General features: G+C 46.3%; 1 protein-coding gene across 1 annotated transcript; it reads left to right on the top strand.

The window, feature by feature from the left end:
• Positions 1–58,784: 58,784 nt before the first annotated feature.
• On the top strand, positions 58,785–67,383 carry NCALD (neurocalcin delta; the record flags this gene model as incomplete). The annotated part of the gene is made up of 3 exons (XM_084282332.1): positions 58,785–59,162; positions 64,650–64,755; positions 65,570–67,383. The coding sequence occupies 3 exons, from the start codon at positions 58,785–58,787 to the stop codon at positions 65,665–65,667; spliced, it is 582 nt and encodes a 193-aa protein (XP_084138458.1). The 3' UTR covers positions 65,668–67,383.
• Between the last annotated feature and the right edge of the window lie 4,479 nt (positions 67,384–71,862).

Genomic DNA, 71,862 nt, shown 5'->3' with positions numbered 1-71,862 from the left:
GCCTTTTAAAGTTTCATTACCGGGTAATTAGCATATTAATGCTATCAACGTTAGATTCTTCATTAAGGCAGAGCATTAGTGTCCTAGATAAATGACCACATCCACCAGAAAGTTGCTAAGTCTGAGGCTGGGCTAGCATACAGAATGAAGGAAGCGTGTTTCTTTTGAACTCATTTTTCCTATTAATTAAATAAACACTCCCAGCCCAGTTCTGAAGTGCTTGCTCAGTTATAGCCCTACCTTCAATCCATCAGACGAGCTCGCAGAGGTAGCTCTGAACAATGTCATGGAGACAGCTGCTGCTTCTCTTCCCAGATGTGTGCAGAAAACACCCTGGCAAGGTAACAGAGCCAGGTTCCCCGTAAAATTTGGGCTACATACCAAACCTGCAGAGCCATCTCCCAGGATGTGAGGGCTGTGCTGCCCCCAGAACAGTCAGTGGTGACACAGGTCCTGGCTTGGCCACCTACCCCCAAAGGTGGACCCGTGCCTGGGGTGCCCACAGGCACAGGCATCACATCCAGGGAACTTTTATTTTAACCACATGCATTAAAGTTTGCAGGAGGTGTTCAGCTCAAGGTTCCTCAAGCAAGAAGGCGCCGGGGGCGGTAGGTGAGGGAGGTGACAACGTGTTGGTGGCTGGAGCTAACGGCGGTCACCTTGGTGCATCCTGTTGGGTGTCAGGGGAAAAAGCAAAGTACCTGGTGTGCCTGAAAGTGGCCGGGTCGCTCGCCCCAATCTTAGCTTGACCCAGCTCAAATAAATCCCCTGCCAGGGATTGTCTTCACCGCCGCCTTTAAATAGCAATGTCTTCATTAACCTAAGCCTTCTCTTGAGCCTCCCGGCTGCTCTCTCTGCCAAGCTGTTTCTGTTACCTCTGTCTCATCCCGGCCTGATCCTTCCTGCACTGGTGCTAAAGGCTGCAGGGTCACAGAGATGGTTACACCCTGGTGTGATGGCCACAGGCCATGAAGATTCACTTGAGGGGAACTTCTCCAAGGGTTTCCACAGAGTGGCATCAAGCATCTCTGCAAACCAAGCATCACAGATGCATCTTTATCTTTCTTTTTCATTCTTTTTGTGTATCTCTTTATCTTCTATGTGTACATGGGGAAAATGTAGGTGTTGGAAGAGCCCCTTGGGAGCACGTAGCATGAGGATCCTCATGCCATGAGGATCGTGCTCCTTGCCCAGAGCCTGGGTGCTGCCTCAGGGTATCAGCCTGCTTTCTTCCTTGTCAAGAGCCTGCTGATAAGGTCACAGAAACGATCTGGGGAGAGACGTGACCTTTCCCTCGGACTTCCCGGTGCACATTAAAGCCTTCCTGGAGGAACTGGTGACTTTCACTTGTTTACTCATTCTGCTAAATCAGTTTTATTTGTCGGTTCCTGTTCAGGATGCCAGACCAATGGTCACTTCACTCGCGTCTCCAGCCTTGCTGTAGCTGTGGTGGCTGATACCCACCTGGGTCCTGCAGGGGATGGGGACTCGGGAGCCATGCTCAGAGACATCCTGATGGGATGAGCTCCCATGAGGTTGAGCTCCCTCTTATGGATGGCTACAGAAGGCTGAGTTAGACCTTTGCATCCTAAAAGTCTTTATTCTCCACCTTTATTTATGTTGCCCTGGCTTTGGGGAAGCTTTCGGAGTGGCGTTATACCATGGGCGGCTGTTGGGACAAGTTTTGGCACACACAGATGGGATAATAAAGCTATTAGCCTCTAAACATACTGATTCGGGAGCACGAACCCACCTGCTGAGCCCGCTAAGTGCGGTAGGAAGGGAATAGTCCAACTCCTCTATTTGCCAGACACACAGCAACAAAAAGCCCATTCATCTCTTCCATAAATCTTTCCTCCTTTCCTCCTTTTTTGTAATCAATACGGGTCAGACCTCTTTTTATACAGCACAAGGCTCTAGTTTAGCTGAGTAAGAAATGTAACGTCCTTTTGACAATCTATAAATGCTCTGAATATGATATATTTAATAAAATCAATCCTGGCTTTAAAGGAAGCAGAAAAAAAATAGTTCTGTGGCCATTAAGGACGGTGTTTACTATTCCAGAGCAAACATTTGTAATTTTATCTCCCATCACTAAATATATTGGTGAAATCAGCGCCTCCAGACAATGCGGAAAATAAACTCCCCAGCCCTTCACTGGGCTGAAAAAGCCAATTAAAAACAACTTTTTAGGCAAAGCATGATCTGATCCTTTCCATTATTCTTCAAAGGCATTCAGCCTTGCTCAGTAAAGGCAAAGGAAACCTTGAACAAACATCTCACGTTTTTTTTGGTCATTATCAAAAGCTCGGTTTCAAAAGCTGAGAGCATTTCTGAAGCATAGCAAATCAGCCGGGAGAGCATGAAGGCACCGGCTGCGGCTCTGGGCAATCTGCAGTCTTGGTCCACCCAAGCCTCAAGGCAGCCCTCAACAGCTCTGTGAGTCCCCTGGAGCTGCAGAAACGCTGATTTCTGTGCCCAGGGCAGGTGAGAGAGGGGTGTCTGTGGGACGAGGGCACTGGGATGGTTGTGGGGATCCCACAGCAGATCGCTCCCCCGGGAGGCAAAACCCATCCGGGGCAGGAATGGGAGAACTTTGTAGCTGGGTCGGGGGTTTGAAGTGCCAAGAGTGGAGGGCAGAGCTGCTTCTTGCTGCCCCATTTCCCAAAAATCCCTTCCCCAGACACCAGCAGCATTAATGTGCATAATTTAATTCTCTTTCCTTTACAGCTTTTCACGTGCACAAGCAGCTGGGGCTGCCCAGGACGTGCAGCATCTGGGTGCAGGGGTGAGCGGCAGCTCGTCGTGCCCCTTGTCGTGAGGGGATGGCTGATGGGGGCGATGAACGGCTGGAGAACAGCATTTAAACACACACTTGATACTTTCTCCTAGAATTAGGACAGAATTACGCTGCTTTGCATTCTGATTAATTCCTTTAGCCTACAACTGGCTTTGGATTTGCATAAACAGCGTAGCTCATGAAAGCATCACGCTCCGCTATCGAAAGCTGAAAACCAGGAAAATTTTCAGCTTTTATTTTGTTTTCGGTATTTCAGTTAATTTCCTTAGTGCATTTGTCATTGTTCGGGAACATAAAATGTGTTGCTAGAACTGTAATTAATGCCAGCTCAACAGAATAGTGTCAGAACTACGATGACATCTCACTGAATGTGAATTTTAGCTTTTCTGATAACGATGAAAAATCCTGAGCCACGTTTTTAATTGCTTCTGGCTCTGCAGGTTGCCCTCTGCCGTGGTCCAGCCGGTGTAACTCTATTTGTAGTTCAGCTTTCAGGTGGCTTCCCTGGGTCAGGCCAAAAGAGAGATCAGAAGGGTTAAGGTAAGGCAGCGCTCAGGCTGTGAATCTGGGTGGTCAAAGTTGCTCTGATTTCAGCAAGAATTATGTGACCTGATGTGGGCAGCGTGGCATCGGGGGGCTGAAAGGCTGGGAGAAAGGAAAAAGGGGGCTTTCTGCCTTTGCTTACAGCCGGGTGAGCCTCTGCTCAGCACTCATGGGGCTGCACCTGGAGCACTGTGTCCAGTTCTGGCCCCCCCAGAACAAGAGGGACATAGACACACTGCAGGGTCCAACAGAGGGCCATGAGGATGCTGGGGGGCTTGGAGCAGCTCTGCTATGAGGAGAGCAGGCAGCGCTCCCCCCAGCCTGCTGACCAAGGAAGCGCTGAGCATTTTTGTTGGGGAGCCAGTGCTTCCCTGTAAGCAGCGATGGGAGCTCGAGTGCAGACCCTCCGACAGCTCAGACTGCTGCCTGTCTGTGGGCAGTGAAGGCTAACACCATGCTCTGGGGTTCTCTGTTGGCATTTCAGTCCTGGTTTAAATGCCATTGCTCCGGGGGGCTGTGCAGCCAAACACCCCTTGTGGGGTTGCGCTCAAACCCCAGAGCCTCCCTACTGCCCCTGTGTGCTTGGACCCCTTTATGCTTTCTTTCCAGCAAGAAGGAAGCCCAAGAGAAGGTTTATCCAGAAGCTGGCGCTGACATTTCCACCCCATTAGGGTCACACACACTCTCAGACAGCCCAAACACATCAGGCCAAAGGGCACCACAAGAATCCAAACAGTTTCGGGCTCTTCTGCAAGTGCTTATCTATGTCACATCGCAGTGCCTTAACAGAATATTTAAGTCATCCATTCAGCCACAGAAGCTTTCTCCTCTCCTCACCCTTGTGGCCTGAATTAAGCCCAGGTACAAGTGTTATGATTTCCGAGGGTGAATTCCAGCCTTTCCTGAGGAGTAGTAGAAAGCTGTTCGGCGTGTGCTTTCATATGCCTACTTGCTAAGCTCTGAATTTACAGTATTGTTTATCAGATTTCTCAATATTTACATTCAGTTCCCATTCCAGTAAACAGATGACATATTATATGATACTACTGTTCAAAAACCCCAAGGAAATGAAAAACAGAAACTCGCCATTGGAACAGTAGTGAAACTGCAGCAGAAAGCCACAGACATGAAAGATGCTGGATTTAGGTCCCTCCCAAAGCCTTTTTCCTCTGTCCATTATTTATAGATAACGCACAGTTCGTACACGTTTAGGACAGACACAAACTGTTAGGAACACAGGAATTGCCAGGTGGGTTCAGCCTCAATATTTTTCACTCAGAACCTGTCTCCAACAGTGACAATTCCCAGATGCTTTGGAAGAAAGATTTCTGTAATGGATGATAGTAGGAAAGCCAGCCTGTAAATCAAATCCTCCTTTACTAGAGGAACTTGGCTTGTGACAAGGAGCATGAGGAGTGCAGTCTACGTTTTTTGAAACTCAGTTTAGTAAAGAATGAGAAAAAAGTTGCTTTTTGCACACGAATGCCTGGAGCTGTGGGAGTCCTGTGCAGCTCTGGCACGCTCCAGTGTCATGGGCATGGAGTGCCCAGCTGAGCACCTCTCATTAAACGTGCTTGAGATTTTTCTTCTCTTAATGCAGTGAGATACTGATTGCTCCAGAAAGGGAAAATTGTTCTTGCTTCATTGCAGGGAAGTTAAAGTTACCTTTGTATTGCACTTACTGACCTTAATTAAATTGAATAATTTTACATAATAAATTGAGCATTGCACCTGCAGTACGCAATGCAGACTGGTCAAAATGTTCATTTTAATTACGTGAAGTTTATTCAACCATGTTAACGCCAGTAACTCCATCTGGCTGGGGCAGCAAGCACAGTTTGGCGTTTACTTGCAGGTACGCAAAGATTTGGTTTCTGCAAGCTGACAGGAGATGAACCAGCTGAGGGAACTCGTGTTTGATCTACCAAATTAATCGGAAGCCATGAGAACCTGATAGTAGCAAATAAAGCTGTATCAACCTCACCTAGTTCAGTCATATAGGGATGTTTCCAGCATATGAGTTAGCTTAATTTAGAGCCAGTTTTGGCAGTGATTCTACCACAACAACCCACACCACAAGGAGTTAAACGAATGAGACGGAGGATTTTAAGTATTAGCTGTGGCTGAATTTTAATGTGGTATTTTTTCATAGCACAGAAGAGCTGCTAAGCAATTCTCTTTAAAGACCAGCTTTGAGCTCAGACGTGAAGAGGTGCAGCGTGCCGTTCTGTGAGCGGTGACTTCTCCTGGCAGGCTGTACTCGCTGCTTGTAGGCTTTATTTTAAAGTATCCCCATGTGAAGTGATTGTAGGAGAGGCTCTGCCATGACACACTTTAGCAAGAGAGTGACACTCCTTGTCTTACTACGGAGAGCAAGCACAGACCCCATCTGTGTTGTTATTATGCTGTTTCTTGGTGTGTATTTGTTTATTTTCTGTTAAGAGCAGAAGTTTTCTTCTTTCCCAACGCACAAAGGAAGGCAAACCATCAAGACACACATCTGCAGGGGTGGCCAAACCCTTGGTACGAGCTCCTTCATTCTGCAGCTGGACTTTCCAGCATCTGCAGGGATGAGGGGGCAATCTGAGAGAGCTGTGTGTTACTTTTTAAGGGAATGAGCAAATGTACAACCTCATTAACATGAGTTACTGCTGTGAAATAGCCAGAAGATATGCAAAGAAGAAGCAGGTTGGCAGGCCCTTGTGCTTTGCGTGCCAGATGTATATGGAGCTGAAGAGGTTGCCATGAAAAGGAAACTTCTTGCATATTGATTTACTGTGCGAGCGCCTAACCATAAACCAGAAATACTTTAGTGGTTAGGAAATACTGAGATATAATATGTATTTCTGTGATGATAAAGTAAATTCTTCCTTTTATAATAGCATCTCCTGCAAAGCTTCTTTTTAAAGCAGTCAGTCCACTAGACATACAGCAGATACAGGATAGGGAGAGCGCAGCTTTCTGAAAGCCACTGCAGGCAGAGTCCCTAGTCCTGGTATCTGTGGCTAATCTCAGAAGCATTTGCACAGACTTTGCCCAAGATGTGAGATTTACAATATAAACCATAATACAGAACAGCCTCTTTATCAGCTGTCTGCTGCAGCCTGTGGTTTACCCCACAGAAAAAGAAAAAAAAAGAAAAAAAAAAAAAAAAGGAGTTTTGGTGCTTTGTTCTCAGCTGATTTTGTGGGAAGCAGAAAACTCAGTTGCTTTTGGTGCTCCGCTTATTGCAACCTCCAACAGGCTTAGCCATAAAGACCATCTCTTTCCAACCCCCAGCTCTCAGACTCTCAGTGGAGGAGAGGTGCTCCAGCTCTCTCAGCATCTTCATGGCCTTCCTCTGGTTCCTCTGGACTGGTTTTAATAGGTTCATGTCCTTCTTGTGCTGGGGCCCCCAGAGCTGAACGCAGGGCTCCAGGTGGGGTCTCACGGGAGCAGAGCAGAGGGGGACAATCACCTCCCTCGCCCTGCTGGCCATGCTGCTTTTGGTGCAGCCCAGGGTATGGTTGGTTTTCTGGGCTGCAAGTGCACACTGCCAGCTCATGTCCATTTTTGATCCACCAATGTCCCCAAGTTCTCTGCAGGACTGCTCTCAATCACTGCAGAACATCATTTATGATGCATTTTGAATACAGGTCAAGGACTGGGCAGAGGATTTCTCACCCCATGTTTTTTTCTCTGAAAGAGCGGGGAGGGATGGAGGAGGATGAGGAGGCTGAGCCAGGTCTCTGGATGGGTATTGGGACTTGGCATTGTAAAGGATGGATGGAGGAGGCTGCACACAGCTGTGTGTCCTCAGAGAGGGCAGACTCTTTCCATCCCCAGCATGGCAGAAAATGCACGATGGAAAAAAGTCTTGAAAGAGAGGAAGGAAGGGATCTGGTTTGGATCATTGCTGTGGCAATGTCTGCAGAATAAGGTCAGCATTGTGCTGGAGGAGAAAAAAATTATAATGTCGAGTGTGTCAGCCTCGGCAGAGCTGGGCTGCTGCCCGGGGCCCATCGGTGCCCCTGCTTTGCTGTGTGCTCACACTCAGAGCATCCCAGAGAGGAGGAGCAACCCCATCCCCATCGCCATCCCCATCCCCATCGCCATCGCCATCGCCATCTGTAGTGGGTTTACGTGGCAAGGTTTTGGTAGCAGGGAGCCATAGGGGTGGTTTCTGTGAGAAAGATCTAGAAGCTGCCCCATGTTTGGGAAGGGCCCCATTGTTTTCCAGATCCGAGCCAATAAGCGATGTTGTTTTTCGCCTCTGTGAGAGCATATTTAAGACAGGGAAAAAACGCTGCGCCACACAGCAGCCGGGAGAGTGAGAGGAGCGAGGAACAGCCTTGCGCCAAGGTCAGTGTAGAAGGAGGGGGAGAGGTGCTCCAGGCGCCGGAGCAGAAGTCCCCTGCGGCCTGTGGTGAGGACCATGGTGAAGCAGGATGTCCCCCTGCAGCCCGTGGAGGAGACCACGGTGGAGCAGGTGGCCCTGCACCGACGGAGGCTGCCGCCTGTGGAAGACCCCTGCCGGAGCAGATTCCGGGCCGGACCTGTAGCCCGTGGAGAGGAGCCCACGCAGGAGCAGGTGACCTGGCAGGAGCTGCTGCCCGTAGGGGAGCCAGGTTGGAGCAGTTTTCTCCTGAGGGATGGACCCCGTGGTACAGACCCATATCTGGAGCAGTTCTGAAAGAGCTGCTGCCTGTGGGAAGCCCACGCCGGATCAGTTCATCAAGGACTGCATCCCGTGGGTGGGACCCCACAGCACAGGGGACGAGAGTGACCGAGAAGGAGCGGCAGAGAAGAAGTGCTGTAGACTGACCATAACCCCCATTCCCCGTTCCCCTGCGCCGCTCGGGGGGAGGAGGTGGAAGAGGGTGGATGGGGGGAAGGTGCTTTTGTTTTTTTTTTTCCTTTGTTTTCTCACTTCTCTCGCTTGTTAGTTGTAGGCAATAAATCTTACTATCTCCTTATGCCGAGTCTGTTTTGCCCGTTACAATAATTATTGCGTGATTTTCTCGTCCTTATCTCAATCCTTGAGCCCTTTTCACATATTTTCTCCCCATTCCTCTTTGAGGAGGGGGAGTGAGAGAGCGGCTGTGGTGGAGCTCGGCTGCCCACTCGAGCGGAACCACGACAGTCTTTTTTGGCGCCCAACGTGGGGCTCGAGGAATTTGAGATAAGGATGATAGTTAGTAGAAGTAACGGGCAAAAATATGTGCAGGATGATTGTTAGGAATGTACAAGTTGTGAAGAATTTAAGAAAGCAGTAACTGTGATATGTTAGTGTGGTGAAGGGACGAGGGGTGGTGTGTGTGTAAAATGTCCACCTTGTCGGTGCTGTGATGATGTTATGTTTATTTTGGTGTGGTGAATTCTTTTTCGTTTTGATTTAAGTGAATTTTGTGAAGGTTGTTGTGATAATTGTAAAGTAAGAGTATGTTGTGAGTAGTCTTAAATATGCTTTTAACAGAGGCGAGGGGTGGAATGTAGTGGGTTTACGTGGCAAGGTTTTGGTAGCAGGGAGCCATAGGGGTGGTTTCTGTGAGAAAGATCTAGAAGCTGCCCCATGTTTGGGAAGGGCCCCATTGTTTTCCAGATCCGAGCCAATAAGCGATGTTGTTTTTCGCCTCTGTGAGAGCATATTTAAGACAGGGAAAAAACGCTGCGCCACACAGCAGCCGGGAGAGTGAGAGGAGCGAGGAACAGCCTTGCGCCAAGGTCAGTGTAGAAGGAGGGGGAGAGGTGCTCCAGGCGCCGGAGCAGAAGTCCCCTGCGGCCTGTGGTGAGGACCATGGTGAAGCAGGATGTCCCCCTGCAGCCCGTGGAGGAGACCACGGTGGAGCAGGTGGCCCTGCACCGACGGAGGCTGCCGCCTGTGGAAGACCCCTGCCGGAGCAGATTCTGGGCCGGACCTGTAGCCCGTGGAGAGGAGCCCACGCAGGAGCAGGTGACCTGGCAGGAGCTGCTGCCCGTAGGGGAGCCAGGTTGGAGCAGTTTTCTCCTGAGGGATGGACCCCGTGGTACAGACCCATATCTGGAGCAGTTCTGAAAGAGCTGCTGCCTGTGGGAAGCCCACGCCGGATCAGTTCATCAAGGACTGCATCCCGTGGGTGGGACCCCACAGCACAGGGGACGAGAGTGACCGAGAAGGAGCGGCAGAGAAGAAGTGCTGTAGACTGACCATAACCCCCATTCCCCGTTCCCCTGCGCCGCTCGGGGGGAGGAGGTGGAAGAGGGTGGATGGGGGGAAGGTGCTTTTGTTTTTTTTTTTCCTTTGTTTTCTCACTTCTCTCGCTTGTTAGTTGTAGGCAATAAATCTTACTATCTCCTTATGCCGAGTCTGTTTTGCCCGTTACAATAATTATTGCGTGATTTTCTCGTCCTTATCTCAATCCTTGAGCCCTTTTCACATATTTTCTCCCCATTCCTCTTTGAGGAGGGGGAGTGAGAGAGCGGCTGTGGTGGAGCTCGGCTGCCCACTCGAGCGGAACCACGACACCATCCCCATCCCCATCCCCATCCTCATCCTCATCCTCATCCCCATCCCCATCCCAATTCCCATCCCCACAACAGCCCCAGCAGGGCAGGGGGACACCTGCTAGTTTCTGGGGTGAAGTGTCCCAGGTTTTGTTAACTGCTGCAGGAGTGGAGATGGACCTTTCTGACATGAGATCCCGCTCCTCACTGCAATGGGTCCCTCTCTCTGTGTCTTCACGCAGGACCCTCTGCCACGGGGACGTCTCACCCCTTCTCTCTGTGTGTCTTTCCCAGCTTCTGTGGGAGGCGGATTTGTTGGCAGGACACCCAGGAGGAGGGAAGATGAGCATTTCGGCTTTAGTGGCAGCTGTGGGCTGGTGGCTGGCTGCCGTGACATTCCCCTATATCTCGGTGATTATTTTTGTTTAATACGTTGCCGTTCGATGTTTATTTTGCAGGTGTTTATTTTGGAAAGGGCTCTGTTTACACGTCTGTTTTTATGCGACACACACACATATGGAGATGTTTGCTTTGCTGGGACCTCGCATTCCTCCCCACACACACACCACACACATCCCAGCTGGGACAAGTGGGGGGTCCCCTTGCTCCCAGGTCCCCACCAGCCAGTCCCCAGCCCTCCCTCAGGCAGCTGGAACAAAGCACGTTCACGCTGCAAAGTGTTTTCAGCCAAAGAATGGCAGAAGTCTCTCAAAGTGCAGTCCCCACCACCCTGCATGCCAAAGGACAGCTGTTATGTCCCTCACATTTAAGGCATCTCAATCCTAGCTCTGCAGAAGCCCCTTCCTCCTCTCCTGGCCCACGGTCACCCTCTCTTGGTGGCCGCAGGAGCATCCCTTCATGGTGGAGCTGCACCAGCACAGATCCCACTGCAATTCTTCTTCAGCCCCACGCTGAGGTGTTGGACAGGCAGGCAAATGGTGTTTCCATGCCCAGGCTTTGGGGTCTTAGCTATTTCTTCAGAGACATTGCACACCAGGTTGCACCCTCCCTGACGTAAAAAAGCAGAATGAGGATGTACCAGGCGTCAGCCGCTCTCTCGTTTACATCATCTGTCCCACCAAAAACCACAGGTAACGTTTATAGGAAAGGGGAAATAATATTCATTTAGAGTCTGCCAGCAGGTGAGCCGGCTTCCTCTTCTGGGCCACTTCTGCCTGTTGCTGGCAGCACCACCATTCAGCTGGCGGCTGCCAGGCTTGTCTGAGGAGAAGTTGGTGTGTTTGTGGCCTCTTGCCCTACATGTGGGCCCTCTCTGACTCAGTGCCACCATCCTTTGCCCTTTTACAGCTGTCTCTATCAGTTTCACCAGGGCTATAAAGACGGGAAATGCAGCCGGTCACTTGAGGGCATTGTAGGCCTCTCCAGAAGAGAGCCGTGGAGGAAGCTCGGGAAGGGCCTTGCGAGGTTTGCACCACAGCAGAGGAATACACAATAAAACCCCCTATGGGAATCCCAACAGACACCTGTACGGATTGCACAGGTGGATCTTGCGGTGTGATAATGTAAAAAACAGACATTTCTTGTTCTGTGTTCTTACGCAGTCACACAGGTACATGTGTTACATGGGCAACATGCCACCAAGAAGTCATCTGACTGAATGCACGTCTGTCCTACAAAGGCAGTTTGCGTGTGTATTTAATGCCACTCAAGCCAGCAAAGTACACATTATTTGTCTTCTTCCTTTATAACATAGGGTGTTACTAAAAAAGAGAGAGGGAGAACTTTCTTCTGACAGCCTCCTTTGGCCAGACAGGGCCATGTCCCACACCCCGGGTCTGTGCAGAGCCCACAGCCCCTCACACCGATGGTGGTAGGGGACATGGGCTGCCCCTTGAGAGTCACCTCCTAATCCACAGGTGTGTGGTTTTGTGGGTTGTAGTGACACACAGGAGTGACAAACTGGCATTTAGTGGATTCTCCCTGAAGCCTTGAACCATGCAGCAAGCAACCTCAGTCCTTACCTCACTGGTATTTCATATCCTTACACCCTCTAAGGCTGAGAAGTCCATTTACAAAAGCCAATGACTGAACCCACAGAAATAATTAGGCACCTCAGGTAGTCCCTAGCTGAGCAGAGGGCACCTGCACCCACAGCTGAGGTCCTGAAAACCTTTCTTGGCCCGCCCCGGTCTGGCACCATTAGGACAATGGCATGGGCTCTTCACTGTGGAAGACCTCAGCCCTGTAGCCCTCAGAGCATCTCCAACTAAGTGGGCAGGGGAAATGGGGGTTATATATAATCTTAATTGTATATTAATCTGAATTATATATATATAAAATATGTTAAATATAATTTGTATATTTCATTTTTATTTTATATAATCTGTATATTTTATGCCCACTTAATCTTTAAATACTCTTAAATCATGGAAATCCTTATAATTTGATATTTGTGAGAGCCTGCCTGATCGTTGACCGGCGCATTAAAATTCTTTGTTTAATCTTGCCACAGAGCTCATGAAAAAAAAATCAGGAGTACATTTGCATTCATCTGCCTCCCATCCTTGTCCGCCTAGATAAATGAAATGAGTACAGGAAGCCAACAGCCAGGAAATCTGAGAGTGGCAAGGTCGGGATTTGAAAACTACACGGAAGTTCAGAAATGAGAGAGAGAGCATTTATTCTTGATGTGTTCACGCAGGTTCACACAGCATTATAGTCCTCTCAATTTTTTTGTGAAGGGTTCAGAGGTCTCTGCTGCCCAGTGAAGATCCCGCTGATAGCCTGATGTTTCAGGAGTGCTCACAGTGCAAGTCAGAGAGCCTTAAAATGCTCCCCAGCTGCTTTTCAGACTGCACAGAGAAAAGCAGTGAGGGCTCTTGAATACAAAAGATGTGATGCCTGCTCAGTCATGAAGACTTGATAAAAACGTGGACATATTCTCAGTTTTTCTTTTATTATTATTTTTTATTTTTTTTAATGAAAATGCACTGTTTATAAAAATAACTGTTTCCTAGTGGATCCTTCACTTGGTGCCATGGTGCCCTGCTCAAGCAGGTGCCCCCTTGCCAGGTGGACAAGCCAGCGTCCCCATAACCCCTGCAGGAGCCCTTGTCTTTGCCCTTGCTATCCCTGCCACCTCCTTGCTGCTCCACACAGGTGTCCATGGGGAGGACAACCCACCCCCGCCCCCCTGGACACATAGCACCTCAACTCAGTGATTTGGGGATGTCCCCTTTAGGGCTTTAGGGTCTGTCATTAAGCGTACCTTTAAATATATTTCAAGTTAATATAGTTAAAGCCTGTTTCAGACCATTACTGGAGAGGTCTAAGACTTGGAGACTGGGAAAAGACTGAGTTATGCTGGTTCCAAGCTAAAGGGATGCAAAAATGAGGATTTAAATAAGATTTCTCATTACAAAGTTTTCTGACTTTGTTCAGCTTCTGCTGTGTTCACATCACTTGTTTGTTTTTTTAATATGAATTTACTTTGCAGAAACACTTGCTCTCCTTTCTCTGCAAGCCCCACCTGTGTTCAGATGCACTTTTTTGACTCAGAAATGGGGCAGTTTTTATTCTCTGTTTTCAGATTTGGCGTGTTTGCAAAACACTTGATGACAATAGAGAGATCTTGAAGTTAATTACTGAAGAAAGATTGAATGTTTTGTTTTATTTTGTTTTGTATGTGTTTGTTTTTTAACATCCTTGCAAATATGCCCCACGCCTGTATTTCAAACATTGTTAGTCACTCAGGCCCTTATCCAACAACTTTTCATGTCAGTGGAAAGGCTGACGCTGGCTTCAGGGGCTGCTGGATTAGGCATTACAGTGCAACAGCACTGACCCTTGCAAGATTTTTTAAGCTGCTCTTACGCACCTTATCCCGATGTGTGGACCTGTTTGCATCCCTGTCTCCTTGCATAAGAGGGACGTGGCTCAGCAGGAACCCTGCCTCATCTCACTTGGGCCGTGGCACCATGCTCCTCATTGCAACTCATTTTCCCAAATTCTAATCAGGAGGGCTTTTCACCACTGCTCCAGATGGGAGCTGTTCCCTGACAGCAAAACGGCATAAAATAAGCAGATGTAGGGCTGCAGAGCAGAGCAGCCAGCAGCGGCTGGAAAACCTTCGTAAAGGCTCGTGCCGCCCACCTCCCCATGCTCCATGGTGACGTCCTCCAGCAGCCACCTCCAGCTGGGACAGCTCTCCCGAACTGCTGTCCTCGGGGCTTTCAGACTGTGGGGCCAGCACCTGAATTAACTGAGCACATTAACTGGGGTTACCCCTGCTATAGGACGTATGGCACGAGCATGTGTGTTTGTCTTGCATACACATTGGAGGCGAGACACAGCCTCTTAAATTGGTTAAGTATGTCAGTGCAGTGGAGTTAGGCTAAATCACCTTTAAAAATAGGAATCTGGATACGGTTCCACCCTTCTTTGTCCAAAATCTGTCTCTGGCTATGGTGAGTTAAATAGTGAGTGTGTGCGTGGAAGAAAAACAAATTGTTTCCAAATGTTTCAAGGATGGCCATAAACACTGACTATATAAAGAAACCTCTCATAAATATCCCTGAGATGTTACTGGTAACCTATGATATAATTCACTTACTCAAATCAGAATCTGACTTGCAGCCGTAGCTCTACGGCCTGAACCACTGCAAATGTAAGCAGTATTTAGATGGAGCAACGTTTTCCTCAGGGTTCTTGAGAAGATCTCTCAGGGTTACTTGTGGCTTTGGGTACCAGCATTAATCCCTTCAGATACAGGAGTTGCCATGTTCCCATCCCACAGTCTTTCATCCCGTTATTGATTACATCTGGATTTGCTTCATTGAGCAGGAAAAGCTAATGAGGAAGGAGATAACTTGGTGTGCTCAAGGAGCTGGCAGGGGGTGGGAGACACCTCACATTATTTTACGTTTCTGCAACAGGGTCTCTGGCAGTACCACTGCTGAAAATAACCACCCTGCTTCATACTGAGCAGAGCACCAGGCTGGGGACCACATCCAAGACCTCAGCAGGTCTGCAGGTCTGTTACCTTTGTTCTGACCTAATTTCACTGGGCCGCCCACTATTTGGAGAGAAAATAGAGGGAACTGCTAAGCCTTAACTTCAAGACTAAGAGCATGGAGCAGCACCTGACACCTCATGCAACCTACCCACAGGCATTGCCTGAGAGACCTTTAAGCAGCAAAAACCCCTGAGAAAAGAGAGTTGACCAGGAGGTGAAAGTAGCCACAAAACAGAGGAAGTCCATCTGTCTGGAGAGCAGCAAAAACGGCAACCAGCCTTCCCATTTGCATTGCCTCTTGTTTCTTTCGGAGGAGAGTGAACTACCAGTTCATGCAAGTGGCTCAAACTCTTCTTGGTGGCATCAAAACCACCTGAAACCCTGGGGCTTGCCTTTGAAGAGTGCTCCAGGAAACACAAACATTGAGGAAACACTCCTCAGTGCCCGAGAGAGGCTGGAGCTATTGCCTGGGAGTACAACTTGTGCTGGAGGACAGCCCAGGGACATGCAGTGGGTTGTGCACCCCAGCAGAGCCCGTCCCAGCTCCAGCACTGTTATTAATGGGCTGTTATTAATGGTCACTACATAGAAGGCAGCAAACCAGGCGAATATCGTCTTCAACATGCAAAAGTCGTCGTGTACACAGAGCAGGTCTGGAGTCACTGCAGTGGGGAACACAGGGTCCACATGTTGTGGCTCTGGAGGAAACCAGGTTTCACTCTTGGTTCTTGGAACAACTTATTTAAAGTGAAGATTACTGCTGTTTTGGAAAATTGTAATGTGGGACTCCTGCTACACTAAGCAGATGGCTAGAGCAACACCATGTAGGCAGATCCAATTTATTAGCAATACTTAATCACCAGCTCCAAATAACACTTCTTCGATAATCAGATAATAATGAGTTTGTTTTGGCCATGTAGGACTCTTTTTTTTTTTTTTTTTTTTTTTTTTCCCATTTCCTTGTCCCCTTTCATAGCAAAATGGATTTATTTTAACAAGTAATGGGAATCACAGCTTCTGCTGGTCCTAAGAGCTTTCACTGTTGCATTATTTTCATTTTAGCAACGCATTTCTAATGGCTTGTCTGCTTTCCTGGCTGTTTTCAAAATCAAAGGTAATGAACATGAAGTGAGAGAATGACTTTTTTTCCTTTTTTTTTTTTTTTTTACTTTCCCCCCTTCTTTTGATCAGCTCCCTCCATCTGGTCCTTGCCTGTCAGTGTCAGGGTGGCACTGACTGTCTTCTGTAGATGCAGTTTACTGTGTACCCTCAGTTTTACTGCTTTATGTTCATTGTTGCTAATTCACCAAAGACCTTGAAATCCAATAAAATTTGCCCCTTGGCAATGTGAAAACCTCCCTCATCCAACTTATTCTCTAACACAGAATTTCCAGGAGAGGAATCCAGGCTCCTTTTATACTGTTTTTGTTTTTGCATTGCCTAGTTATGAAACGTTGCATGACAACATTTTAAAATGGTGACTAATTACCAGCCTAGTGGAGGAACTTGCTCCTTTCGCCTTTTAGGAATGAATTCTCCTGCTTTTTTTTTTTTTTTTTTTTTTTTTTTTTCCAGGACAGAAGTACCTTTCAGTAAAACAACTCAAGAGAGAAAACACTGCAGGCAGTTAAGAGAAGTCAAATACTCGAGCTGTTTCTCCCCATCATAGTGGACTGTAGTTTCAAGGAATCAGTGCCCTTTGCCAAATACTTCACTTATCTTGAAAGGGAAAGTTTCGAGGCTTGCGTATCAGCCCAGCAGTAGGATGCATGGGGAGATGCGTCATCACCTCCCTTTGTGTCCTCAGGGAAGTACTTGGGGGACAGAGAGGATGTAATTGGGATCAGTAAGGGCCACTGCTCCATACCCTTATGCCTCTTTGCAAAACAATTTTTGGCTCAACCACTCTGATTGGAGCTGAAGGGAACAGTGCTGAGAAGCCAGGTGGGCTCCCCGTTCCCCAGGTATTTCCATCTCTTCCTAGCTGGAGTTTGCTTGTCCGTCCAGCTCTTCCTCTCTGACGTGTTAGCAATGTCATCGTCACCAGGTTTCACCAGCACAATGTGCCACATTAAATAAAATCACTCTCAAGCTTGGTACTTGAGGAGCTTTGCTGCAGTCTGCCTCCCAGCCCCGTCAGGGCTCAGCAAGTTGTTGCTCACCAGCCAGTTCCTCCTCACTCGTAAGCTTGCATTAATTTGTGTCATCTCTGTTTTAATTAGTAATATCCCATATGATGACATGCTGGGTGGTTTAGCAGCATGTAGGTAAATCTCCTGCCCTTCAACTAATAAAGTTCTTTTGAAAGAAAGAACTTTTAGCATCAAAGAAGTAAGTTTCTATCAGAAATAGCTAGTGGCTTAGTTGGACACATCTGTTTGGTAAAGGTATGGGCTTGTATTTTTTTCCTCTGTGCTTGTTCTTCCCTTAAAAATTTGGTTTATGCTTTGCATGCTACGTAGACCTTATAAAGTGCCCCCGTATTTGTATTACTTACAGTCCTTTTATTACAGACAGCCTGAAGCACCCTGCAGTAGAAACAGTTGTTAAAAATACATGCTGCCAGACTTACCACTTTATTTCAGAGAATCACAGAATCCTTAGGGTTGGAAAGCCTTCCAAGATCACCTGGTCCAACCATCCCCTTACCAACAATATCACCAGCTAAATCATGTCCCTGAGCACCACGTCCAACCTTTGCCAGCTCCTCCATTATTATGTGGTTCTTAGAGATCATCTGGCCCTCTGATTCAGGCACATTAAAACCCTTCAAATTTTATTCCGTTTCAGGTTTGGCAATTTTAATCTCTGTATTCTTGGCCAAATTAGCTACCCTGCCTTTGTCCTTCTGTTCACTGTCCTCCGTTTTCACTGCAAGTGGAGATGAAGGATGACATTAATTTGGGGACCATAGCAAGGCTATCTTGAATTTGGACACTGCATAATAACTGCCCTTCTTTTCCTCCTCATACTAATCTCACTCGGCTGGATACTGAGGTGAATTTTCTTTGCAAAGCTAACACTGTTTTGGGGTGAGATGTTACTCGACCTGTTTCAAAATTGCCATTTGCTCATGCCCCACTTTGAGGCCTAAGCCGTTTATCAGATTCACCATTAATAAACAATCGGTCTTCTGTGTGTATCTTCTAGTAGCTGCCCTTCTAAAAACAAAATTAAGGAAATACATAAATAAATAAGAAGATTTAATGGGTACACCAGCTGGAAAACGCTTCTCTTGCCCGTGCTGCCAAGGCAAGCGTGGGCCACGGGGGCCGCGGAGGCCTGGGGCTGGTCATCTGGCCTGCCGAGGCCTTTCCCTTCGCCTCGCGGTGCCGGCTTCGAGTTTGCTCCAGTTTGTTTTGTTTTGCTGCGTCTGGTTGCTGGGATTTAGCACAGCTGAGTGACTTGCGTTATCCCGCTCAGAGATAATGTGGGAAAACAGCCTCGGGTGTCACTCGCGGAGGGGAGAGGCCAGGGACATCTGCAGTGGCTGGGCAGCATCAGCCCAGCGAGGACAGAAAGGTGCTTTGTGCGGTGAGGCCTCTCTCCGGGGCGTCAAGTATGACAGGTTTGATTTCCTAGAAGACCAAGGAGAGCAATAAATGCAGAAGATATTTAAAAAAAAAAAAAATAATAAAATAAAAAAAAAGTTAACTGGATCTTGCAGAATTTGGCTCTTCCTAACTTGCTTTCATTTATTCTTGGGGTATTTCTACATGTTTTTGGCAGGAACTTTGTTGGCTCTGTCTCGCTCGTGCTCTGCAGCAACCAGTGCGCTTACCTTCTTAGCTTCGTTTTCTCTGTGCTCATGTTTTTTTTACCATGTAGACCATGCTCAGGTGGCTTTCAGTCAGTTCAAACCATGTCTGCAAAATACCCTGTCTATGTACCCCCAGAGTAAACTGAAGCCAACAGAAGGACTCCTGTTGACTTGCACGAGCCTGTCTATGTTCAGGTTCACGTAAAGCATCACACAGTTCAGAGCACAGCTAGGACACACAGCTGGTGGTCATGGCTGTTCCTCTACACCCACCTCCCCTCACAGCATCAAGCAGTGCCACGTCTGCAGAGCCTGTGGTATGAGGACAACCCCTACATCTATATTTGCACGAGCATTTCAGGCTTGCACTGCAGGTATGAGACCAACCAGCATCCACATGTCCGTCTTGTCTCACAGCAAGGTCAGGGGCATGCACCCATGCACCAGAAATGCTGGATCTGGGGACTGCAGAGACAGCCAGGAGTGCAGGAAAAGGCGAAAATGTGGATTGTCCAGGGGATGCAGCTCATCACTGCTGCTGGGGTTGGTGCTTGAGCACCGCTGGGTCATCCTGATCTGCTGTGGCAGAGGTGATGCTGAAGGAGCAGGGTTCCTCCACACCCCATAACGATGCCCTCTCCAGCTCCTCCTTCTGTCCTGAGGACGTTTATCACAAGTTTATCATCATTTGCGTTTTGGGTATCAAAGGGAGAAAGGGGAAAAGTGCATGCTATCAAGGAACAGGCAAAGACAACCGGTGCAAGCCAGAAAACATATGCCAAAAATGCTTTCACTGCTATCTCTTCAGCAGCTACTGACACCAGGAAGCCTTCCCCTGTTATCTGTGGAGGACGAAGTTGCAGAAATGCCTGCCAGAAGTACTGTGTGACTGCAGCGTGTGCAGGAACAGCCCGTTCCCCTTCCGAGAGAAACTCCAGGGCTTTCTTCAGAGCTCACATCTTCAAAGTGCTCTGAACTCTGCTTGTACACTAACAAGGAGTCAAGGGCATGGCAAAGCCTGGCCATTTAGAGGACACCCAGCTAGCTGCCAGGAGGCACAAGGTGGTCTGGAGGGAAGGCGCACGGAGGTGTCCTGATGAGGACTGGCAGGGAAACCAGGCATAACCAGCTGTTCCTTGTGTCCAAAGCCGACCAAGATGGATTTTTCCCCTGTGGTCAGATAATGCTGCTTCCACAGGATCCTCTCAATTTGCCTGTTTTTCACATTTCCCAGGACCCTGCTGCCTGGTGATGGTCTAACACAAACAGCCTGACGTGTGCGCAGCCCTGGGTGGGTGGTCAGCAGGGGTGGGCTCTTCCCACTGCTGGTGTGCAGGGATGAACAAACAGGCACCAACAGGGCTCCTGGGACTGGGCTACAAGACATCATCATCCTGTATGTGGGAAAAGGGGTCTGCAGTGCCAACTTATCTGCCTTTTGGGGCCTTAGGGCAATGGGAGGTGTGCCAGGGTGGTGGTGCCTTCACCAGGGACAGATAAGGTGGCACTGGGACTTCTGAGTACAGGCAGTGAGATGCCATGAAAAAACACTCTGAAATTCTTTTTTTTCTTCTTCTTTTTAATAAATCAGGCCATTTATATGCTGGTATATTTAGCAAGAGTGTGATATAGTGCTTCCATGTGAGGGTGCAGGCTGGCGGTTAGTTATTACAAATTAAACACCAGCAGCTCCTTAGATAAGATAAGCTACACGGGAGTGGATGGCAGCAGCTCAAGGAAAGGGGTAAGAAAAAGTGGAGAAAAATGAGGGAGTGGAAGCACAGGAAAAGAAAAATGAGAAAAGAGCAAAAACATTTGAAATTTGCCAAGTGTGATAAATGTTGCGAAGATTTTTTTTATTTTTTTTTTTGAAGCAGGAAATGTTCCTTTTCAACATAGGTGGGACTGAAACACAGATGACTGAATTCCTGTTACAGATTTCTGTTCCTTTCTCCCTGCTGGAGAAAGATTAATTTGGGAGCAAAAGGATATTTCTATCTTGTTTCTTTTGTTTATCTGCACCCGCTATCGCTGTGTGCACGGTTGGTTTCCACCAGGCTGTCAGGCACTTGGGCTCTCATCCAGCAAATACTTAAGCCCACGTGTAACATCCCGGCCGGCGTAAGGTTATCCATGTGCTTGGATGACTTTGGGTCAGGATCTTAATGTCTCTGCTGCTCAGATGTGACTTCCACACAGCAAGGAGGAGACGCGAAAGAGCCAGACAATTAGAAATGTTATTGTGAGACCACGGAGATCCTGGCAAGAGGGCTCAGGGGATAATTCACTACCTGAAATATTACTTGGACACTAGGGAAGAGAAAAAAAAAAAAAAAAGGCACATCAATTATTCTCCAGAAAGTGCTGCTTTGGGGTATTGGAAGCAATCAGCAAATTCAGTCCAAATGAGCCAGGTTAGATTAAAACATGGAAACGGGAGCAGGGTGAGCAGTGGGGCTGAGAGCAAAGGGGCCGTGCATCCCGGGAGGCACCCTGCCCACAGAGCTCTTTGCTGAAGCCCCACTGCAAACAGAGACCTTTGTCTCCAAATAGCCTTGCTTGTTTTAAAAATGTTCAAAATGCCTTCTTTGATCCAAAGCGATTTTTTTTCCCCCCAGCAAGTTGCCAAGTAATGCGTTCTTCTTTGATCCAAATGGCTTTTCCTTGGTTTCTTTCAATTTGGCCCTCAAATGAGAAAAAGAAAAAAAAAAAAAAAGAAAGAAAAAAAAATGAAAAAATGAAAAAAAAAAAAAAAAAAAGCAAGTGCACACAGCTCAAACACATCAGTTAGTGGGAAGCATCTGCATTCGGCAGCAGAGTCAGTCTTCTGGCTGGTCCCTTAGGAGGCGCTGACGGCAATTACTAGATGATGGGGAGTTTTTCCAGCTAGGAGTATTTCGGTTTTCATCCTCTCTCTCACATTTTTGAACTTGTCTCCTGGTGCTTCGGTGCCCACCAGGTGGGATCCCTGCCCCTGCTGCTGCCCAGAGGCCACTTCAGCTCCTCTCGCTCCCCTGGCTTTGACCAAGGATGTCTTGTGGTGCACCAGGAGCCCTGAGCATCACACCTCTGAGGTGTTTGCAGGGGAAGGGATGCTCGCAGCCCATGCACATCTCCAGCCTGGTGGCATCTCCCACTGCAAGGTTGGGGAGTCCCCAAAACTGCTGCAGGATGCTACAGGGGAGCCCAGGGCTGCTGCTCCTGGACGGGGAATCGCTCAGCCCCTGGGAGCAGGAATAGCCCTGCTGAAGAGCCGAGGCACATACATGGAGAGCACGGGGTTTTCTTACAGCGCTGCATTCCTGGGGAACCATCTTCCACCTGATTTGGCCTGAACAATAATTCTTTCTCTGGGCCACCTTCAGTGAATGGGGTGGGCCGAGCCGCTTGTGCTCATTGTTTTGCTCTCAGCACCCCCTTTGCCTGCGATGCCGTGTCAGCTGCATGACAACTAAAATGTCTTTTCCTGCGGGTTGTTTTTTCCACCCGTTTTTTTCTACAAGCGCAGAAGTCAACACGGCAACATTTTGCTGAGCCCTGTTTCCGTCTCTTTTTTATCTGTACTTCTGATGCCAATGGAAACATTACCCCTCTCTCAAACTGCAAACTGCAGTCACCAGCAAAACACATTGGCTTTTTTTTTTTTTTTTTTAATGGAGTACATTAAAATCACATCTACTTGCTTCTTCTTTTTTCCCCCCTTCTATTTTAAAAAGCAGTAGATGTCATGCATATTGGGAGGGAAGATTTCAGCACAAAGCACTTTTCTGAGCATCGTTTGTGGAAGAGAAAAGTCAAGTGGATTCCCAGCTGCCAAAGTGATGGGGATCCTTTCTGGGGGCAAGGTTGCCTTGCTGGCTGATTGAGCCTTCTGTGGGCAGATTGAGCCTTCTGTGGGTTCAAAGACCAAGCCAGATAGTATTTCTGCTCGCTGTGTGTATTCCGGTTTATGGGCAAACAAATGTTATCTATTGTTAGCTCTGCAGAGCCAGAACAAGAGCGGGATGAAGAGCTGGACCCGGTCCCACTCTGCAGTGCTGTAACCGAGCGTAAGTTATTGCATATGTCTGGAAGCGAGCCTGCTCGGGGTGTTTTAGATAGATACAGACACAGATATAGATACAGATACAGATTATAGATAGCGATGTGTGCACTGTGATCATGGCACTCATTACTGTGCTCGTTGAGGCTCCAGCAGCCTGTCCTTCGTGCTGAAGGTGAGGGAGGGAAGGTCCAGGATGCAGGACGGACACATCTCCTGCACCAGGGTGAGAAGCACAGGCCCAGGTGGATGAGACACATTTGCTCCTTCGAGGGCTTCAGCCCTTAAATATCTTTTTACGTGTTTTTTTTTAACCAGTGCCAGCATCTTGCTGCTTTCTGCTCACTTGGCTGACTAACACTACAAACGAGACAGATTTGGCACCGGGGGATTTATCACGGAAAAGTGAAGCTAAGTCAGGGGATAGCCACTTTTCTGCCACGTTCAGCTGGATTTTGGGGCCTTCAAGGGATGAATTCTGCTGCTTTCATCTCTGGGTGGTGCCTTCCCCCAGCCTGAGCAAAACACCTTATAAAATGCAGAGGTTTATAGCATCTGCTTTTGCAAAAAGGACTTTTAAAGGAGTTAAAGCCTTTAAATTCCCCCCCATGTGCACACATCTCTGCCCCAGCAGCAGTTTTGGCAGTAGCGCACCATGCAGTGCCTGAGTGATCTCTTTCTAAACTGAGATCCCAAACTTTCTGTTGCGTTTTACAAACATTGCCATTAAACGGAGAAATATATCTGTGTGTTGTTATGGGACGGCTTTATTGGTCGGTGTTGACACGCAGCTTCAGCCCTCTGTGGTGGATTAACACATGTGGTTATATGCAACACATGTAGCATACGCCGGGCTTTTAAAAACCCATCACATTATCCTTGTTCTGCTAAACTGTCACAGGCTTTGCAGCGAACCATGAATATTTTCTTTTTTAAGGCAGGGTTTTGAGGCAGCTGGGGCTGCCTTGATGTATTGCCACCACTCCCTGTGCCCTCTTCGCTCTGAGGAGAGGTACGAGCCGCGAGGCGGCGGAAAGATGCGCACCACGTTTCACTCTGCCTGTCCGTCCTTCCAGGCAGCCCACGTATTCTCAAAGCATTTTCCAGTTATTTGGGGGCTAGGTGAAGGTTGGGGGGGTGTCTGGGGCCAGGTGGAGCTGGGAGCTGCTTTGTCCATGTCTCGGGATGTCCCGGTGGCCGCACATCACCGAGGCACCCCGTATGCGGATGCCCCATCGCGTGGGTGCACCAGGCAGAAAACTTTTGTGGCTTGTTTTATTTTTTTTTTCTATTTTTTTCTGCTGCATGTGGGGATGCAGGAGGAAGAGGAAGAGGGAGGTGCATTTTCTAGCGGGGACACGTTCCCCATCGGTGCAGTACGGGGCCGAGCCCCGGCCGGCCGAGCCACGGGCGCCCCGGGTGCTCGGGCCGCCCGTGCTGGTTGGGATGCGCGCCCCGTGTGACAGATGACCTATTGAAATAATTTCGGAGCAGTGCTGGGGTTGCCACGACAACCAATGCTCTCTTGGCTTTCATCTGGCCATGTGACAGCCACTTTGACGTCAGCTGGAGGCAGAGCCTGTGGTTTCGGCCGCGCAGCCAAAGCCTTGTGAGAACCTAGTGGATGCTGGATTTATCCCCGCCGCCGCCGCCGCCGCTGCTGCTGTTTCTCAGGGGCTGCCAGAGCATGGACTATTAAAAACTTGCATTTCTGCAGTGTGAGGTAACCCTTTGCTTTATGTTCTCCTCAGGTATTTCCCCCTCCTCCTTTTATTTGTCCTTTAAAAAAAAAAAAAAAAGAAAAGTAAGGGGGATAAAAAGCAGTTTATCGTGACCGGTATTTCTTTCACTTGTTTGTTTTGGCTGGAAGTTTGCCTTGATGAACAAGCCCGGCGCTATCAGATAAATGCAAAGCAGCTTCCAGTTGCTAATTCTGCGTGCAGACGGCTGAGCAGAGTTAAATTTAGATTAATGATCCGTGAAAGCGGAATAAAATGATATTGTTCTCGTGTGACACCCTAGGAATATAGATGAACGCGAGTAATCCCAGGCTAACCCATCCGGGGGTCCAAAGAAATATTGCCTGGCTATGTTGCTGCTCTGAGCATCTACCCAGCCCTGTACCTCTGCTGGAACTTGGGTAAATTTTTTTTAATGCTGCCCAATCCGGGCGGTTTTGTCCCCAGCGTGCGCAGGCAGCGGAAAGCCCGCGACAGATGCTGCTGGGAGCAGCTCCCTGAGTTGGCGGCCGTAAACCAGCTTTGTTCACGGACACGGCTCGTGCTGCCTGTCCTGGCGGGAGGGACGGATGGGGAGCTTCCTGAAAAGCCACCCGCAGTATGCCAGGAGAACCAGCGGCTTCGGCGTTTTGACCCTTTCTCTCCCAAGCACGGCTTTCCCGTCCGTATTTATTCTGCTGGGGGTGCAGCGTGGTTAGCAGAGCTAAAAAAGGAGCCGCAGGCTGAGCAGCACCATGGCGATTGAAGAATGAAATGCTGTTTGGGTGTTTTCTTATAAAAAGGGAGCTCGGCTGTCTGTTACAGTGGCTCAGAGGAGGCTGCTCTGGAGCAGGAGATTGCAGGGTTGCTGAAGTTGAGTGCCGCAGACGGAGTTTGTCTGCGTGTGACCATCTCCGTGCTCGCCTTGAGAACAGGCTGCCGACGAAGCCTCGTGTGCGTTATTTCCTGGAAAAGTACGTTAGACCGTTCTTATCTGCGCTAATTAAATACTCCTGTTCCCTTCCTCCCAAAGTTCAAAGGGTTTATTGATAATGGTAATGATTTGCTAAAGGCAGCTGCCACTCCGAAATGACTACGGAGCTGCCAATTTAAAATACGGTGCAATAAAAGATGAAAAAGGGAAAAAAAGTGTAAGAATTATCCTGATGTCACTAAGTGCAGCAGAAATAAGGGATTCAGAAAGGGAGCCAAGGCGGAGATTAAAACTTAAGGCACTTCTGCAAGGAAAGTTATGGCTTAGTGCTCTGGGTTTGGCATTCCTAGCAGACCCGCAAGGATAAATGCAGCTCAAACCCCTGAACCGTCTCACTTGGCGTTATCTGCTCTTTCCAACATAACTCGTGTGTCCGAATGATCAACGTTTTGGAGACTGAAGTGTTTTGAATTGCGTTTATTAAATTCTTCGCCTGATGCCAATGCATCAGTGTGTGAGAAATCCCCACTCACTCCTCGTAGGTGCAGCTGACAGCATCCTGTGCCCGCCTTCCCTCCGGGCTGCCCTTATTTCACCATGGTCATGGTCTGTGCCCCCTGCCAGCCTGCAGGCACCCCAAAAACACCCAGAGGGTTTGTCCTGCCTGGCTCTGTCCCCTCTGGGGGGCTCTGGGCACCCCACTGTCCCCTAGGAGCCTGGGGACAGGGTGGCCGTGACGGTCAGCGAGGCGGCTCGCAGGTGCTGGAGGCTGCAACGCGTGGGGACGGCACAGGAAGGGAAGTGAGAGTGGCTTTGGGTCCGTGCACTTCTTTCTGCTGATTTTGTGCTCTGGTTTCGTTGGTCAGCTCCGTACCAATCTCTTTGACCAAACGCTTGGGTTTTACCGTGGTAGCGTGTGGATTTCCAAGGAAGCAGAGCGCTCAGCCCCGGTGTTGGAGCACTTCACCTAGGGGGGACCTTGCCTGAAAACCAGGCTGAGAGCTCCTCGAGTCACTGCTCACAACTGGATGCAGCCGGGGAAATTAAAAACAGGCTCAAGCTGCTGATGCCTCCAGCCCAGTAATAACAACACGCTCAGGCCCTCGGTGTGCTCTACCTTGATCTGGTTGAGTTGATGGGCAATGACAATCTAAATTTAGGCTAGGAGCATAATAAAACCTTAAAAAAAAAAATCTTAAAAAAAAAAAAAAAAAACACACCACTTGCAACACAGATCACTGACTCCTTCTCGCATTTCTCAGACCGAGGAGGTTTCTGCTGTCATCTTACAGGCCCCAGATGCTACTCAAGGCGGTGTTTTGGGGGGGAATAAAATCCCCCCTGTAGGGAGAATTGTCAAACAGCGGGAACTGCTGTAGCTGTATTGAGTTTCAGGCTCTTAAATGACGCGCTGCAGAAGTTGGTTTCCACCCTGCTCAGAACCATTACGTTGTGCTAATTTAATGTCCCGCCTCGACTCGAGCAACAACTGGTTTAAATGATGGCTGAGCGGCAGCAGAGGGCTGGCGCTGCAATCAGCAGTCGCTGTCGCAATTAAACCCAGATGCCAGGCGTGTGGTGCTCCGAATGCAGGATAGAAGTTGACCCCACGGCTGGTCCTGAGCTCAAGCGCAGGAATCCTCGCTCCGGGACGTGTTGGTGGCCATCTCTTGGAAATAACTTTCCCTGGCGAGCCAACGTCTACGCAGACAGCTCCAGTCAGATAGCAGCTTGAAAAATAGACTCTGTTTTGGCTGCGCTCTCGCTGCTGTTAAATTTGTCTTCTTAAATGGCAGGGAGGATGAGCTGAGGTTGGAGAAACAGTAATTTCGTAATTATTTTACATGGATCGAATTATTCTGTCATCAAATCTGCATTTCAGACAGCATTACAGTACGGAAATATAATTAGAAACTGTAATTCAGGAATTGCTGAACGCGGTATTTCCCAGCGGGAGCGCCGCGAAGAAGAAGCTGCCCTTCGTAGGGCTCCGCCAAACGCTGAGCTCCTGAAGGTGCAAAGAGTGGAGCTGCAAAGTTCCTCTCCGTCCTGTGACCACCCTGCGGCCTCAACACGCCATTGACTTTCTAATGAACTTCTTTTTTTTTTCTTTTTTTCTTTTTTTTTTTTTTTGTAAGATTCATTTCCACAGAAACTTCTAATCATTAAGAGCTGAAGTGCTCAGATCCTGTTCTGCTGAATTTCGGTCTGGCTGCGCTGATAGCTGCCGAACTGCTTGCAGCCACAAAATGACACGAAGATAATGTAAGGATCTGTTTTACACCCAGAAAAGCCACGAAGCTCGCACTTGGGGCTGAAATGCTGCTTGGAATTTGCCCAAAGCCTGAAATTCTCAGTAATGCTCCCTCTCGTTAGGGTTTGGCTTAGCTCTGTTTCTCCCCTTTCATTAACTCAAGGTGTTTTGCTGCTCCCGTTCGCAGTGTTGTACAAAGTTTTAGCTGCATAAATCTCACTGATGTCAATCCTTAAGCTCTTATTCTAATGCTGATGATGATCTCTGGCTTATCATAGATATATTAGCTGGAAACAAGCGCAACCTCCTTGTAATTGGGCTCATGCCGAGAACCCCCTTCCTATTTTCCTGGAAACACACACCCCGAGGGAGAGCACCATCCCTGGCAAGTTCTTCCCACCACCTTGCTGGGACATCGGAGGAGGCAGAGTGCGGAGCAGAGCTCGTGATGCACAAAGCACAGCTGAGAGGAGGCAGAAGCTGAGTGTGAGGCTTGTTTGGTGGTTCCCTCTCCCCAGCTGTCCTTCAGGGTCCTGCTAAGGAGGGTCCCCGAGGCCCCTTTTCCCGTGCCAAGGGCCACCTTCTGCACCCAACCCACCCAGCCGTGCTGCAGGGGCAGGCGTTGCCCCGTCACTTGCATTTTGGGTGTGAAGCACCCGCACAGCACCAGCACAACCTGGGAAGGCAGTTTTGTTAGGAAGGATGAAATAAGGCAGATTTGCTCTTCCTGAACTGCCCTGCGGCAGGAGAGACTGGGAAAGCATCACGGCCAGCTCCTCTCCTTGCTGACGGTCCCAAATTACCAAAGCACAAGGGATACAGCCTGTCTGAAGTGCCCAATTTCAGCCGGGTGGCACCCGGGGAGGCTGCAGCCATCCTGCCCTGAGCACTTGTAGCTCCATCAGAGAGCTCTGCTCCCGCTGCGCAAACGCTCCTCGCGGCAAACCCCAGATGCCAGGGGGAGGCGAGCACAAAGCTGCTGATTATTCCCCCGACTGCTGCATGCTTCCTATCACAACACTATTCTTTTGTGCAGAATGGCAGCCTGATTGCACAGCCCTCTCTAACTTTACCATTTTAGCCAGCCCAGGTCCAATTAGAGCAATTATATCTCAGCAGAAACACTGCCTGTTGTCCTCTGGACCTGCCCGTCAATGTCCTATTCAGGGCTGTTTGTCTTGTGTGGGGTTTTTCAGATAGAATCGCTCTGACCCTACTAAAGCAGCCTGAATTTCTGCGGAGTTGTTTCACAGGCTCACGTGAACAGGGAGAGTGCAGACTTGCAGCACCAAGGATGCATCTTCCAGTCTAACCGCGGTGCTTGAACACTGATTCGATGTGGGACTCTTCACTTTCTCTGATTTTACTGCTTAAAGTGGACTGCAGGATCAGAATTTGAGCTCTTCCTTGCTGTGTTGGATGGTTTCTTTGATCAAAATCCCCAATCTGAGCTTCAAGTAGCGTCAGACAGCACGTGCTGTTAGACCCCACAGCATTCAGAAGCCTGTGTGGGACCGTTTGGTGATTCAGGAGCGCAGGCACTGCTGCAGAAATCCCATCCACATGCTGTTACCTCTGCTGTAAAGGCTCGCTGAAGGAGCTGAGAGACTCCTGCAAAGGAGATCTTGCTCGCCACCTCTAAAATAGGAGAAGAGAAGCGGAGCCATGTGAAAGCAGAAGCCCTGGGACTCGGGAATGTCAGAGGTGGTGGAAAGAGGAACCGATCTCCTGAACAAAACAGCCTTTTATTTTCTCCTACTTCCCCTGGAATGGGAGATTTAGGGCGCAGGTTTTTCATGCGTTCAGAGTTTTCTTCCCAAAATGAATTTAGCTCTTCTTTGAGAATTGAGAAATGAGGAGCTGAAAGCAGGAGCTCAGACCTGAGCTGCTCCTCCTCCAGCAGCACCACAACAGCGGCTCCACCGCCCATTTCCCACTTCAATTAATTCAATGTTTAATTTAAAAGTGTATTTTTGCTGATATTTCGCTGTGCCTTAGCTATGAGCTCGCTGTGGCCTTGCTCCCATGCTGGGAACCTGCAGTAAAATCCTTTCCCTGCGCTCAGCTCCATCCGTGCTCGTGGACGGTGTTCAGTGCAGGGTGGCAGAGAAGGGGTTAAACCAAACCACGGTTCCCAGTTCAAGGCCTTTTCCGAAATAGCAGCTTTTCTTTTGTTTGCTGAATTCCCCGTGCTTTTCCAGTGCTGCTCCCCTTATCCATTTCTCGCCCGAAATAACAATTTTTTTAACCAGAGGAATGGCTGGGGCTGGGAGAGGAGGGGACCTGCGGCCGGGGCCGGACAGCTGCAGGCTCTCGTGTGTCTGCACGAGCAAATACTGAGCTGCAACGGGATGCCTGTGGGACACCGCAGGGCAGGTGGTGATTCCCAGCACCTAAAGCAATCGTGTCAGCCTTTTTGTGACATCCCTCAGCGGTGCTCCTCGGGGCAAGCTTCAGGAGCTGCCCCAGAGTCATGGCAAAAGTCAGCAGGCACCGGGGTGGCCGTGCCCGGAGCAGCCACCCGCTGCTTGGACAGATGCTGCTGCTAAATTCACACACCTCAGCTGTCTCTGTGGTTTGGGGGATGAATCACCCAAGCCTTCCGTGCTCGGTGCTGGTAAAGGCTGAGCCCACAGAGGGCTCACCCCTCAGAGCCTCAGCATGTCCAGCACAGAGCCAGAGGTGCTGGCAGAGCACATCCCACATGATTTAGAGCCTAGATCCCAATCCCCTTCCAACTCCTCTTTCCTACGAGGTAATAACTTGCTTCCCCCGGGTCCTGGCATTCAGGAAGGTGAGGGTGTTCATCAGCAAGGAAGAGCGGATTTCCCTGTCAGTCAGCCCCTGTGCTGGGGAATGCTCCCAGATGCATTTGCTTTGTAATTGCAGGTGATGTGGTGTATGCCGTCAGGTGTAATGAGGTGGAAATTCTTGGAAAAGCCCTTAAAAATAGAAAAGCAGTGTTCCTGAAACCTGGTGCTGGGGGAGCTGGGAGCTCTGGCTGCTACCAGCAGGAGCCCACCCTCAAGGGCACAACCCCCAGGCTGGCAGCTCAAGCCTCTCACACAGAGCATCCCACCTGGTTCAGTTTTAAAGCATTTTCAGTTCACAATGCATTTATTTTAAAGACGTGAAAATTGCAGATGTGGATATCCCGTACTACACCCCTCCTGCTCTTCAATTCCTCCAGAAAGAGTAAATTGTTATCATCTGTATTAACCCTCTCAGAGATCAGCACGACCCATGTTTCCAACGCCCTAATGTACCTAATATCTGGGTTTTAAACCCCACCTTGCCTGCAGTGAGCCCTGTGTGCCGCTTAACTGCCCTGCAGCTCCCAAAATTTCCCCCAGCATCACCTCCATCCTGCTTTGACGCATTTCATAGCTTGCCCTGGCCAAGAGATGTCTGAGTGCTCTCGTCGTAAAACCTGAGTGTTGGAAGAGACGGAAAGCAAAGACAATGTCTGGGTGGTGTTTTCCCCCAGTGATGCTATTTTTTTGTATCCTACAGTTGCATTTTTGGCCTTTGAGCATCATGAGGTGGGCTGTGCCACCCAGTACCGGGACTTGTCAGGCTGGGGTCCTCATCCAAACCCCCCCACCGACCCACCTGTAACCTCAGGCAAGTCCCAGTCAGGCACACGGGACCATGACCGTGATGTCTTGTCAGGCCCTTTCATGGGAGCTGTCACGTAGTAGCACCCTTTGATATTATTTCCAGCTTTACACCAAAGCCAAACACTGGCTGGGCTGTATTTCGGGCTGTGCCATTTGCCAAAGCAGGACCCCAAAACGTGAGCGTGCCCACATGAAACTGCAAAGTTTTCCCTTCCACTTCCAAACAGAAATTGTGGTGCTCATACTGCCCCAGATAATACAGGGGATTCAGGAAGACAAGCATTAAGACATTTTTCAGAGTCACTGAGTGTTTTTTAATCCTTATTAGCCCTGAGCAGTTGTCTCCCGGTGAACTCACGGAAGGGGAGGTGTAATTAAAGACGTGCCCGGCGCAGCCTGCCGTGCGTGCACAGCCACACAGCTGCTCTTTGTAGTACAGCTGAAATGTCTTTCTGAACGACAGCTCAACAATGGGAAACATTTCTTTCTGAAAGAAAACTGAAAACAAGCTTTTCTTCCAGGCGTCATCAGAAAAAAAAAAAAAAAAAAAAAAAAAGAAAAAACTTCCTTAAATTTCTAGTCCCACTAAGCATCTGGCTCTAATGTACAGTTCCTTGACTTTGTTCATTTCTTAACCAGAATGTGCTCCTGTTTCAAAGCACAGTCGTTTCATCTGCTAATAAAAGCCCATTCAAGTGTCTGAGTGCTCCGGCAGTCTTTGCCTTCATTGTTCTGGGCCATCTTCTGCTTTCTGCCTCGATCTTCCCACTGTGGATTGGCGTTGTCCACATCCCCCCTCACTACTCCTCGCTGATCCAAGCTGCTCGTCTGAACCTGCTGGTGGGTAGTTTCGATTGAGATTTCACAGCATGCTAAATTTGTCCACACGGACAATATGGTGACAGGCTTTTCTCCCCAAGTCATGTCTGAAATCCCCTCTCCACCAGTTTTGAGCCTCTGTCTTCAGGCTCCTGGCACCGATGGGAACTCGCTGCTGTGGGATGTGCCTTCACCTGCAGGGCTGCTGCGAGCTGGATGCTTTCTCACATCCATTTGAGCACATTATTTCTGAGACCGCTCCTCCCCCAATCAATAAAAGACTCCTTAAAATTGTCTACCCATATTGAGAAAAACGCGATTTGCTCCAGGAATCTTCGTTGTATTTCATTACGAGCCGCCAAATCTAATATACAAAGATCACTTTAATTGTAAGTGGGCAAAAGGAAGATCCACGCCACGCTCCCACTAAGCGACTAGCAGCACCGTGCACCCTCTCCACCTAATGCGGTTACATAAACTAATTAGGTTTGGGGCTTCTGATGGGAACAGTGCTTAACGACGTTACACATCCCCCGAGAGAAACCGGTGTCAGATTAATTTGTTAGGTATCGTGGTATCTATTCTCAGATATTTTTTCCTGCCCTGAGGAAACTGGTGAGGTCTGCCTGTGTCCTCTCCAACTGGTTTCCCTTGCCCTGCAGAGAGCAGGGCACAGCAGAGCTCCTCTCCCTCTGCAGCTCCACGCAGCACGTGCAGGGCCAGGGTTCATCTTACAAAGCGAAGTACTTAGGTGTCATTCACCACTGTTTTGTGCTTTATTGCTTATTGCTTTTATTTATTGTCAGCTTGGGCAGACAGTTTCACAGAGAGAAAAAGATAACACCCAGTCCAAGGTGGCATCCTCCAGCTCTGTTCCTCCCTGTTGGGCAGGCAGCTGGCAAATTGCATGCAGGTTAACTTCTTGTCTTTGTGCACAGAAGCACCCTGTAGCTAAAAAGCAGAGTGGAACAACCCCTGTACCCTGCAGCACCCCAAGGATCCGTGCTACTTACCGCAGTGGCAGCTCTCCCTAAATCTGTCATTTATAATAACTTGAAACATCAAGAGAAGACACATCGAACTGTGAACATCATGTCATTTTGCTGACGTCCTTGTCATGCTGCTAATTGCTGTTTAATTACTATAACTACCTAGGAAGTAGTTCCCAGATGTGAATAGCTGAGGGACATTTTTGGCCTGTGGAGCAATAGGGGGTTGTGAAGAAGATGCAGAGGTGATGTGGTGCTGGGGCAAAGCAGGGATGCAGAGCACACAGCTGAGCAAACTGTGGCTGTGAGAGACGAGCAGCCCCGTGTGGCCAGGTGATGGGTGATAGGCAGAGAGGCTGTCTCTCATGGTGGGTGAGGTGGGGAGTTGTACGAGCCAACAGCCTCTGAGCCCTGGTAGAGTCATTCAGTGCCTGAGGAGTGTCCATCCCGTGCCTGGTCCCCTTGAGAATCCCTGTGGGTCCAGCACTAGGAACCCATCAGCTCCTTGGGATCTTCAAAACCTGACCACAAGTGGTCCAGGAGCACAGGACCAGCTGATACAAAAAGCCACAGAGGTGCTGTAGAAAATCCTTTCCTGTGCATTGCTTCAGTCAACACTGCAATGCAGGTGCCACAATCCTAGTAGGGCCATCAGAGATCTTAGATGAAAAAGCTGTGTTATTGTGTTGCCTATAGGAGAGGAAGGGATCACATTGAGGAAGAAAAGCTTTGTAGAAAACCTGAACTGACTTAAAAAATACAGTAGCCATCTGCCCCATCAATACTGAAGGGAAACTGGGCACGTGGTCCCCTTTCCAAGAAAACCAAAAGCTTATTATTTCACAGATTTGGACAGCACATTCTGTACAGCCTCTTGACCCCAAGGTTAAACCCAGCTAGCTGTGAGTTTTATTGAGGCTACTTCTAGACCGTAATTTCAATTAATTTATTGTGATAACTGTATTGCTGCTTCTAATGCTCCCTAATGCTGAATTGACACAGCTCCTCTTGACCTCTCTGCTGCACCCTGGCTCTCAGTTACCTGCTCACATAGCCCTGCGCTCAGATTCCTGCTGCACCACGTTATGTGAAGTGCTGTGGGGGAGATTGCACACTGCAGGGATGGGCAGAGGTATTGTAAACACTTTTCTGCCTTTGGATCTCCTCTTGGACACCCTTTATGCTCCCTCCCATGAGAAGCACACTCACCTTTTAAGATACCATTTCTCTTCCAGAGGAGGACAGGCAGGAGGGGACCTCCTGAGGCATCCAGCCTGGTTCAGGTAATGATGCTATGTAAGCCCAAGTCATGCATTTTTCAGGCTCTGTTTTCACATGAGCTAGGCCTTTTGTCTTGTGATCTTAGGAGAAGGCTGTTCCACAGACTTCGCTGCTCCAGTGGTTAGAGATTTGCTTCTCATTCCCAGCCAAACTTTATTCATGGCTAGTTTATACCCATTTGTTCCTGTGCCAGCATTGTCCTTCAGTTTAAATAGCTTTTCTCCTTCCCTAGTACTTACCCCCTCTGATGTATTTATAGATTACAACCATATCCCCTCTTGGCCTTTCTTTAGCTAGGCTAAACAGCCGAGTGCTTCTGGTCTCCTCGGAGAGTGCAGGCTTTCCATTCCCTTATTTAGCCTAGCAGCCCTTCTCTCATCCCCCGTGGGCCCGGCTCCCTTTCCAGGGCATGCCAATTCCCTCTCTATGCACTACAGAGGTCCAGGTGAGTCCTGGTATCACCAAACCCTTGTACACCCCGCTGTGTTTTCATCAATGGCAGTGATGCTTCCACTCCCTGGGCTCACCAGATCAATCCCAGCAGGTTCATTAGGAAGTGGCATTTGCCTCCTTCGGGTCTGATCACTCTGGTGCTTTATAGTTCCCTGCTGGCTGCATAAGAACCTCAGGTCTTCCTCCCATTACATCATTTCTAGTTAAAAGTGTGAATTCTTCCTGGTGGTCCCTCAGAAATTGCGCTTTCTAATTTGCACTATTCCGGTGTTAAAATTACCCCATTTTTCTTGAGTGATAGCCTGTCTCTCCAGCTAATGGTGCCTCCTACCTTGGTGTCATCAGCAAAGGCACTGCTCTGAGATTATGCGTCATGGTTATTAACAAAAATGCTCAACGAGATCCATCGGGAGGCTCCTCTCTGAAGAGCTCCATTGTAACCATCTTCCACCTGAGATTTCCCCTTTCAATTCAACCCATTACCCTGGAAGAGGAAACATCTGTCAGATTCTGTCTGGCACGTCCCCCAGCAGGGGACAATTTACTTTGATTTTCCCTAAGTGGTTTTGAATTAACCTCTGCGTATATCCATTTATATGTCTATTAGAAACGCGAGCTTATGTGCTGGTTTGTGAGCCAGTGCAGAGGACTTTCTGTGAGGTTTCCATATAAGGTCCGTTCTGCCAAGAAACTTCAGTTCTAACCTCTCACATTTCTACAACTTCGCTCTGAGATCCCTCTTCAGCAGGACTTGCCAATTGTGGTGCTCAAGTCGGGGTGTTAGCAGACATGTTTTGCTCTGCTTCAGTCTCCCAGCGGCTTATAAAGCCAAATTCATGATTCAAATGACTAAACTCATTATTCAGGCTTAGTACATTTTTTTATAGGAATTTGGAATGGGGTGAAAATTATTTTGTGCTCTGGCCTGTGTTGCTCAGATCTTGGCCTGCAGAGGAATAGCAAAACTGATGTTTGTACCCTTTACATTCAAAATGGGTGAGACTATAAATATCCCGTAGTCCTAAAACAACATTCCTGCTAGTTCTTCAATTAAGACTGTGAGATTCTCCCCCAGCATCTCCCGGCACTTCCCCACAAAGATCTGACTGTCTTCCTTTCTTCTTTGTGCCAAAGGCTTTAGAGACTTTTGGAGGACTTGGTGACAACCCGCAAACCAGAGAACAGAGCTCCATCTCTTTTAGGCTCAAACAAGAGAGGAGAGATTATTGAATCTTTGGCTGCCCTTTTGATGACTGAGAAATTAGTTCTTGCCCTCCTTCCTTTGAACAGTTCAGGTTTCGGGTGTCTATGTTGTCACCAATTTCTGAATGTGCTGTTCAAATGAGAACTGAATGATTCTCCCTTTAAAAAAACATAATAAAATAAAATAAAATAAAATAAAATAAAATAAAATAAAATAAAATAAAATAAAATAAAATAAAATAAAATAAAATAAAATAAAATTCAGAAAAAATAATTCAGTCTTTAGTTAAGGCTGTTCCCTGAGTGATATATTTTTTATTATTATTATTAACATTAGAGCGTACTCTGACCCTAAGAGCAAGCTATCACCTTTGCACATGGAGGGATGGCTGACAATTCTTCCCCCTTTGCCCAAATCTAAGCTGATCTAAAACCAAGGACCAGAAACCCCCATGACACTCCAGACTTCATTTAACTCTCTTGGTGGGCAGTTGTCCTGGTACAGCCTGAAGAACGATTGATTTGAGGATTTGCCTGCTGAACAGAGCAATCAGGCAGAAAAGGCTTTAATTGGCATGAAGCTGCATTTTCCAGCTCTTTTTGCTAAATCGAAGGAGCTCCACGACAACAAATGATATAATTTAATTTGACACTGGATGTCGAGCAAACGGAGGCCGTGTGGAACCAGCCTCTGATATTTCTGCTTCTGCCTGAAATCACGCAATGAATGTGGGGTTTGCTCAGTCATCCTCCAGACTCCAGCAGTGGCATTGACTGGCCTTCCACAGCTTGCATGGAGACAGCTACATTCGGGTTTCTGAATCTGGAGCGGGATTCCCCCTGCCTTTTGTAGATAAGTAATGTGGAGAGCTTTGTACTAAAATGGACACCTCCTGAGCTGCAGTGCACAGCCAGGAGCCTGGAGACAAATCTCTCCTCTCCTCTCCTCTCCTCTCCTCTCCTCTCCTCTCCTCTCCTCTCCTCTCCTCTCCTCTCCTCTCCTCTCCTCTCCTCTCCTCTCCTCTCCTCTCCTCTCCTCTCCTCTCCTCTCCTCTCCTCTCCTCTCCTCTCCTCTCCTCTCCTCTCCTCTCCTCTCCTCTCCAAGAAAAATTGTATGTAGGAAGCATCTGAACCAAAAGCAAGGGGAGGGGACTGTAGCAGCCTGCAGCTACTTAGCATCTCAAAGGAAAGACTGAATTCCTTGTATCTGGCAATCAAGATTCAAGCAGTCACTTTATTGACAGAATTAGTTCATATTCCAGTCCATCATGTGTACAGATAATGCACTCTGAGATTAAGCTACTGTAGCAATAAATTTGCTAACCTAATTTTGAAAGATAAAAGCTCCAGTGAAGTGAGGCTTCATGGTGCACTCCACTCCATTAGATTTCCAGCACTTTGGAGGAGCAGACAAGAAAGCCCTCCCTCAGGTAGCGGCTCCCTGCCTCTGACCTCCTCCTCTGAAAGCAAATCTTGCAGGGAAGGAAATAGAGCAGCACTAAAACTCCTGTCCCTCTGGGCACGAGCATCTGCCATCGCTCTCAGCAGCACACGTGAAAGGCCGTACAAAACAGGAGGCCTGCATCCCCCTGCCCTGGGGCCCTGGGTCTCTTACTGGTCTGGAAACTGGGGTGCTCTGAGCACTGGCGGCACAGGAGATGCTCATTGCTGTGGGCCACTGCAGCAAGAAGTGGGATCAGGAACAAGAGGGAGACAGCATAGACTCAGAGAGTCATTAAGGTTGAAAAGACCCCAAGATCACCTGTTCCAACCACCCCCCTGCCACCAATGTCATCCACTGAACCATGTCCCCAAGCACCACGTCCAACCTCTCCTTGAGCACCCCCAGGGACGGTGACTCCACCACCTCCCTGGGCACCCCGTCCCAGTGCCTGGCTGCTCTTTCTGAGAGGAAATCTCTCCTCATTTCCAACCTGAACCTCCCCTGGCACAACTTGAGGCCATTCCCTCTAGTCCTATCACTGGTTACCTGTGAGAAGAGGCTGACCCCAGCTCCCCACTCCTTTCTTTCAGGTATCTATAGAGAGCACTAAGGTCTCCCCTGAGCCTCCTCCTCTCCAGACTAAACAACCCCAGCCCTGCTCTGGGCACGTGCCAGGGCCTCACAGCCTGTGACATGGTGGTCCTGGGCAGACACCTCTTTGGGCTTGAAGACCTTTGTACGTACTTTGAGGTAAAGCACGGCATGAGGTCGGATGGTAGCCAGGGATTGCTCAATATCCACAGGCCTCCTGTGGCAGCAATTCTGGGAGAGATTTTGCAGCTGATAAGGAAACCTCAAGAACTGAGCACTACAGCCCAATGACAGCTCAGACCTCAGCAGAGGAACCTTTGGCTTTGTCCATCTCTGCAGCCTGAGAGATGGGAATGGCTCCGCTGGGAAAGGGGTGGCTGTGTGTGCAAGGGGCAGCTGTGCAAGGAGGCCATCAAGTGTCCCCCCCAAAAAAACCATCCCAAGTCTTAATGGGCCACTGATTTTCACCCATGATCAAGCTGCCTGGTGTTGCTAGCGGGGTGGAGTTTCTTATGTAACTTAACTGAATTAAATTCTTCATCTGGCCATGCTACAAGGATGGCGTTGTTGAAAACCACAGGCATGAAGTCCATGTAATGTTGGTGGCAGTAGCTTTATTGATCTTGGCCATGCTAGGAAAGTTTGCAAGCTGCGCCGAACTTTGCCTCACATTTAATTTTCTTCATATTTTGAAAGGTAATATTTACATTCCAGATTCACAATGTGCTCTGTATGTCTTATTTGAATGTTAATTGGGAGCTGTAATCAATCAGGTCAAAAAGAAATTATTGTGTTGGTTATGTTGTCTTCCTTTACGAAGGCCTAAATATATGATGCTGCAAAACATGTACCAAAAGCATCTATAGCTAGCTGATTGTGGAAACTTGTTATCATGAAACCCACCAGAAGCAAATACATATCACTTCTATATGACTTAAATCCAAACATATTAGTTCTGTTTGTGCTGCATGAGTGCTTACAGCACACTGCAGTTCAAAGGCAAATCACACAAAAAATATAATATTTTCGGGCACTCCCATCCTGTCCCTGGCTATTACCCGTACAGAAAGCTGTTACTACCTACTCACTTGAGGTTCACACCAGTTCTAGGTGTGAGCCTCAGACCAGGTTTTCAGGAAGCCTCCAAAATTACAAGTTGGTGTTTTTAGCTGGGTTCACCAGTACCAGCTCCCCACACCTTCCTTTGTCTGTTTATTTTCAGCCCTTCTAGACATTTCACGGTGTGTGCTTTTCAAAGAGGAGCAATTTCTTTATGATATCAGGCAGTTAGGTAGAAACATGTTAGGTAGAAACAGTGTGTGGTGGGATGCCAGGTGGAGATGCAAGGCATTTGACCCACATTCCCCAGGCAGGAGAGCATAATAGGAGACACTGGAGGTATCTGGGCAGTGAACAGGTTTGTTAAGGGCAGGGGTGGTTCATCAGTTCTGTCAGTTCTTCCTCGATCAACCCAAGGAGATCTCCAGGCTCAGATCTTCAGGATCCTCCAGGAACAGTGCTTTCAGACACTGGGATTCACTCTGGTGTAAGCAGCTACTGCTTCACTGACCTAAGGAACCCAAACAAGTACAGTTAGGGAAGATCAGGCCCTCTTTCACCACAATGCTTTGTCATTTTCTACAAAAGCATTTAACAGCAATTGCTCCCATCCATTGCCCAAAACCAGCAGTTTTTCTTCCTTCAAATAAAAATGAGATTGATACTTTAGCCACACCATGCTCTTATAAATGGTAGTTTCTTGCAATAAATGTGCCACATACATATGAAGAAATCATAGCAGAGGGACCAGAGCCCTCATCAAGGCTCTGATTGCAAACTTCCAGCTCTGGGAAGGAGATGAGCAATCTTTATGTTGAATTATAACTGCAGATATTTCCTTTTTTCTAAACTAGTGTCTGTTACCATGGCCACAACCTTCAGAATATTCTGGCTATTCTACAGTCATTAATAGGAGTGAAAGAGCAGATGTTTAATTATGGTCTTATTCCATGTGCCAAAGTACAGCTGACATATGAAAAGTCTTCAGTAGAAGAAAAAAAATAAAAAATAAAAAATAAAAAGTATTGTTTATCACTTCTCCTAGAGAAAAAATTTTGCTTGGTCTCAAACAGGCTGTTCTTCATCTATTCCTGTTTATTTAGATAAAGTTATCATGTGTGTCACAGTACAGAAGATCTCTTTATCAGATATCTCTGGATAGAGAAACCCAAATATAGGGCTGAATTCCTCTGCTCTTCTCTTTCCTTCTGATCACACAAAACCTTTTATCAAACCCTTCCATGTAATTTAAAACCCTTCCATGTACTGATTTAAAGCTTTTGTAAAAAAAGGGCAAAGGACAATCCCAACTTTTCCTCCAAATTAGAGAGCAGCCTATGGAGGGAGATCCAGCATGGGATTCTCACTGAAACCCCAGATGGAAAAGAAGATGCTAAAGTAAAAGGTTTGGGTCAGGGTCAATATTTATGGAAAATCCAACAGTGAGAGAGGTGTGGTCAGCATACAGCAGCTTCTCACAGTCTCTGCTCCGATGCGGTGCTTGCAGCATCCCCACGGCACCGCTGCTTCTGGGTGGGCAGTGAGCAGCTGCCCGGGGAGCAGGCTGCTCACACCATGCAAAGGCTAAATGGCATGTTTTTCTGTTTATTTTTGGCCACACAATTATTTTGCTACGTTGCAATCCATTTTCCTGCTGTAAAAGCTGCTTTTGTCTACACAGTGTGTAATTAAATGTGTCCCCTCTCATTTCATGCCTACAGTGCACTACCCAAAACTCTCATTTCCCTGCACTTTATCAGTTCACCTGTTTTTCAGAGGCAGTGTCATTCCCCCAGTGGCAGTGAGCCCATCTCACAGAAGGCATGAGCTCTGGGCCTTGGGAACTGATTTTTTCTACATGAATAGTACTTTGCGACAGACTTACCCTAAAAAATTTTGCCAAAAATTAATGCCATGCTACCAAACTTGGCTGAATTAATATAGGACAGAAATAATATTGCTTATATAAACCAGAAACGTAACATCCCTGGAGAAAGCAGGGAACCAAGAAAGGGTCCATTGAGTGGGCAGAACATTTTTAGGCAATCCTTTACTTAATTTTTAATTTGCTGTCATGGAAGAGAGGCACGCACCCAGCTTCCAGCATCTGCTTCGCACTCCACGCATGCCTGACCACATCTCTCTCTGCAGCAGCTCGGCAGACCTGCAGCTCCAAGGGCATGTGAAGGTGCAGTCAGTTCTGTGCAAAGCAGCTTTGATGGCTGAACTCAGATCTATCCTATCAAATCCCATTGCTAGATGTGGAGGAGCCGTTCAGTTCTCTCCTCAAAGCACTTGTCGTTCTGTTTGGCAACCCACTCCTGCAGCCCGCTCCCTTCTCTGGCTTGTTTTAACTTATCCAGCAAAGACCTTATAGGGAGGTCCCTAGGTCCCTTGTTTTGTCCTCTTCTGGCAGAGCATGCAGGTTTCCATATTATTGAATGCAATGTCATACACAGACATATTTATATATACTGTATGTACCTATACACACATGCATATTATATTAAAATATAATGGTGAATTTTCAAAGTCAAACTCCTGGAAAAATTAAAATTTGAGTGATCTGTGCTTTCATTTCTCATACCTTTTAGCTTGCATCTATATTTGTATAATCAGAGCATATACATTAATACGGTGAGATCTGGCTTTCCTTTATTCTTCATTTTTGTGACATGCTGTGGAAAATTGTTGCAGAAATTCTACAGTGGGATCTCTTTGTGAATAAGATCACTTTGGAGAGGAGGAATTTACTTATGATTTAAAAGGTGTGCATCCCTGAGCCTGTTATTCAGCTCTTCCTTAAACACAGCGAGAGCCTTTGTTTGCAAATCAATGGAACCTCCCCTGCATTGCACCATGGCTCTCCTCCCAAAATAGCTTGAGCATGTATATGTGTGAGTGTACAAAAAGACTTATTACTGTCCTGTAAGTTCAGCTTTACCCATTTACTCAGGTATGGGTCTGTGAACATCAAGAAATACCTGGGGAGATTCCTGTTTCAGGCAATTCAACCTGTGCATCATTCCTGGAAAGCAGGTGCATCCAAACATTCTTGTTCTGTGGTGATTTCCATGCATCTTTAAGTAGGGTCTCGGTGTGTTTCTGGAAGATGATCTCATCAAGGAACCTGATTTTCTGCTGTGAATAAGATATTCCAGATGCTTTCCAGTCTAACATTAATTAACTTTGTTTTTGTTATCAGCTAGCTTTGTAAATGAGTGGGTTTAGAAAACATAAGAGATGGAGAAATCCTAGATGAAAAAGTGATTTCCCAAGCAGCCATTCAATGGAGAAAGGAGTGGTAATCCACTGAGACAGACTTGTGCAGCAGAAAAATCAACAGAATAATTCTTTTTGTTTTAGTTAATGTGTTGCATTGTTTTAGGAAGCAACATATTGCTGAGTTCAGTGATAAAATTTTTGACCCTTTGTACATCATTTACTTGCTTTGCTTAAACTTGGGTGTGAAGTTTGGCAACAGTATTGGAAAAAACAGTCTGTGTTTTGTGTGTAGTGTGTATATATGTAATACAGTAAGGTTATACAAAATTAAATTATTATTCTTTCATCTCATTGATCATTAGTATGTAGTTAATTCATCACATTATATAGAAAATGGCTCAGAAATGAGTCAGAATCATCCTTACTAGGACACGATATCAAACACTGTTGAATGTAGGATTTTAGTCTCTAAAATGTAGCTTCTTTCATCTTTTCTCCAGTTCAGCTACTATATACAGATGCTACTTTCTTTAAGTTTCTCACTCACATTCTCAAGAAAAAATAATTTAATAATAACCCTGAGTTACCTAATCTTTCCTGAGCATCCTTGTTTATTTGGACCCACTTTAAACCTGTGCTTGAAAGTGCTGATATTTATTTAACGAATAATAAAACTGGCTTCTAGATGAAATCTGCAAAATACCAGATGTCCGTGCTGGTGATTCCAGCCCATACTCTGCTCAGTGTAAGGCTTTGTGTGCTGCCCTGTGCAGAGAGCATTTGGAGGTACGTGCTCCAGTCATTTTTACATGCTTGGCTTAGGCAGCCCAGCCCTGACAGCCTTCTGCCTTGGGGTAAAAGGAAAAAACTGCCCTGCAGATTTGCATAGGGTTGTAACTTGAACCTTTTAGTTGATAATGTGTTGGCAAAACTGAGCATCTGCTTAGCTGTGGGATGTCTGTGTTTAGACCTCTTCAGGAGCTGCCACCTTCGTTTCTTCCTGCTATACTTTACTGTCACCAGTCAAGAATTAGACAAGTGAACACAAGTGTGCATGGAAATATCTGCCCTAACCATGAAGGTCTAAGAGTATAAGAGAGTTGTAAAGGAGATAATGTTTTTATTAGACTAATTTATGTACCAGTAAAAAAGTAGAACGCACTTTTCACATACGCTTGCGAGTGTTACAGGTTGAATATATATGGATAAATCATTAAAGAAGTATAGTCTGTGGTAGAACGAGGTCACGCCTTGAAATATACATTCCCCACAGTCTCCCATTTGTTTGCCAATCTCCTCCAGCCTTGCCCAGTTCATCAGCTGAAGTCAATTGTGCCAAGAAATAATTAAGTGAAATCAGGTCTTGCCAGAACCCCAAAATCTTCAAAATTCAGTGGGTTCCACACACATCTGTCCCTATATATTGTGCCTATCTTCTGTGTATCATCTGCCTCCTCTAAAATGAAGATCACAGGATCAGAGAAAGCTTTTGGTAGGAAGGGACCTTAAAGGACTTTTCATTCCATCCCCCTGCCATATGCAGGGACACCTCTCACCAGCCCAGGCTGCCCAAAGCCCCATCCAGCCTGGCCTTGAGCACCTCCAGGGATGGGGCATCCACAGCTTCTCTGGGCAGCCTGTGCCAGGGCCTCACCACCCTCATTGTAAAGAATCTCTTCCTTTTATCTAATCTAAATCTCCCCTCTTTTAATTTAAAGCCATCCCCCTTTGTCCTGTCACTATGCTCCCTGACAGAGACCCTCCCCAAGATGAGACTACATAAGGTCTGCAAGTCAGAACAAACTCACATGGGCAGCTGAGAAGTACAGAGATATATAATCATGATTGGGAAAATGTTTTTTTGTAAACTATCCAGTCTAATTCTGGCCTTGCTGTCCTGATCCTTCGCACAATACCTATGTAAAATCTGTAATCCCAAAGTGTCTAATTCAGACTGTGACACAGCTTGTGGCCCTCTCACACTTTTGCTAATCTGCTGCTTTCCAGGTGCTAAATGCCTGTAGCTGTTCCACTGAGGTTAACCCCTTTAGTAATACCCCTCTCCAGATGTGATGATTGCTTCCAGGAGTTCCAAACAGGCTTCCAGCCAGAAATCAGACCCACTGTTGGATTTCCAAATGCAAGTCTAAGCAGTGACCGTAGAAGTGTACACGAAACTTGTTTGGAAAGACATTTGTTCTTTATGGCTGAGCCAGCATCAAGGGTCACAGATCCTTTTCCAAATACTCACATTCCTTGCCCCTTGTCAGAGGCCCTAACATGCCTATGCCCCATGCTCCTTTGGAAGGAAATTTAGAAATGTGAGCAAGAAGACTGCTTCCAGGACTATGTAAGATAAGGCAGAATTTATTCAGGGACTGGGAATAGGGGGATCACCATGTAATGCCCTCCACCCATTGATGCACAAGTTTCTGTGCACATATAAATCTCAGAGTAAAGGGATCCCATCCTTTAAGTGAAGTGCATGTAGTTGAACTTTGGCCTCGACTGCTTTGACTACAGCAGAAAACAAGGGTCTAAAAATAAGGAAATGTTTGCCTCTTGGAAATTTTCTGAGCAATTAATCTAAGAATTATTGATGTTTCTAATTTTGTTAGCAGAGGGAGGACCATCAGTCACGCTCAGAAATGCCAACTCTTTGCTGATAAGTCATAAAGTGGTAATAGCTGTTTAATGAAGTTGCCAGAAGAAAGGTTTGCTGCCAAAATCAAGGATATTGCTCTATCTCACTCCTACTCCCTCATCAAGGAAACTTCCAAGAAAATTCTGGCTTTTTTCCAAAGTTGTCATGTGTGGGGTTTCTTTTCTCCCCCCTCTCCACCTTTTTTTTTTTTTTTTTTTTTTTTTTGTGCTTGGAAACCAACTCCAAAGCCAACTTTACTGCCAACCTTTTAAAAATCAGAGGAACGACAAGCTATGGTGATAAAAGGTTTCACAAATCATTCATTATGAGCTCACTGAAACCAGTTCCCATCTGATCACAAATGAATGAACAATGTGTGGGTTTGAACTGTGTTCCTGATATGATGATAGTTACATCTTTCATTTAGATTGAGATCAAATGAATCTTACCAAGTGCTGGGTGGTAAACTGTTGATAAGTGACTGCTTTATCATTCTGTGGAGACTAATGTGAAAACATCCCTATTTAAATTTAACAAAGTGACAGATTTTAGAGCACCTTGCATGAAATATATACTGTTTCTTCATGAATGTCTCATTTTCCTAGATCGTTCATTAAAAAGCTGTAAGTCTCACAGGGAACATCCTTCATTTAATAAAGAAAAGCAAGTGGAGAATCAGAAGTTTTATATCTATTTGCATAGCTATCCATTTCTTAATCTTTCTGGGAGGATTCCTTTGTCAATTCACAGGAGGATCCCTGCCTTGCTCACTGATTTAAGTGACTTTCCAGTGAAGTCATTAGAACATTAAGATATGAGACATGTTTGGTGGAACAGGATGTGCTTTAATTATTGAACAAGTAATTTGTATGGTGATTTTATATGGCACTTTACAAACAGTGGACTGATTCTTCAGCGTTTGTGCTCTTTCTAAGCAGTGGAGCTTCAAGGATTTTCATAACATTGGTAGCAGGAGAGATAATTAGGAAATGCTACATGCCTGAAATGAATGGAAATATGGAGTGTTCAGGGAGTGGGGTCGGGATAGAAATTATTGGTGAAGATGATGTGTAGGACAGAATTGTCAGCTAAAGACAAGGACATTATAAGGACATTTTAAAAACTATCTGTAGCAAACAACAAGGGGGAGATGTTTCCAGTAAGAGGTCTTTACTTTTATAGGGCATGATACTGAGAATGCCAGAAGTCAAGGTTAGAAAGAAGATTTTGGGAGTACACAGCAAGAAAAGAGTCTGGAATCAACAGGGCAAGAGAATGAGATCTCTATTGGTGAGATTATGATAGCATAAATGCATACATCTCTGAATGGGTCTGAATTACTGACCATCATGTAACTAATAAATCCTCCACTAGTTACAGGCAAAATAATATATATAAAAAAAATATATTAGAATTAGTGTCTCTCATGCTTGCTACCACTTCTTTCAGTGTCTGAAAATTATTGTTTCCCAGGAAAAGAAATCAGATCACCAATATGTGAATTTCTAATCAAATGTTTGTGATGACACTGTAAAGATTTCAGAAAATGCTCCTAGTGGTAGCAGTACTGGTACTCTACCATTAAGACAAAAGCAACAAGATGAAATTATGGTAGATGAAGTGGTAATAGTTTGCAGGGAATCAGAATAGGACTTCCCTACCTACTTCTTTTGGATAATTTCATCAGAGAGAGACACACAGAGGTTGTGCTATAGTTAACCTCCTTCCATAGTTTCCAAACCCTGCTGCTTTGGTCACAACATACTTCATTTTTAGGATACTGTTTCCAAACACTGCACATTGTGGGAATCATGAATACCCAGAAATATTTGTAGTTGGAATAGAAAAACATAGAAAATAGAGAAAAAGTGAAAAGAAATGATATGACATGGACTTTTTCAAAGATAATAGAAAATGTGAGAATAATAGGTTTTATTCTAAGGAGCTAGGAAATATCAGAGAAAAGTAAGAGATAAGAGAAAATGAAAAATTAAATCTCAGAGAAAGAACAGAGCTTTATACAGTAAATAAACACAACTCTCAGGAAGTGAAAAATGGGTAGAGGTGCTGAAAGTCACTTACAAGAACAGAGAATTGCAAAATGAAATCTCAGAGCAGCTGACATCTTGAGAACAGTGGAGAGACAAAACCAAACAGGCCTAAAAATGCAATAGGAACAGAATTTTTATTTACTTACAGTCACTAGGAAGTGACAGTTTATTTCATGTTGGATAAAATCTGGTTTTCCTGGAGTTAAACTTCAGAAGGAAGCTCTCTCATTTTGCCACTTCTATTTTTCAATAATAATGCAAATTGTTGTTCACATGAGAAAAAAAAAAATGGTTCATTTGTTTGAAAACAGTTATCTGATGAACTTTGTTTACTTCCTCCGAGGATGTTAATAATGAAGGCAGAAATGCTGTTAACCCATTAATTTGCGGAGGAGTTCATCTTAGTTGGATTTATGCAAAATTATTGTTAGTGATAGCAGGAAGTATTCAAACATATAATTCAGATTTTTCAGTCTAGATGCAGTTCTAGTTTTTATACAATGTTCCTCCCTGCAGTTTGTGCAAGGCTATGAACATATAAATATTCTTCTTGACTTCATGCAAACAAAATTATTTTTGTTTTACTAGATGGAAATGTTTATTATCTGTACTGTGACTATTCAATAGATGTCATTACAAGGTTTCTTTTATAAAGCAATACTGCTTATATGAGCAGCCACTACCTAAACTTAATATGGAGAACCACCAGGGTTTTGCCTATTAACAAAGAGAGTAAGAAAATTCAGATTATACCAGCATGTGCCCATATGTGTGTGAGAGAGAGAGACACAGAAGTGCAGTAAATTATTTTTGTGCTTCGTTTGTAAAATGTTTTCCTATGCCTCTTAAGGGAGTTTGCTTACCAACCTCCACCATGTTGTTCAAGCTCCCAAATTCATTCCCGTTGAGTAATTTCTAAAATCAGGCACTGCACTGTTTTGCACAAAGCAGCAGTCGGGTATGACATGCGTCTGTGTTTTTCACAGCATCCCGTCAGGGCTGGATGTCATTCTGACTTTCAAAATGAACACAAATCAAAGTCTTCTTCTAGCACCGTTAGATATCATACCCAAGATAAGTTTCCCAAAAAGTTAGTATACAACTGGTGCTCGGAGGTGCCAGAGAAAGCACTGGCTCCCCGTTTTTGGGGCATTTAAGCTCCAGTTGAATGCCCCATGATCCAGCCATCCCACGTCACCCACCACATGCCCGATGGAGTGGGGAGAACCAGATACCACAAAGACAAGCCCAGCTCCACCTAACTTCACCTCATCTCTCTTTCCATTGCTTGTGTAATGAATGAGGTGCCTGAAGAGGACAAACTGCATCTAAGTGCATCTAAGTGAAGTGTCCTCCTCTCTCAAGGACAGGTTATGTTAACTACCTTCTAAAAATGGACACTGAGCTTCTCTAAAAATGGACAGCAAGAGCAGCAGAGGCCTCACACCTCGGGCAGTTTTCTTTATGTTGAGATGGCTGTGAAAGACATACTCCATGCTTCACTCCTGGTGGGGTTTTAATTCTGGTCAGGTTGAGTAGATTCCACATCCCCCTTGAATTATCATCATATTATTGATGATATAAGTCAAGACAATTCAAGTCATCATATGACTTGAATTATCATCATATTATTAGGGGAAAAAAAAAAAAAAAAAAAAAGAGACAATCATCAGCAAAGCTAGTTACATTCTTGTTGACAGGGAATTTTTCAGAGGACATAGCAAAATTCATGAACTGGGGTTGTGGCTGAACTTAGCAACTAGGTTGGGTTGCTGGACTAGCATTGTGTGGTTGGTTTATTTTTGTTGTTGTTGTTTTGTTTTGTTTTTTCTATACCTTATCTGCAGAATGAAGAATATATCTAGGAAAACAGAGAAGAGTTTTGGGGGAAAATAACAGACATTGCCTTAAACAATAATAAAAATATTACTTTATTTTGTTGATGCTGAAGTCCATCATGTCAATGTGACTTCTCAAACAGAATTCAAATTATGACTCATCTGAATGAAGTTACGAAACACAGATTTTTCTTCCTAGTAATGTTCAAAAAAATAGGAAATAATCACAGAGCAAATATTTTATTTAAATTTTCGAATAAAAACCATTGCAAAATGAAGATAGTTTGCTGTACTGCAGTTTGGAAAACATTCTAGCTGTTTAAACAAGATCCCTTCAGATGCAGGGGCTGTAGGCTGTGCCATATGTCACTGGGAGGATATTTTCTCAGACATTCACAGGAAAATCTTGGGTTTGAATGATGAATTCCTTGAATTTGGCAATGCAGAATGGAGAGTAAAAGTGGCTAGCCTAAAACTCCCCTAGACAACTAGGAGCTAGAAACTCACCATATGTCATTGACTTCCATGAGCTATGCTGAGCAGCAGAATATCACCCTGTTCTGCAGAGCTACATACTGCCCTAAGTCATTAATACAAAGCAGATGGCTTTGTTGTTGATTAGAGCTGGTTAGAATCTGAAATTCCCATTCCACAGGAAACTTTGACATTTATATTTATTTTCACTACAAATCGGAACAAAACATCAAAATTTCCCGGTGGGATGGAAGTTAAAAATGATTTGGAAACACTGAGTTATTTCATTGCACTGGTAATAAATTGTTTTCTCAATAATGTCAAAACCATTGTAATAGTAAAATTAACATCTAAAATGAGTGTCAAAAAATTAATAATAAGATAAAGTCACATTGAAACTTTACACTTTGTTAAAAGGAAATGTAAAGTTGATAAATGAAATGATTAATTCTGACATTTTTCCAGAATTTATTTTCCTGAATGTGACACATTTCCATTAAACATTTAGATTTCAACTAAGCTGCATTATTTGATGTAAATGGGTTCTACTGGAAAAAATGTTCCCCCAGTGCTGCTCAGAGGATCATCCTGTTAATAAAGGGATATAAAAATTCTTAGAAAAGACATGCACAATGAAAAAAAAATATAATGTTTTCTCTGCAGTTAAAAAATTTTATTCAAAAATTATTACAATTCCTACAAAATTCCTTTAGTTATAAATGTCATCTCTTACTTAAGTCTGTTGAGTTCAGGAACACTTGACAGCACTAGGTGCTGGACAAGTCATCCCTGGCATGGACTTTCATATTCATGAACTTGTAAACTTCAACATTAACTTGGAGCATCTTGTTTCCATCTCTTAAGATTCTGGTCCTGACTGCCAAAACCTCCTACTCCCATTCTCTTGTTGCTGACTTTCCCTGAGAAAGTTCCACTAAATTTCTTCACTATGGAACAAAAACTCATGGTTGCTCTCCAGGTGGAAACCTCCACCATCATTCCTTTTCCCATCACAGGAACATCTTTATGAATATCTAGTTTGCCAGTTAATGGCTCAGTTTTTTTCAATATCATGCTTTCATTTTATCTGTCAACACCAAGTCTCTGCTGTGGGATAGAAGACCATCTGTTAGCAATTTTTTTAAGGGTAGAGTAAGCACAAATGTCACTCTTTGGGAGTCACATGCTATTTATTTACAAAGATTAAAAAAAAAAATCAAGATCATGAATTCACATCAGCTTCTCATGTTACTTTGTGCAACAGTAGCTTTCTGCTTTAGTTTCCACTACCTTCCACCAAGGTATTGCATATATGGTTACATAAAGGGACTGAACAAGATGTAGGACAGATTAGAAACCTGATAAAGTTGCTGCTAGATGAATCCGATGACTGGTCTGCTTGGGTGCATTGGGGAGGATTATGTTACTACCCATGAGTGCCTTACACAATAGAGAGAAGCACTTTAGAAGAGAGGAGAATAAACTGTGTTTGACATAGCTTGAGCTGTGAGTATCAGGATAAAGACAAATTACGGTGAGGCAGACATGTAGGAAGGTTGGCTTTTCTAAAGCACTCAGGCCCTTGTTAGGTACCAAAATAAATGGTGTGATTTTCTGGGATAAAATCCTGGAGAATTTGAGAAGCTGCCTATTATGCAGGTGCCCAAACGGAAGATGAGTTTCTTTTGAGAAGCCTGAATTAAATTGTGGGTGCTGAGCAGTTGAACAATGTGACCTCAAGCATTTTAGAAAACATGGTCCTGAAAGGGATTGTTAAACAAAGACACTTCATGCTCCTGAGCTGGTCTCAGAAGACAAAATCACTGTAGAAAATGTTGGCCATTTGGATCTTGATATAGGGTCTCCTTTTGAACGAATGCTGCTAGATAAAGTCACCCCCAGCTGGAATGGGCTGAGAGATTTTGTCAGCTCCCCTGCAGCTAGTTCAACACCAGTGTTTATAAATGCTGTGCTTAATGAGACAGTTGAATGCAGCAAAAGCTGGAAAAGCATCCTTGTAAGGATGGATGTCCTCATGTACTGCAGTAGCAAAGTCTCTGCTATCCTTTATCTTAAAATATTAGGCAAAATTAAACATACTTCTATAAAAATGCTCTGTCTGTACAGTTTGAAAAATCAAATATATATGAATGTGTATCTAATTCACAAAAGAGTCATCTCAAGTCTGCCAAGACAAAGAGTTAATCATTTTAAAGACCTTAGATGGTTCTACGTAGGATGAATGGAAAAAAAAATGTTTTGGGGTTGTTGTTATTGTTGTTCTACAAGACCTATGGCAAACTGTTGTTCCTCAACTCTCTATAAAATAATAACAATTAACCAAAAAAAATCATGTGCACCTTGTTTTTGTTGTAGTGAGTTCTTAAAGAATGAGGGAGAAATAAAATGGTGAGACCCTTTGGGATCTTGGGAAGAGGGCTTAAAATGTGTGCGAGTTCTTCCCCTTTTGCCTGCTTTCTGCTATCTTATCTCCTTATTTCTCACTAAGCAGAGAAAACATTACTTTCAAGCTGTTCTGGGTGGGTGAAGCCTGTGCTGGGCGGCCCGGGGGGATGACTAACTAGCACTTACTGCATTATTTTTCACACTGCTCATAGAGTGATGGGTCCCTCCTCACTTTCCAACGTATTTTGGACAAAGCCCAGGCACTGAGCAAGTCTGGAGGGCCGGACTCCCACCACGTTCACAGGGAAGCTGAGTGCCGAAGCCCACTATTTACACCTTGGAGAGCCACTGTAGGGTTTGGGAAGATTGATTGCTTTACGTGTAGTTCCAGTAGTCCCTCTCCTCACAGCCTTCACTGCCTGTCTGCACCTGTGTGAAGACAGAGGCTATACCTTAATTAAGGAGAAAACTTTCCTAAAGAGCTCTCGTTGAGCTGCTCTTGAGGTGGTGGAGATTTTGTGCCAAGAGGAGTGACCCCATCCCGTGTGCTATGACCGTGCTCGCTGTGCAGCAGCAAGTCGCTGACTGCCGGTAGCTGAAGAGCAGGCCTGATGAATGTCCCCCAGCAACCAAAATCTGGTGGGCGGAGATGGAGCAGACAGGGCCCATGGGGTAGATGTACACCAAGTTTCAATTAGCGTGGTTTCACAGGCGAGCTCTGTGAAGTCCTGAACGCAGGGCTTTAAATGGAAAGAGTGACTGACTGCAAATACAAGAGTAATTAATGCACAATATGCTACTCTGTGCAAATCTGCATAACGTGGTCTCTTCCCCTGACTCCAATACCAGGAATACTCGTGCCTAGTCATATTTTCCTGTAGCACACACTCAGCCTTGCAGGAAACAGCCTGGAAGCAGAGACCTTCTCTGGAGGTTCTGCAGGCTGAAGATGCTGCATTTGAAGAAGGCATAAGGGCATCAACCCGGTGAATGTTCAGGTCCACAGCATTGCTTGCTGGTCACAAAATGATTCCAGCCTAACCCATGAACATTGCCGAGAGTACCATGATGAGTCTTGGGCAGTTAGCTAACATCTACCACTGATGCTGAAGACCTTGGTAGTAATGCATCAGCATTTATTGGCTGGGCAGTGCCTTTCTGCTCCTTTTTCTCTCCTCCACTCCTATTCCAGCTCTCACTGCTAAAATGCGCAAAGGAATTATGATAAAGAGAAATGGGAGACAACGTGGAGCAGCTGTAGCATTTCTCTGCCAGGGTAAATCTGCAGGGATAAGAGCCTGGGCTTTTGATGTTCAATACCCGTAAGCGCCTCCAAGTTCAAAACGCATGAACCCCGTGCAGCTGCTCCTCCTTGGGCAGCCCACCCCATTTCAAGCACGAAGCTATAAAGGTTTTGCTTTTACTTCTTATCCTTCATTTCTCCTGGGGGCTGTAGCAGGAAAGCAAGGAACAAGTCAAAGGGGAAATTAGGGGCACTTTCTTCAGGGGAAGGGTCCCCTCTGAGGCGGCTGGAGAAGCACAAAGTTTTACTCTGTAGAGTATGTTTCAGGCATTGTGCACTTGTTACACTGCACTGCAAAGCTGTTTACTGCTCTTCCTTCTGAATATTCATAAGAGAATGTCAGATTTTTTAAATGAATCTTGCTGGTGAATTTTATCCTTTTTTTTTTTTTTTTTTTTTTGCCATTTGCCAATAAAATCAGAAAAACTGAGGGTGGCTAGGCTGAAAATTTTACTCTGCATGTGTTTTTCTAAGTCCCTGTGTGATTTTTTAATGTTTGATTTCCTTTCAAAAATATGTTCTGAGCTGCTGCTTTAAAAAAATTAAATAAAAGCCTTCCCTGGCAAGCACCACCATGCTGGTTACTCAAATGAACTTCTGAAAATGAACTAGAAATGGCCAGAAGGAAGCAAGGTGGCTGCTTCCAAGAGCCTGCAGGTTTCTGTAGAGCTGAGAAGAAAAACCTCCTGACAAGGCAGGGAGCTGAGCAACTGGAGAAGTTGTTCTGCCCGATGCTCTGACCAAAACCATGACATCCCATGAGCATCAGGAGCTCCAAGGAGCTCAGTGTATGTCCATGGCCTCCTGGGCCTGGGGCCTGCAGAGGTCACTGGACACGCCACCTTCCCTGGACAACCCAGGCCTCACTGGAGAGCTACAAGGTGACGAGGACACGCCACCTCCCCTGGACGACCCACAATGAAAATCCATGCCTTGCCCACCTACTGTTGGGCCCACATGGGTTATCAGCCCACACCAACATCAGCATTCCTGCCATGGGAAGCAGTACGCAAAGATACGAAGAAAATGTGTAATTTTAGGTAGCTGCTGCTTTAAACTGTCTCACTGCAGTTTGTACAGTGGTTAGCAGCATTACAGCCTAAAGAAATAACCAACCTTAAGAAGGAAACCTAGCTTTTCTACCAGAAAGTACTCTCAGGGGCCCTGATTTCTGTGACCAGGCACTCCTTCCCAGTGTGTTAGGGCACTGATGAGGAGCAGCCACGGGTGTCTCTGGAGCTGCAGAAGGAGAAGGCCAGGGAAATGAGCTTTTGGATCCCCACACGCTGTGCTGTGGAGGCTGGCATGCAGTGGCAGGAGATGACTGTCAGTGGGTAGGGCATGAAAGCTGTTGCAGAGTGATGCTTTTATCCCACTCAGCTCTCAGCTCGTTCCAGCTGCTGGCAGGAGCTGCTTCGGCTGCCTGGCAGAGAGCGAAATACCACCACCGCTATTCTCAAGGAAGTTCTCAAATTAGGTGTTAGAAACGTAAAGACAGCATCGTCCCGTAAGTGGATTTTTTCTTGGAAACAGATCAGACTGTGTGTATAATAAACCAAGAAGTGGCAGCTTCCGAAGACAAACAAAGAGATGGTTCGTCCTTGCTTTCTGTAACATTGCAGAGCCATGCTGCTGGTCGAGCAGGATGGTAGTGGTCTGCCTTCATTTTGACAGAGATTGTCTCTATAGACAAGTCTATGGTGTGATTTGTCTCGCTGTCCCCATTGGAAATATATTGGGCAGGACTTGTGTCTCCACTGGTTCTTTACATCTTTCAAATGCTTTCAACAAGCTAGCTACAACCTGCCCAACATTATACATTTTCCATTTTCAGAGCAACACTTCTCCCTGGACAAGTGCTCTTTTTATCATTGTACTTTTTCTCAGCAGTTCCTCCAGGAACTGGGGAGAAAAAAAAAATAAAATAAAAGAATGTCTTTATATGATGGGTGTCAAGGTAAAAGGGCAACAGATCTTGTAAGCATTTGAATATACAATACCCTTCGTGCATCCCACACCACAGCCGTTGTTAGAAATGTGTTGCTAGCAGTTGCTTATGTTACAGACAGAAATATATTTATTTATTTATTTTAAAGAAATATGTTCAGATGCTTCCATTGTATTCACATACATGATGGTGATGGATTAGCTGCGTGTCCTGGGCTGCCGTGGTGTCAGCAGGCAGGTCCCCAGGGGACAGGCGATACGGTTGCTTTATCGTGAGGTTTCAGATAAAGATGATAACTGCACGCGCTGTTTGGGGACATGGTGCAGGAGAAGGCTGGTTGCCTTCCTGTCCACCAGGTCTCTCTGCCTGAGGAGAAGGCTGGAGCAGTGCTGCTGTCCCATCTGCGCCCCAGGGAAAGGCAGCCCAGCAGGAGCCGGTCACTGTTTCATTTATTTATTCTCATAGAATTGCTACGGCATGCTGTCTGCCAACAAGCTCTGCCTTCAGTCCCATCTGCAAAACTCCACACTTAGGCCTGATTAGATCTAGCTCTAAATATTTGATTTATGGAGCATCCCCTATGACATTTCCTACAATAACCAGCAAACAGATTCTTCCCATGGCAACCACACAGCAGTGACACTTCCCTTTACCATCTTCTATCTTCTCTTGGCTGAAAATGGTATGGACTCTTCAAGCCATAAAGGCATCAACAACACCTTCTTTTACCAAACAATATTTTCCTCAGAAATAAGACGTTAATATTTTCGTACGTCATGTTGACCCACACAAGAAGTCATTCGTGTACATTATGTCCAGCACCATTGTATTACAGGAAGAAATTGGTGCAGAAATGTAATTAAACTTAATCATTAAAAAATAATTTCTCTTTTTTTTTGTATACTTCCAGCCATTATTTTTCAGAATTGTCAATGTTTTACTTCACAATTGTCATTGCCATTCACTACTTATTTGCTCTATTATAATGTCTATCAATTTATTATAATTCTGAAAGATCTACAAGAGGTCATAAATTGTGGAAAAAAGGCCTGAGATAAGATCCAATTTTATTTCATCCTTTGTATTTATTGCTGCCATTGCTAACTGAAAGTCTCTTAGCTCACTGTACTCTGTCCATAATCCAATCTGTCCTGAAGAGGCAGGCAGCAGCGTATGAAGTGATTATAAGGATCTTCAAGTGTCCTCAAGGATTTTCTGTACTTGGACTGCAAAAGCATTTTGATCTGTTGTTGATAGAATGGGCACAATAAATCCCATCGTTATTGTTCCTAGAACACCGGCTATTAATAATGAGCAATTTGGAGGGCAAAGACCATGATACATATTCAGCACAAGTGTACTCAGGAATAATACCACAGCTTTTGACTGTGTTGCCTGGAATCACGGTGGCTATGAATCTCATCCCCTTTCTGCAAGCCATGTATGACTGGTTCTCCCTTTGTGCCTGGAAAACAGATTTTTCTCGTTGTGATGTTTTGCTGTTACCAACAAAAGGCAAAGAACAAAAGCTGTTCTGTTATTCTTTGTTTTTTTTTTTTTTTTTTTTTTTTTATTATTATTATTACTTGGTAAAAATATGTTGCACCTGCAGCCATGTGCAGCTATAAATGCACCATTTTTTGGACTGAAGCACATCACCTTTGGCTGCCCCACGAAGGCCAGAGACTTCACGCCACCCCACGATTTTGTTTTTCATAAGACTGTGGAAGTGCACAGGCTGAGTTTTGCATTTTCTGATGTTTGAGGTATTAAAAGGAGGCGAGGGATTATATTGCTAATGCCAGCTCCCTCCTACTGCAGCTGGCTTGCGCGTGATTCAGAGACCTTCCCTTCCTCCTCTCACCCTCTGAAAAGCCCCGGGGCTATGGAGCAGTGGCAGGCCGTGGGCGTGGGGAGCTGCTAAAAGCTCTGGGGACTGTGCTCCTTGCTTTTTGTTAAACTGGTGCCGCTTGAAACCAAGCCTCACCACTTCACTTTGCCCAGGTGCTTTAGTGTCCTGCTGGCAGAGCCTGCTCCTGCCGTTCCTCTTAGCCTAAACCCTTCTCATGTGGTCCATTCGCTCAGCTCACCCCCGGCTTGTTTATTGTGGACCTCATCCAATGCCAGCTGAAGGCAACGCAACCCGCAGCTGCCTCAGCAGCTGTTGGAAAGGGCCTATAAAACAGGGACATTTTTGCCATTTTCAGGGTATTAAGAGCTTGGATGACTTATAAACCGCACACTAGGCTTTCGTCAGGAGGAAAGGCAGCAGAAAAAAATACCTTTGAGGTTGTATCTTCCACTTTCTGAGTGTTTTAGAGATGCTATGGGGGGAAAAGACATCATTTGGATTAAGGTAATCATCCAGGGTCCTGAAATGTCCATGAGATGCAGAAGCTCCCCCTCTCAACCCTGTCATCCTCCCTGTGGGCAGGGGAGCTTCATCTCCATCAGGGCAGCAGTTCAGATGAGACATCTGGCTACCAGCCAGCCATGGATCCTGTGAAGCACGGCCAGATCTAGGATGGATCCCCCCATTTTACCTTTGAGCAATACAGCTTTTGGGTTGTTGTGGTTCAAGAACACAGGAGATTTTAAGGCAGTCTTCTTATTCCTGGGGGGGTTCAAATTCACCTTGTGAGAAGTTCAGCTTCTCACCGGTCAGAGGGAGCCTCAATTTCTTCCTCATTTTTTTTTATTTTTTTCTCTATTTAAAGTATTACCATGATCTAGAAAGAACATTTTACTGGATGTTCATTTGCCACACTAGATATAATTCATAAATCCATCTCTGCAACTTGAAGACTCTGTTCTGACAACAGCGTGGGAGTCTTGTATAAATTATTTTGCAATTCTGCTGAAGTTGTCCATACATCAGATTTTAGTGGTGACTGTCATTCCCATGATAAATTCTCAGGAAGGTTTCTGTCGATAAAGCACAGCTTCCCACAACTCAGGTATAATGCTAAGCTTCCAGTAAAACTGATGATGCTGGCTTTTGGAGCCAATGCACTCACGCCCCTAAACCTAAAACCCAAAGGGCATCAATCGTTAGCAAATCTGCTGCACAATGTGATATGTAGCAACTTGCCTTAAATAAAACAGAGCTAGGGTGATTTAACTGAAACAGCGGAGATAAAAGCTGCTTCCAAGAATATTTCTTAATTGTTAAGTGAAATGAATTTCCAGTTTTGTTGTCTGGGTATTTTTTTTCTAACAGCCATGACCACCCAGCTCACTATTGCTCAGTTATAGCTCCAATTTATAGCTACAAGGAGAATTTAAAAAAAAAAAAAAAACATTTTTAGTTTGGGGTGGGGGAATCCACCATTGATAAAATCTTGCCAGATTTAATCTGCATTTGAATTGAAATGAGAATTGGTCCCTGCCAAACAGAAGAGGCAATTTATGGGTTGCTCTGATTGACTCTGGCTATAAAGATGTGACTAGAAGTGGAGTTCCTGGTTTCAATGCATGCTGCAGATGCACTCTGATCCCATTTTGAAGCAGGACCAAGCAAATGTAATCTTCTGCAGCAACCTGGTTTCAACCAGGGTTATAAAATATGTTAGCTTCTTCGGGTGAGGTCCCTGAGTTATTTGGGTGCCCTGGCTGGAGGCTGTGCCGCAGCACACAGCCTACTGCTTACTTTGTGATGTAAAAAGGAAAGTGGGATAAATTCAACATAATTACAGTTCTCCAGACTGTGAAAAGGTAATGTAAATAACGTTAAGTTAGTCTTGCTAGTTTTTTTCAGATTATTCTTGTAGTAGGGTACGTATCCCAAAGTTTTGGTTGCTTCCCAGGTGTTAACTATCATCAGAAAACTCCAACACACAGTCCTTCTACTGCCTCCAAGCTAATTGTTATTAATATTTACAAACATTATTAATTACTATAATTTAAATGAAGTTGTTTTTCCTCTGCAGGTAATATTTTGACACCAATATGGGAAAGCAAAACAGCAAGCTACGCCCTGAAGTCATGCAAGATTTGCTAGAAAGTACAGACTTTACAGAACACGAGATCCAGGAGTGGTACAAAGGCTTCTTGAGAGACTGTCCAAGTGGACACTTATCTATGGAAGAGTTTAAAAAAATATATGGGAACTTTTTCCCTTATGGGGACGCTTCTAAGTTTGCGGAACATGTATTCCGCACTTTTGACGCCAACGGAGATGGAACAATAGATTTCAGAGAATTCATCATAGCCTTGAGCGTAACGTCGAGAGGCAAACTGGAGCAGAAGTTGAAGTGGGCATTCAGCATGTACGACCTCGACGGGAACGGCTACATCAGCAAGTCGGAGATGTTGGAAATCGTGCAGGTACGTGCTGCTCAGAGGCACCCCTTCGCCTCCCTCGTTCCAGACAAAGCACGGAGAGATGCCACAACGAGAACTGAGTGGAAAGCTCTGGCAGCATCTGGGAGGTTATGTTCTAGTTTATCTGTCTAGTGCTCGAATATAAAATGTTATTTCCTTTGGCATAAGGAAATTTGGGGGTTTTGTAGCAATCCATACTATTGCATTTGATATCCAGTGTAGGTTTTTTTTTTTTCTGAGCAACGTGCTGCATGGAAAGCTCTCCTCCAGGAGCTCTGCTGGGCTGGAGCACAGCAGCTAGCATGATGATCAATGTGGTTCTGTCCTCTGGGAAATCACTGTCAAGGAATTACAGTTAATTACAGTTGAACCAAGTATCTTAGATTAACCAGGTTTTCTACTTTTAAGGAAGGCAGGCTCCCTCTACAAGAAATTTACTTTGAAACCACTTTACTATTAAAAACCAGCTCACATATTTTAAAACATATCTGCCTGTCTAACTCCAGCAATGTCTGCATACTTAATGCCATGCTAGCTATCTTCATATTAACTTGCCAGTATAGATAAACCTTATCTGGATAGATGATGATTCCCTTCGCAGCTTCTTTGGATGCATTTCCTTGTGCTGTTAGTAGGAGTCCCACCTCATTTTGTCTTCCTCTAACATGTTTTCAGCCTCGAGGCACATCACTCTACTGAAAGCTTTAAAACATTTTTGGTACAGTAGTGTATTTACACAGCTTGAGTCTGTGAAAGGCAGCACCATACAAGAAAAAAGAAAAAAAAAATAAAAGCCGGTTATCAAGATTTTTTATTTCATGGGGGGGTTGCCATGCTAGCTATGCACTGTATTATTCAGATTTATATTTGTGCTGGACATGAAGTGAAAGGAATGCATACAAATTACAGTCCATGATGGCAAGCTGCCTGTATGGAATCAGTTTAATGCGTGGTGCCCTTGTCTTTTTATCAGGGCACTTCTGTGTCCTCCAAACAGTAACAAACACCAGCACTCACGCTGCTTTGGTAAGAGCAGATACATGTCTCTGCTGCAAATGTAGGGTTGTTGAGCTCTCTTTCAGGCTTTATTTTGCATTCTTGTATCTGGGTTAAGAAGCAGGACTGCGCTGAGCTGCAGACACCTCCCTGTCTGAGTGTCACGGCAGACTCCATGGAATATTTGCATTAGAAGATGCTCTGTTCCTTACAAATCTTCCACTCCCCCAGGCAGGGTAAACAGGCTGCCAGTTATTGTTTTTCTGGCTGTATTTCTCCTTATGAAAAAAAAAAAAAAAAAAGACAAACCAAACAACCAACCATAAAACACAAAGAGAATCCCCAAAGAACCAACAAAAAGCACAAAGCAAAGACAGGGGAGCCCAGCCCAAGCAAGTGTCTGTTCCTCAGGAGAAGGCGCCTCAAAGACTGCAGGACCCCTTCCTGCTGACAAGTATTTTGGGAAGGCCTGAGTGCTTGACGGCAGCATAAACACCCAAGATCAGAAGGTTTACAAACACAAAGGACAAGCCCACAAATGTGTTTGAGTCGAATTTAATGAGAACATCAGTGGCTGGGATCTCTGCAGCGATCCAAGCTAGGGCCAGCAGAACTGGCAGCTTTTCCCATTTCCCACGGATCTGCTCACCAGCACGTTTAGAGGCTGAAATGCTCGCTCTCCTTCGTCCTCACGTTGGTACCAAGTTGTATTGTTGTCTTTCACAACCATCAAGAAATGAAGCTGCAGCAGAAGGGTCAGTGCAAGGTGCTGTTTTGTCCATCTGTACATCCAACCTAAAGCCGCACTGGATGGAAATGATCGTTTTGTTTCATGTTTCTGAAATCACATTCTTTGCTGGAAAAAGGGAAAAGTGAAATGGACAAGCAAGTGTCACAAGGGGGCATGTGTAATACTACCCTGCAAGCTGACCAGCGTGTCGTCCCACTGTCCTGGTGCTCGGGGGGAGCCTCCTGGGGGCCAGTCTTTCATCAGACATTTCTGTACATGCACAGTCAGGAAAGCTGCCCCTTTCATGAGGCAGTTGATTTGTAGATCTCACCCTGATCTCTTCTTCCAGTTTTCACGGCCATGCTGATGTTCCCGAATTGCATGGGCCAGCCCCAGCTCCTCCCTGTTGGGTAGGATTTGCTGCACGGTCTCTGGAAGCACCTTCAGCTGATAAATGAAACATGTAAAGGAGCACCTTTTGTGCTTTATCAAGATACCTTTGATACATGGTGATAGACTTATGAGAAAGCAACTAGCAACTATCACTTTCACTAACAAAAGATGATTATTCTTTATTATGGAAAGACAGGATTCTGCATCAGATGTCTTCCTGGGTACCCTAAGCCACTGATAGTGAAAAACAGAACTCTAATATCGCTGATACATGTCTCAGAGGAACCTATTACAAGTCCCTTATCTAGCATACATTTGCATATTGATATAGCAGGATTTACTGTTTTCATCTGGATTCATGCATGAGACAATACATCAAAATGGATGCTAAAAGAAATGCAATCAGTCTAAAAGTCATAGTTTCACTGCAAAAAAATGCCACCCCCATTACACTTCCAGGGTGCCCAGAGTTTACTGCACCTGAAATAATGGGGAAGAAAAGTGAGCCACCCTTCTCTTCTTTCTCAGTCTGCTTTTCCTTGTGCTTTTACAGCCATTTCTCTGCAGCCATTTTCCCTGTTATGCTGATGGCTACTTGAATTTCCTTGCTTTGTGCCACCTATGTCACTATGAATGGTCCAGAACAGCTTCGTGAAGCCACTGTGGTGCTACTACCATGCACAGCACATCTGCAAGTACTGCGGGAAAGGGGTTTCGTAGCCAGACCTCGCCGCAGGTCCTCCTGCTCTAGAAATGCTTTTCACATCTCTCAGATGTTTACCCATAATCTAAATAGCCCAGACCACTCAAAAAATAGCCGGCTAGAAGGTTTGTGTTTGCTCCCCTGGATGAAGTGGGACATACTTGGCAAGAGTCTCTTGAAACAAGCCTTCAAATAAAAGACGGGAGCCTTGTTCTAGGGGCACATTTTTTCACACCGTGGAATCATAAGGCACCTTAAGAGCACTTGGCCAAGAGACGAGAGTAACACTTTTATTTTAATAGGAACAAGAGGACATCCATTTCACTTGCTGGGCTAGCTTATTTGTAAGACAGGAAGAAACAGAAGCTGGTATGGAAAGAAGCAGAAGCTAGTACGGCTCTCCGTAGAGGCAACATCAAAAATCCCTGTTGGGCTGAGAGGAAAGCAATTTTTTTTTCAGGTTGCTTAGTGCCCCCACTGGCTTTCCACCCCAGCATGGTGAGGCCAAGGCCTTTGCTCCACGTGGAGCAGAGCCCCATCTGCCTTTCGGTCCCAGGTTACACAGCCCAAGGTGAGCACAGCCCGGCTCCATGGGACCACTGCAAGGAACCAGCTTCCTTCAGAGCTCACCCTTTCAAACCCACAATCAAGAGCCCTGTGTAGCTGCACTGAATTAACACGGGGCAAATCCCAAGATCCTGAATCAGTTTGAGCTGTTTTTCACTTTGGGAAAACTTCCCACTGAGCTTCTGAGTAAGGGCAGAAGAATTTGTCCAGAGTAACCATTTTCAGCATGAAAGGAACGCTCACTATGTTATTCCCATCTGGCTTTCCTAGAATATCTCATCTGTTATTCGCTTCACATGCCTCTGTGAAAAGGACCCTGTAGGATGAAGTCATCTTGAAGAGCTTTATTTATTTATTTATTTATTTTTGTCCTTAAAATCTGCATATTCTTACTATGGTTGCTTTGATCAGAGTAAACACGGCTGCGCTGCGGGGCCGGGGCATTCCTCCCACACTTTCAATAGAGACTCTGCCATCCTCTCGCCCCGAGGGAGGCAATGACCCCTCCACCTCTCTTCCTCCCCCAGACAAAAGCCAGACAGCTTAAGATGCTTACACAGTGGCAGGTTTATGAGCCTCCTCGCTGCTCGGATCCCCGTGAGCCTTGCATGCTGATCAGGATGAGGCGGGTGCAACTTCTCACTGCTTGCCATCTCCTTTTTTTCTCTTCCCCTGCCCCCAGTGTTCATTTGCCTGCTTGTTCATCTCTTCTTCTGTCCTCCTGGCCATCAGATGATCAAGACTGTATGGACAGCAGCTACTGAGGCTCTTACTCTGGCACCCTAAATCCCTTGGGAGCCTTTGGGCATCCCCGCACTACAACTCAAAATAATGATGATTAAAAGGGTACCCACCGTGTTCCCTTTCATCCAGCCATTGTCCATGCTGAAATGTTCTCCCACTAGAGTTTACCACCAGAGTTACAGACTCAGCAGAGGGAAGACCAGGGAATCTGTGGCCTCAGCCTTGGTGACAAAACTGAGGGAGCAGATGTTCGGCTGCGCTGAGCCTAAGTGATAAATATTTCATTAAACAGACAAATGCCTTTCTCGGGGTGTCATGCTTGATGTTATTTAAACGCCAGGCAGACTGAAAGGTGAGCTGGCTCTGCTGACAGAGGAGAAGGCAGTGAGATGGCCGAGGCAATGGCTGTGTGTAAAGTGTCCGTGCTGCTCAGCAGCGTCCTCCAGCTGGTGAGCCCAAGCTGTCATGGTCCTGGGGCTGTCCCTGGGCCAAAAGACTGTGGTGTGCCAGGCTTTCATGGGTGGAAAGTGGGGAAGGGGAGCCACAGTGAGCCATCTGGGTCCTGCAGGAGGATCCAGCCTCCAGGGCAAGGCGAAGCAAAGAAGTGGTCATCGCTCTTTTATGTTTTAAAGTTAAAGTTACCTCTCTTTTAGGGCAGCTGGGATCGTGCAGGACTAATGGATTTGTCTGTGCAAAGAGTGAGGATGAGTGGCAGCCGTGCTGTGCAGGACCAGGACATCTGCTCCCTGTGGAACGAATTATGAATGGTGCTTTTTTAGCTGTGGAGGCACACAAGGAGAAGGCCACCTCGTTGTTGGTCAAGCCTTCTTTATCTGTGAGCCTTGGCAAAGGCAGGGATGAGTCACTGCTCTCACGGGCAGGGTGCCAGCCGAGCAGGGAGAAGGCAGATGGGTGCACACAGGGTGGGGAGAAGGACAGGAGAGGTGAGGATGGAGCCCGGGTGGCTGAAACTGAGGTGAGCTTCAACATGGGATGAGACCTCGGTGGTCCTTCTGCTCCCCATGTCCCGGGAGCTGCTGGTGCCTAAGTGCACTTCAAGTGATAAATTCATCCAAAGACTGTTTTCATAACGGAAAATGTAAGCTCAGTACAAGCCCAGATTGTGTTCAGCTGTGACTAAATAAGGCAACACGTTATTTTCTAAACGAGTGTCCCACTGAAGAGGGCAGCTGCATGTACTGCTGCCACCCACTCCCCTCAGCGTCTGCAGAGCAGATCCCAGACGATGCTCTGGGGAGATTTTCTGCCTCTTGTGGTCACCAGGAGATAACCATACCCCTAACACACTGAGATAACGTGTTTCTTACCAGCTCTTTGCCGCTCTTGTATCACACAGGCAATCTATAAGATGGTTTCTTCTGTCATGAAGATGCCGGAAGATGAGTCAACACCGGAGAAGAGGACAGAGAAGATCTTCCGTCAGATGGACACCAACCGTGACGGTAGGCTCCCTCCAGGTGCCGGGTGTCCCCTCGGACTCACCGCTCCTCCTCCAGCCCCCTGGGCCAAGCCACGGTGCCCATGGTCCCTCCTCACCACCCGGCAGGGCTCAGAGGGGTGCAGTGCTCAGAAACACCGCTCAGGAACCCACAGCCTGTTTTTTTGTTTTCCTCTCAAATTCTATTTCTTTTTCTGTCGGTTCATTAACTTCGCAGTGGGAGATGGTTTTCTCTTAGTAAACACCCAATATTTTCCACTGAGGAGCAGGGTATGGATTTGCCTGGATTTTAGGTTTTTAAAAGCCCGTGCCTGTGTTGTCTGCTCCCACCTGGAAGGATTATTGTTGAAGGCAAACAAGAAAAACCACCCCAAACTTCTGCCAAAATAACTCTTATCCCCATAAAACCTCAGGAAATTGTTGAACCATGGGAAAAATCAATGTGTCTGTGGCCTCTTCTTTGAAAGGAGGTCTATCCAGGGTCCCACCTCAGCCATAACCAGGGCTTGTACATTTCGCCTTAGCTCATCCCTACCTCTCTGTAGGATGATTTTGGGACACCACACCTTTTTCTTTTCCTTAAGGAAAGGGAGCAGGAACCACAGCACTTTCTGGCACCCACAGAAAGTGCTGCCCTGTGGCCACCAACCCCCAGCCATCCTTCCTCCAAACCAGCACCCCGAGGAAGGGCCCCTCTGTCTGCCATTGCACCCCCAGGGATTTTCCTTACCCCCTGCCAGTTTCCTTCCACCACACGTGCCTGCAGGCTCAGCAGCTGTGCAGACCCACTGCGCTAAGCCGACGTGTCTCTTTTCCAGGAAAGCTCTCTCTGGAAGAGTTCATCCGAGGCGCCAAGAGCGACCCGTCAATAGTCCGACTCCTGCAGTGCGACCCCAGCAGTGCCGGGCAGTTCTGAACCCAGTCTTTGGATGAATTATGTATCTGCTTTTTTTTTTTTTTTTTTTTTCCCCCTTGCCAAACAACATTCATGGTAGTGTTGCCTCTGTATGGCCAATTATGCCTTCTTTTGTGGCATCCTATAGCTTCTTTTGTCGTGGATTAATTATACGAATGCTGAATTGCTCTTAACAATGTGTCCAGAGCACGGGCAGTACTGTTTTAAACAGATATTGTGGTGTTATCATTATTTTAAAGATTTTTTTAATTTTTTTTTTCGTTTTTAATGTGTCTGTTTTGGAAAGTACGCGTTGAGAAAGAGAAAACCAACAACAAAACCCTTGGCAGCAAGACATACCGATAGGTCTGAGGTTGCTGCTTTAGTAGCAGAGCATTCACCCAGAGGACCTGAAAGTGTAGCAGAGATTGAAGCAAAAGGGTTGTGGTGGGGCAGGACTCGCCTGGAACCTCCTCTCCTGTCCAGGAGGCACCAGTGAAGCTCAGAGAGAGGATGACGATCGTACGCAACCATTGAGGGCTGCACCATCCGCACCCCTGCTCCTACACCTCCTTGTTTCAATGCTGTGAACATTTTCAAGAAAAGAAAAGGAAAGGAAAAAAAAATCAACAGCTTTTACTTGGTTTACAGTGGTTGGTTTCACACAGCTTTATCTGAAAATCCAGCAGTTTGCTGTCCTGATCCCCAAATCCACAACTGACAATACCTCTTGCCATTTGGGGTCAGCAAAAGCAGGCACGGATGTTGAAAATCTGGGTATTGACGATGAATTTAAGGGAGACACGTGTTGAATGTGAAGTTTTCAGGTTAGTAATAAAATAGTTTCTACGAAGGAGAGTGGGCATTGAGCCAAGGAAATGATGCACACCTGTAAGCAGCTAAAACTGAGGCAAACCAGCTCTTTTGAATGCTCTTGTGCAGTACGAAGTTTTGGGGGTGTTTTTGTCTCTCTCCACGTAGCTGACGCAATTTCTGGGCCTGCTCCGAGGGGGAAGGCCGTCATCAAACCTTGTTTTAAGCATAACGTTGTAGCATTTATATTTCCTTTATTTTAGTAAAGCTCAAAAGTCTGTACTGAAACAAGGAAATGGTACGCTTTACGGTATATTTATATATATAAAAATTAAAAGGAAAAAAAAAAGAAAAAAAAGATCAGCTCCCAGAGAAATGTTGAATGTTTATCTTTTCGCCTAGACGCAGGACTTCTGAAATTTGCCGCTGCAAAAACCCAAAAACCTCCGTCCTTTTGGCCAGAGGCGCTGCGTCCAAAGCTGGGGTGCAGGCGTGGGATTGCTCGGTACCTGTACGAGCGCTGCGGTGACACAAAGGCTTTTGGTGGCAGGAGGCATTACGCTGGCTAAATTGGCATTAATCTGTCATTAGCTGCAGGCTGCTCAGTGATCCCCCTGGCCAGGTGTCCGGGCGGGCAGTGGGCTCGGCAGGACGACCTGTGCCTGGCAGGCGAGGCTGGCGCTTTGTCAAGTGGCCTTGTAGATGCTAATCCCCCGGTAGCCTTAATTTAAAATAAACAGGAGTGAAATAAGTCTGCTTCGCAGATGATGATTAACTAAGTACTAATTAGAAGTCATGAAAAAGGAACCGAGTGTGAATAATTTTTTTGTTGAACACTAGCTAGCGTGTACGATAATTAAGAGAGAAAAAAAGATCCCTAGACTTAATTTCTCATTACCATTTGCTTTGCCAGGTTTGATATGCAAAGCCTATTAAAATAAAATAAAAATAAATTAAAAATAACATTGTTAATCAGTTGTACTAAAACGATCACGAGTGGCTAATTGCACATAATAAAAATCTTCAGGCGCACACTTTTGTCTCAAATGATCACAGAAAGCCAACTGATGATTTATTCCTGTGAAATTAATTAAAATCCTGAGCAGAGGTGTGTGGGGGAGAGTGAGAAAGCCGAAGAGGCCCGAGCACAGACGCAAACAGCTCGCAATACTTCGTGCTCTCAGCTCTTACAAGCATCGCCGGCAAATTTTGCACTGATTTTTCCAGTCTCTCCGCTATTTCTACCTAACCTCCAGCAGGCATCCTGTGCACAGCTCGGACCTGCCAAGGAGAGCCTGTGCCTCCCCTCCTGTAGAGCCCAGACCTATAAAAGCTGGCACTTATGGCACTTATTGGGGATGGATATGAAGGCTTCCTCCAGTCCCATCTTCCTTTTGCTGTTGTGACTGAGACTTTTTGCATGTGACTAAGACTTTTAAGACGTCGCCTTTTATTTAAGCATCTGCATTCCATCTCTGTTTAGTTTTACAAGGCATTTCCGGCCCAGCACCTAACTTTAGCTTGTTTTTGCTCGCTAGTTTCAGGGTTTCACGTGTTAATGCTGTCCGACACGCGTTGGAAAACACAACCTGCGACGTGACCCCAGGCCAGCGGAGATGTAATTCTTTCCACAGCTCATGAGATCTGAAAGAATAAGAGCTAGCCCCCAGCTGCAGAGGACATAGCTGCAGATAAAAGTGTTGTATAAACATTTACAGAGTGAACGCAGGTTACTCTTTTACCTGCCTACCGCTGACGACTGGTGTTGTTTTAAATTATTAACTATCCTTTTCTGCCTCTGCCTCTGCATGTGCTTTGAAAGTGAGCCCTAGCTGGGCTGGTTATGGGAGCATCTGCAGACCTCAGAGCAGCAGAACTGAAGCATTGAATGCTGGATTGTGTTTTTCTGCTTTGCTACCATTAGCATTTGCAGTCATTGCATAAACCTTCTGAAAACAAAATGACTGACCTCTCCGGTATAAAATTACGCAGCAAGTTAGGCACTTTGAAGAGATCAATTAGAAATATTTCCGTACAGGAAGGCTGGCAGACAGCACATGCTCTTGCATGTCACCTCTCAATTTCGCAGATACATCCTCTAATAGTACTTGCTGGTGGGAAAAGTAACCTTCACTCAGTTATTATCCAGACGAATTAACGAGCACATCCAGCACGCAGACCGGATCCACATAGCTTGCGAAATTCTGGGCCAGAAGATGCCAAGTGATGTCTGTGGCTGGTGCTCTTTGCCGTCTTTGTTTGGCAGTGCTTTGGGAAGGGAAAGAGGAGCACAACCCTTGTAAGAACAGCGTGTGTGTGTTGTGAGCTCTTATGGCTTGAGAGGGGATGAAAAAAGATCTATGTTTCGATGTGATTCGGAACCCTGCGAGTTCACAGCAGGGAGTGTTCCTGAGATAATGGGGCTGTGCTGTTCCTCCTAGGAGCTTTTAGGATTTTTACCTTATTGCTGTGGCATTTTGTCCTTTGTTGTTCTCTGCTAGAAAGCACGACCTCCGCCTTTTCAGGACACTGCTGCTTAAAACACGGAGCCAGAAGTATGCAAATTCTGTGGCTGGAAGTGGTCTGCGTGCAGCAGCAGCGCCCAGGGGCACAAGACAAGCTCACACATCCCCAGGTCCCCAAGATTAATATCTGTCCCCATGAGCTGAACCCGGGCTCGGCTGACTCATGGAAACTGGGTGAGCTGTGGTAGCTGCTGCTGAGCCCTAATCCGCGGCATAAGCCGAGATGAGAACGTGGCCGTGGCCGTATGATGCCCGGTACATGTGAGCGGGGGGACACAGTGACAAGTGGCAGGTCCCCAGGGACACGCGGCAGTGGGAAGGAGCCCCCTGCACCGCAGTGAGTGCAGCTGTCCCCGCTGTTATAAAAGTGTCTTTTTTTTTTTTTCTTTTACCAACACCCGTGAAGATGCAGAATCCTAGCAGGGTAAAGGAGGCTTTCTCCAAAATGGTTTGTTTTTGTGGCCTGGTGCAGGGACACAAAGCAAAATGAGCTGAGGAGGGCTGGACGAGACCTGTCCTGAACACCCGGCACACCAGCTCCTCTTTTTGTCCTTCTCATGGTTCTCTCTCGGTTTCATGTGTCCAGGGGGTCTCTGGTGTGAGACCAGTGGAGAAGGACATTTTATCTGTCTTTTGCACAAATATTCGGATGTGTTCATTGCTCTGTCATGCTGGGTGTGATCTCACGTAGGAGCCTGGAAGTGGGGGAAGTCGGTTTCCCTGGTACCACGGGCAGAGCCATGCTCAGAGACATGGAGGAGCTTGGCAAGCAGCAGGCAGCTGAGCAGGGCTCCAAGAGGAGTTTTCGATTCGTGCACCAGGCAGATAAGACACGAGGCAGTAACGTGCCAGGCCCACAGAACCATGTAAGACTAGCGCAGAAATGGCATCTCCTAACCGGGCAGCTCTGCTCTGCACATCCAGGCAGAGCATTGCTGGCAAAAAGCTCCTTAAAATACCTTCAGCACAAACGTGCAGCTGCAGAAGCAGCTCTGCTCCCCCTTGCAGAGCTGCTCACCGTACCCCAGTTGGGAAATGCCATATGCTCCCCGGGGAGCTGCTGGTTTGGCTCCAAGTGTAGCTGTGGGCAAAGCATGATGAGCATCTTCATCCCTTGCAGAAACCACCTCTGGCTGCTCTGAGGGTCTCAGCAGCATCCCTTGCTCCAGGCTGGCTTTTGCTGCTGTTGGTTTCAGATGTCCACGTGAGCTAATCATTGTTTCAGGGATGGGGATTTTCACAGGATGAGGGAAAAGGCTTTTCAGATATGCTCTCCATACCTTAACCAGAAACAGCCAGAAAGGCCAGGAATGCACAGATTGGATTTCCTCATGGCTCCCACAGGTCACCTTGTTTTATTATGTATAGCTGGGATTAAGATATCACCTGTAAAATGCTGGCTAATGCACAATGAGCAAGGCAAGAAAGAGCTTGGGTTGTGGCGAATGGAGTGAAAGGACAAGAAGAATGAAAAACAGCGAGGCACATCGCTGCCTTCAGACCAGGGTCTGGATCCCTGCGGCGAAGCTCCCCGTTAGCAATTACAGAGCAGCTCCTTTTCATCCTTCCAGCCCGTGCGACCTGTGGGGCTGTGTTGCCCTGGGTCACCACATGCTAAAACTGGGGTTTGGGGTCTGGCCACAAAGATGTTCATCTGAAGCACGCGGTGGCCACCCTCTCCACTGTGTTTGCTCGCTCCGCAGCTGAGAGATGTCTCAGATCTTCCCCTCTTGCCCTGATCTGATCCCAAAGGCGTTCTCCCCTTCCCAGGGCTCAGGGTGCTAGGCTCCCCAAGGCTTCCCTCCCCTCTTGTAGCTGCCATCCCCACCCTCTCCCTGTGAACAAATAAAAAACCCCAGGCCTGTGACATCTGGAGGAGCCAGGCTGGATGCACGTAGGTGGAACAGCTTCTGATTTGCTTCCCAGCCCTCGGCCCTCCAGCGTGTACCTTGCCAGCCCCACTATTTATTTACTGTTTTCAGCAGTGGCAGCGTTAAACATTTCAGGAACGTGCTGAACCCCTGGAACAATGTGGTCTCCATTATCGTGCGTGTGTGTTTGCTGACGCGCCGCAGTCTGAACCCAACCGGTGACTGCTCTCCGCTCCTGCGGCTTATCCCATGGAGACCTGATTTCTTCCAGGCAGGAACAGCATCTTCCTATTCAGCCTGATGCTGCCTGGAGCATCCTGGTGCTGTGGTCCAAGAGGTAACTGTGGCAAAGTGGAGTGATGTCGGGCACAAACTCTTCCTGCCGCCTGTCAAAGGCATGCGTCAAGGGTGCGACCTCTGGTTCTCTCCTCAGGGCTGGCCTCACGTTCCCTCCCCTGAACAGGATGGTGGCGATTAGTAGACCCACCTGAGGAAATCTTCTTAAATTCTAATCACAGTTTGTGCCGTTAATTGGCTGCACTCGGAGGGGAGATTAATTGGGAGAGAACCCGGAGCTCCTTGCCACCAGCACCTTTTCATTTCCTGTCAGTAGCTTATTCCCATTTCCAGGGCAACCAACTAGTTTTTTATTAGTATCTGAAAGAAAACAAAAGAAAACAAAACCACCACAACAACCAAAAAAACAGAGTTTCAATTTGATAAAGATCGGAGGAAGCTTACTAAAGACATTGTGCTGTGTTAGCCGTTTGAATGCCCTACAGGATCATGTTTCTGTGGCATTTTCTGTTTCATTTCCTCACTCATGGTTTAGTTGTGTTCTTGATTTATTTGTTTTAGATCCTCCCAGATTCAGCCCTGCACGTCGTGTAGCTCACATGCTAGGAGAAATCTCAGTGAACCCAAGAGCAGATCTGCCAGAGCAATTACGAGCGAGGTGGGCTCGCTGTGCCTAGGAAAAATGAAGTGCTTAAGCAGGTTAGGGATTA

Source organism: Netta rufina, assembly GCF_964035555.1.
Source record: "Netta rufina genome assembly, chromosome: 2".
NCBI lineage: Eukaryota > Metazoa > Chordata > Aves > Anseriformes > Anatidae > Netta > Netta rufina.
This window is presented reverse-complemented; position numbering and strand designations above follow the sequence as displayed.